The sequence below is a fragment of the Papaver somniferum genome, chromosome 4 (assembly GCF_003573695.1).
Source record: "Papaver somniferum cultivar HN1 chromosome 4, ASM357369v1, whole genome shotgun sequence".
In the NCBI taxonomy this organism is placed as follows: Eukaryota; Viridiplantae; Streptophyta; class Magnoliopsida; order Ranunculales; family Papaveraceae; genus Papaver; species Papaver somniferum.
Window position 1 is genome coordinate 13,824,969 of NC_039361.1, and position 54,883 is coordinate 13,879,851.

Genomic DNA, 54,883 nt, shown 5'->3' on the forward strand with positions numbered 1-54,883 from the left:
TTATCATGTCATAAAAAACATGTTAATAATGTATTTCATATACAGTAGAACCTCCATATAAGAATATTTTATAAAGGAATAAATTTCATATAAAAATAAAAATATATATTCAGTTCCAAGTTGGCTTGATCTATGTAAAAATTATTAATTCTATATAAGATTAACCTTTCTATGAGAATATTTTCATATGGTCCCAAGGTTATTCTTATATATATAGAAGTTTTACTGTAACCTATAGCCAGCTTCTATACAAAAACAACATGAAAAGACGATTCCATTTTATTGCCAATTGGTTTTGAGTTAAAAGTCCAGAAATCTTGCTAATTAGTTTTAAGTTACAGCTAGCTTATGTTTAAAAGAAAAGGAGAAAAAAAGTCTAATTACGTGTGTATATTTAGACCATGCACATTCAGGGGTTCACTCCCGAAAACCACAGTGCCACACACATGAAAACAGTTCACTCTCGAAATCCACAGTGTCACGCACACACAAAACCACAGTGGGACAATAATGATTATTAATTAATATAAAATATGACTTAAAAGAAATTACTGGTCTACTTTAGGTCGAAATTTCATAGGAAAATCCATGAACACTGTGAAGTTTTTAGCAATGGCAAAGTCGTGCATCATTGTAATCTCTAATAATGTGATTGGTACGAGATCATGCATAAAACTGTCTTTAGAAATGGCCTGACATGTACAGTATGGTATTGTGAGTTGACTCCCAAAGGTAAACATCTCGCCTTTAATAACCATTGCCAGTCATATTAACAAATGCTAGGAGATATTAATTCACGTGTACCTTCTATTAGCTAGCTACACAATAAATTAACATCTACCAGTAAATGGATCAATCTTCAAATGTGCACTAAAAGGATGTTCCAATCGTTTTCCATAATCTAACATTCCAACTGTCCGCATATCTCCATCTTCCAAAATTCTTAAAACATCTGAAAATTTGTAAAAAAATAAGAAGGATTATGTCCGGTCATCTACCATAATAATTTCCCCAAAAGATATATTAAATTATAAAATTATAATTTTTATAAATGTTTAATGAGTTTCAAATTATTCCACTCATGCTGTCTTTTATAGTTATGTTGTAGATCTCAGCTTGAACCCTAGAAATGAATATGTGCATCTTCAATAAAAGTTGTAGTTGTTTTATTCTGGCGTAACGTGCGTTACCTGCGAAGCATATAAAAATAAAATCAAAAGTACGAGTTCATTAACATTACTTGCGAAGCATATAAAAATACGAGTTCATTAACATTACTTAGAGCAAGTCTTATGGTGGGATCCAAACTATTCCAAGTGTAGAAAAATCATGGAATGTCAAGTCTAGTGGCTTCCAAGTTGGGGTCTTCCACAGAAAATCCGAGTAAGGTTCCACGATTTCGTGGAAGGGTTCGTGGAATCCATCTGAACGCCAATAAGAATAGCGCTAAAAAAACGCCATTAAGAATTGCGATTTTTTATCCATAGATTTAAAATGAGTTGTTGAAATCTAATGGCTGAGAAAAAAGCTCCATTCTTAATAGCGTTTTTTAGCTCCATTCTTAATTGCGTTTTTTTAGCTCCATTAAGAATAGAGTTTCTACTATTCCACCATTACACTTGCGCTTCAAGAAAATTGGGTAACACATGTTTTGGTTTCACACACAACAGTGTAGAGGTTGATGATTTTATTATGTATATATACTGATTGTTGTTACATAACAAGAGTAAAGATCCTAATACTATAAATATATCAAAGGAATTAAATATAATTACAACATATTCTTAATCACATATAATCTTCTCTGCATGCATTGAATTTCTTTCCATATTCTTCTTTGCATGACATCAATCACGTATTATCTTGCATATACTAATCTTCCTTCTATGTTTAGATTGCATGTACTAATCTTCTTTCCATGTTTAGATCATTGAGTAATGGTAGTGATTGATATTATCTTTCTCTCTGTAAATATGTATACGTGAAAAAATTTATCAAGGGACTGATAAATCTAATACCCCCCCTCAAGTTGGAGCGGGAAATCCTGAATGGACGCTCAACTTGCCAACCAGCCGCCCAAATTGTTGTGCTCCTAGTGGCTTTGTGAAAACGTCAGCGAGTTGATCAGAAGATGGGAGATATTTTGGCAAAATCAACCCGTTCAGTAACTTCTCACGAACAAAGTAACAATCAATTTCTATGTGTTTCGTACGTTCGTGGAAAACAGGATTTTGGGCAATGTGAATTGCAGCTTGATTATCACAGGAGATGGTGATAGGTAAAGGACAAGGAATATGCAAGTCCTTGAAAAGATAACGTAACCATTGAAGTTCAGCCGTAAGATTATCCATGGCACGATATTCAGCTTCAGCGGAAGAGCGAGCAACAGTGGGTTGTTTCTTTGATTTCCATGAAATAGGACTAGAACTTATGGAAACAAAATAGCCTGTAGTAGATCGTCAAGTAATTGGACATCCTGCCCAATCCGAATCAGTTTATCCATGTAATGAGTGTACACTGGAAGAAGAGAGAAAAATACCATGTCCAAATGTACCTTTGAGATAACGAAGGACACGGTGAGCAACATCAAGATGAGTTGTACGTGGATGCTGCATAAATTGACTTAAGTAATTGACCGCGTATGTAATATCAGGACGAGTTACAGTGAGATATAAAAGGCGACCAATTAGACGACGAAAAGAGCTTGGATCAGTTAAAGCTTTTCCATCTGTAGGGAGCAATTTAATATGCGTGTCCATGGGAAAAGATGAAACACGAGCTCCAGTGTGACCTGATTCTTTTAGAATATCTAGGACATATTTTCTTTGACAGAGAAAAATACCTTTAGGAGATCGAGAGACTTCAATTCCTAAGAAATATTGTAAGCGACCTAGATCCTTAATGGAAAAATGAGAGGCAAGACGTGATTTAAGAGAAAAAAAAAATTATCATCTGTGCCAGTGATGATGATATCGTCAACATAGACAAGAAAATAGAGGTAGAACCCCGATGATATGTGAAGAGAGAATTATCACATAGAGATTTTGTAAAGCCTTCAGCTAACAAAACCGAAGAAAGTTTGGAAAACCATTGACTAGAGGCTTGTTTAAGGCCATAAAGAGATTTATTAAAGCGAAAAACTTTAGACTCACCTTTGCGAGCTAAACTAGGAGGTATTTTCATGTAAATTTCTTCATCAAAATCGCCTTGAATAAATGCATTGTTGACATCGTGATGGAGAGACCAACCTTTGATTGCTGCAATTGACAATAAAACACGAACAATGACAAGCTTATCGACAGGTGCAAAAGTATCATAATAATCAATACCTTCTTGTTGAGTGTAACCCTTTGCAACAAGTCGATCCTTGTAACGTTCAATGATGCCATCAAAATTAAACTTGATTTTGAAGACCCACTTGCATCCAATTGCCGCCTTACCAGGTGGTAAATCAACCTCAACCCAAGTATTATTTTCTTGTAAAGAAAGGATTTCTTTGGCCATAGTTGCGCGCCATTTAGGACATTGAATGGCTTGGGAAAAGGATTTTGGTTCAGCTGTGAGGACAACAACATCCAAAAAATCTTTATGAGTTGGATTGAAAGTATCAAATGATAGACAATCAGTAATGGGGTGGACTGATGTAGAGGGACAGCTTGTTGCAGCACAATGATAGTCCTTCAAGTATCCAGGCGGATTCTTGGAACGAATTGGCCTAGGATTCACAACTGGTGTTGGCAGCACAGAAGAGTTTGAAGTCTCAGAAGGATGAGACGAGATTACAGTACGTGAAGAATCAATACGTAATGATGATGGTGCATGAGATACCACAACTGGTGTGACAGAAGTGTCTGTTGAACTTTGTTTAGAAAACTCGTCAGAGTTAGGAAAAACACGTGGAGTTGATGATGTAGTGGAGGGGTCCAGAGTGGAAGAACCACGTGGAGTTGGAGATACGGTAGAGGACTCCTGAGTGTGGGAACCAATTGGAGCCGTAGAGATTGGATGAGGTGGAATCCCAGAATGAGAGAAATCCTGAGTTTCAGGATTGGGAGGTCTGGGAACTGACCGATGTGAACTGTCAGGGGAGAATACAGGCGAAGATGGAGATGAAAAAATTGGATCGAAATCAATGTACTCAGATTGTTGAACAGGTACAGAAAAGGTGGGATTGAGTTTGTTCACAACATCATGAAAAGGAAAAGTATTCTCATCAAATACAACGTCTCTAGACGTGTATATGGATTTTGATTCTATATCATAAATAGAGTATCCCTTTTGACCATAAGGATAACTAATGAAGATGCCAGGATTGGCACGTTGATCGAATTTGTGAGAAATTCGAGTGTTTCTTGCAAAACAAAGACATCCAATTACACGCAAGGATGAATAATATGGCTGTTTATGCAGGGGAATTTCATGTGGAGTCTTATGAGACAACACAGGAGTTGGTAACTTGTTGATAATATAAGTAGAAACAAGTACACACTCACCCCAAAAACGAAGTGGAAGATTAGCCTGAAAACGCAATGCTCTAGCTACATTGAGCAAATGGCGGTGTTTCCTTTCAACAATGCCATTTTGTTGCGGAGTTTACACACAATTAGTTTGATGTAAGATTTCTTGTTGGTGAAACCATGATTGTAGTTCATTGGATTTGAACTCGGATCCATTATCAGACCGGAAAGTCTGGAGTTGAGGGATAATCAACGAATTGATACCAGATGAAATGGTAGAGATCTTTCGACCAAACTGTTTGACAACAAAGTTGAAAAAATAATGAAGATATTTTAAAGTTTCTGACTTGGATTTCATCAAAAATACCCAAGTGTAGCGCGAATAATCATCCACCATTGTCAAAAAATATTTAGCACCAGTCAGAGAGGGAGTTGAGAACGGTCCCCATATGTCAGCATGAATCAATTGGAATGGATGTTTAGACAAAGAAATACTTTTATTAAACTTGAGACGAGTCTATTTAGCCCGAGGGCACACATCGCAACCATGACTACATGAAGAACTAATGAAAGGGAAATTACGAGATAAAAACTTAAAGCAATCCAGACTCGGATGTCCTAGAAGACAATGCCATGTATCAACAGGCTTATTTGAAGCTAATGATAAAGAAAATGGTTGAAAACAAAAGTGATATAGGACTGCCACATGCTTACTCCATCCAATCACTTTGTTGGTTTGACGATCCTGAAACACACAAGATTCGTGTGAGAACTGAACATAGCAATTAGATGTGCTGGTTAGTTTGCTAACGGAGATTAAGTTGAACTTAAAACTCGGAATATGAAATACATTTAGAAATTGAACATGTGGAGATAAATTCACAGTGCCAATGTGTGTCACAGATGTATGTGTACCATCTGATAGCTGAACAGTGAGTGGTTTATTAACCACAAGATGAGAAGAAAAAAGAGACAAGGAAGAAAAAATATGATGGGTTGCCCCACTGTCAATAATCCAAATATCATTAGAACAAGAAAGAGACATACCAGAAAAATGAGCATATGGTGCTACATCAGTGCGATCATTATCAGCTTCAAGTAGAGATAACAGGCGTGCATACTGGGCAGCGCTTATAGCTGGTGCAACAACCGGGGTTTGAGTGATAGCAGCGACCACAGAAGGTTCTGAATCCTTCGACTTGGGCAAGTCTTTTGGGTACCCGTTAAGCTTCCAACAGGTTTGCTTAGTGTTACCGTGTTTGTTACAGTGGCCACAGAAGGGCCGCTGTCGTTTGTTGTTTCCAGTATTTTGAAAAGGCCTTGACTGACGAGGATCGAAGCTGCGAGAGACATTCAGGGCAGCAGAGTCCACAGAAGGAATGGAAGAAGAATTGAGTCCTTGTTGTTCTTCTTCCTTCCTAACATGGTTATATATCTTCGCAGGTGTTGGCATGGGTTCCATAAGAAGTATTTGACTACATAGGGCTGAAAACCTATCATGCAAACCCTGCAAAAACTCCATGGAGCGATCCTGACTGTGATGACTCATATAGTTCTTACCTGCTCCGCATATACAAGGTTCAATGGGTTGAAAAGCATCTAATTGATCCCAGAGTGATTTGAGCCCGGTATAATACATAGCAACACTCAGATTCTCTTGTTTCAACAAAGCAATAGAATGTTTGATAGCATATAACTTGGATGCATTATGATGAGAAAAACGATATTTGATTTATAACCATTGTTCATATGCCGAAGGGAAGTTCTGAGTACTTGAACGGATTTTTGGATCCACGGAATTAGAGATCCATTTACCTACTAAGTCATCACATCTCGTCCAGTGAGCGAGATCTGATTCATTAGTTGGCTTCTTTTACCGTTACATCAATGTATCCTAGTTTTCCTTTTGCACTTACTGCCTTCATTATACCTCGACTCCAGGTGCAGTGGTTTTCACTTGTGAGCAAGGGAGAATAAATAACTGATGTGGGATTATCAGAAGGATGCACATAATAGGGACTGGTAGGAGATAAACCAGTATACTTCTCTGGAATGACAGTCGAAGGGGAAGATTCATCGCCTCCGTTAGTCATGATGTTGTAGGGAAAAAAAAATTAACCTCGCTCTGATACCATCAAGAAAATTGGGTAACACAGGTTTTGGTTTCTCACACAACAGTGTGAAGGTTGATGATTTTATTATGTATATATACTGATTGTTGTTACATAACAAGAGTAAAGATCCTAATACTATAAATATATCAAAGGAATTAAATATAATTACAACATATTCTTAATCACATATAATCTTCTCTGCATGCATTGAAATTCTTTCCATATTCTTCTTTGCATGACATCAATCACGTATTATCTTGCATGTACTAATCTTCCTTCTATGTTTAGATTGCATGTACTAATCTTCTTTCCATGTTTAGATCATTGAGTAATGGTAGTGATTGATATTATCTTTCTTTCTGTAAATATGTATACGTGAACAAATTTATCAAGGGACTGATAAATCTAATAGCGCTTCCATCCACAGTTCCAAGTGTTGAGGTGGCATGGAAGATGGAAGATGGATGGATTCCACCATAAGACTTGCTCTTACAAGGTTTATCATTTTCTCCAAGAGCCAAAAGTTCTCCATGGTGATATGTGAGATTAGTATTACCTCCCAGCAAAATTAATAAATAAATTAAAACAAAATGTGATGTAAGAAATGTAACCAAACTATAAAATACGGTTATCTAACCAAATTCTTGCACCCGAATGAACTAAATTGAGATTACTAATGAAAAATGCATCAGTAGCTACCACATATAGTCTAGGATGAAAACTTGGAAAAATGTTTACACTGTCCTTGGAAAAATTTGGTTCTTCTGTATGCCTTCAGAGTTTCATGGTCAAAGATCTTTAGATAATTTTGAGAATGGAAAGTCGCAACGATAAACACATGGTGCAAAGGTATCTGACGCGCGGTTGGTTCCATATTACTTCCTCCGTCCTAAATTATTAGTCCGATTTGACTAAGTCAAAAAATTAAGAAGACCGGAGAAGTTTACTAAACTACCCCTATTAAATGCTATGTTATTTCTAAAATTAAAATGAGTATACCGAGTATGTAAGAAAAATACATTGGTAATTATAAAATATTTATGGATTGATTTAGTAGATATGTTTCCTATAGAGGAATATATCATTTAATATCTAGATTGGTGATATTTAAAATAATTTAATAATTGTAAAAGTTTGAAGGATATATTTGAGAGTTTGACTAAAATATATGATTATAAACAGAAGCTGGACAGTATTTTAGGACAATGAAAATAGAATAGAGGACAGAAATTTTAGGACAGAGGAAGTATATAGTTTAGTGCTTATGAAAAGAGTGGAGACGTCCGACGAAGTAAAAATGCGTGTCACCACTTGCTAATGTTATGGTAGTTTGAGGATGAAGTTTTCAGCCACATCCGTAGGTGTAGTTTTTATACTATAAAACATGATATATATTAATACATTTGGGGATACTCAGAATTATTAATTTATGAAGGTTATTAATATATAAAGTTATACCTAGAAAGAAGTCACTACAACAAACTTAGTATATCGCAGCATCCAATTGATGGTTATCGCATAAATTCCTACTAGTGCCGCAATAATCTATGTGGCAAGAAGTCTATTGTTGTACCCAATCAAGAGATTATACTTTTTTTCCATAATTTTCTTTTTCAGATTGTTGCTACAGTTGTGTGGCAAAAGTTTCATCTTGCAACAGTAAATTATAGCTTTTAACTGCAGCTAAAAAGTATTGTGACTAAAAATTTACTTTTGCAACATCTATATTGAAGGTGTGGCAATATATAGTGTAGAAATAGCTATATTTTCTTGTAGTGAGTTCTATATATGTATGCTAAACATCATTGGATGTTTAAAATTCTACAGGTCTTGATCACAAGTACAAGTATGTGCTAGGGATATGTGTATATCTAGTAACAATTTTTTGTTATTTTTTACTACAACTTATTGTACTACGTGTAGTAGACAATATATCATCGCGAGTTAAAACATACTCAAAAATTACGTCTTGTTTTTTTTTCTTTTGTATAGATAAGTAATTCAAAAGTTCTAAATGAACCTTAAATAAACCACACAAAAACAATCCTCTCGCAAACATTCACATGATGGGACCCGAAAGTGCCCCCGCTAATCCCCGAAAGGGTGGCCCCCTCCTTGAGTGTACGCACATAATGATTCTTCTCAAACTGATCATTATGATCATTTTCATAGTCTTTCGCCTCCCGACTTTTCCTTTTGCATCTAACTCAACATGACAAGGACTTATAAATGATTTGGCCTTCGTTTTCAATCAGTTTTGCTGGAACATGCCTTAGACCGTTGTCCTCCATGCCCTCCATTAAGCATGTCATAAAGTGCTTAGGGGTTCCTTTTGCAGAAGACACACGTGTCCTACACTTCATGCCTCTGCAAATTCTGATTATGAAATCCATTCAAGAACTCATTTCTCTGAATGTGGCTAAGTATAAACTCTCTATACTCATTGTGCCATATCGCATACACGTGCCAAAATATGCGAGTTTGCTTTTCCTAACTCGCTAAAGCAAAACTATTGAGTTGCACAACTCATCTACGCAACTGTGTATAACTATCTTTTGGACATAACATAGCTAACATTTTAGCTGTCCACATGCCATGCTTTCAAAGCCAACATGTCTCCAATTAATCCCTTGAACTGCATTTTTTGTTTCCTGGAAAGTGCGTGTCTTTCTCTAGGCCATGAGTTCTACCCAACTCATGTTTGCTGATGGAATTAATGATTTCTATCTTGCTGTATTTCTTGCACGGTCGTTGCCTATCTGCCGTCGTGCCATATTACAATTCCCAAAGAGCAATATCATTCTCGCATCAACTAGGACCCTTGTCCCATACTTTTCTTATTAGCTTTCAAATTGTCTCACTATTGCATACTTTATGCTAAGTATGTTATTGCAGCATCTTCCCATGAACTAGATTTACATCGTAAATAAAGAGGCAAGACTTTATAAATGAAAACACCTTCATTCATTACTGCTCTTACATAGTAAGACCATGTACCATTACGTGATTGATCCACCGATAATTTTGAAATGTTCAAACTTCATTAACAAAGCAAATTGCTTACACCAAAGCAAAGTCTATACAAACTTAAAGACTCAAATAAAAGTCTATATAACCAAACTCTACACACAGAGTTTGCAATAACCAACAAGTAAAGATACATAAGAACAAGATCAGAAAACACTATGTTTTCTGCACTAAGTGTTGCCAATGGAGACAACAACACTCCTTCTTGTTCTAGCTTAGTTTCTACCTTTGTCGAAGTGATCAACAATTTCGCTGCGTTGTCTTTTCCTTGAACCTTCACTTCGGCCTTCACGAGTCTTGCTAGAATGACTTCCATAGTCATCCCCAACTGATGCATTAAGTTGCGCCTTGAGTGGACAGCTTCTAGCGAAATGTAAGCATTTGCAAATGAAACATCCCCTATACTTCCGGGTTGAAGGGAATAATTCATCTTCCTTTGGCTCATGCTTGCGCTTACTGCCTGCAGATCTTTCCTTTCCTTTGGACTTTCCTTCATAGCTTTGCACATCTTCAGTTGTGCAACTGGTAAGCTCTCTTACCGCCTGAATAGCCATCTGGATACTATGAATTTTGCGGTTCTTTAGTTCAGCAACAACCAAAGAACTCGCACCACTCAAAAATTGGAACATATGATCTTCTTCACTCATGCCACACACTTTTTGCACCAATTCAAGGAAGTTTTCAGCATAGGCCTGTGGTGTACCCGTCATTTTTAGCCTACGTAAACTTTCTATTTCATACCAAACACAATTGCTCGACCAGAACTGACATCTCAGTCCCTCTTTCATGTCATTCTAATACATATGATTGGCATAACTAGCAGCTTTATCTTCTTGTAGCATAGTTCTCCACCAAACCTTTGCATCACTATCAAGGTAATTTCCTGCCAGAGTTACCCTTTGTCCTTCCCCAGTTCCATTCGCTTCAAAGTATACCTCAACGTCATACAAGAAATTCTCAATTTCTCTAGCATTTCTGGAACCAGCATAAGTTCTTGGCTCAGAGACTCGATTAGAGCTCTCTCAATTCACGTTTGCCCCTGCAAACATGCCATCACTGATTAACTTTCGAAGACTTTCCATCTCCTCTGATATTTGTTTCGCATGGCCTGTTAGTATGATCTTCATGTCACTGAATTGCCCCTTCAACTCAATCACTTCAGGATTGGTTCAATTTAACAAGGTTGCATCAGACACCTTGTCCTCGACTGCACACACCCTTTCGTCAAACCAATCTAATGTTCTTCCTTCAAGTAATTCTAGTATGCCATCATCTTCAGAACCAAGAGGAATATCTAGCCATCACAACCCATGTCAATGGTCATACTTCCAAGATCACCATACTCCTCTAGTTGATCAAACGTACCCGATAGTTCTTCGTCGATCATAGTGCCGTTAGAACTCATTTCTAATGCGAAATTTCTGAATACAATGAAACAATCACTTGCTCACAGGAAAATAACTTAAGAGAAAAATAAGTACGTACCAGTATATTATCCACAAATACACTTGAACTATGTACCAAACAAAGCTCTGATGCCCACTACTGTCACACCTCCAAATGCCCCAGACAAATTTCTGCGAAAGTGTAACCCGAAAACACAATGGTTCTGTGAATAAAACTTCACCCACTTTCACTCCATCCTTATAAGTTTGCACCAATGCAAACAACCAACTCTTCAATTCACCAACGAAAGTCTTTAGCCTTCTTTCACTTCTCTTAACTTCTCAAATGCATCCCATAATGCACTCAGAAAAATGCCATACATTACTAACAACAATCACCCAACCAAGAACACTTAGAACATGACACAATCATCTCATTTTATTGCATCAAAGGGAAGATATAAAAAACTTTCCCACTTAGGGACTTACACAGACTTGTTCCTCTTGAACCAAGCCTTAGCCTTACAAAAACTCTCTTAATTTGAGTCTCAAGCTCTCCTATGTAAGACTGCCAAATTTCCCATGCCTTAGGACTATTTATACATTAGACAAAACCGTGCACAACCGTTGCACACGCATGGGACATCCATCTGTCCCATGGAGCACTTCCATAACCGACTATAAAGTGCCACCTTGGCCAGTTTCTCTTCAAACTCGGGCTAACTCTCAACACCTATTCCAAAGAAATTAAGAACATTCTCCCACGCTTATAAACTCCTTTTATAACTATCCTTTCTTTCCTCGCGTGATTGGCATGCTTTTTAAGCCCGTAACCAACTCCTAACCGTCACTTGAGTTGTATTGCACAACAGTTGCGCTTTACTGAACTTAGCCTTGATCCCATGCTCAGCCGTCTTTGCCTTGAAAAATTCTTTCTCTAAGATAATGCACGGACCATCCTTGTTCTTCAATGATCAAGTCCAATTCCTTAAACTCATTCTAGTTATTAATGGCGTCATATGCTTCACTTTGCCAATAGCAATGCCACTCTTGCATTGCTAGCTTGTTTTCACTGTTCAAGATTTGAACCTGCCTTGAACTAATGCATAGAACAATTCTTAGTATATTCTACCTGCTTGCATCATCTTTGAGTTTGCGCCAGTTCAATTGCACGGATATGCCTTAATGCCAACATCGCATGTTGCATGTTGCATCCTGCCACTTTGGCTTTGCCTTTCCTTTCCTTTCCCTCAATGAAGCTTCATTCTGTCGGAGAATAAGCTTCATTACTTAGCCAAATGTATTTAAAGTGTAGCGCCACCTTTGCGCTTCACTGGCCCTGTAGGGTTATGCTATTCTTATCACTTGATAGTCTATGCAGCATCGCACAATCATTGTCGGATACTGACTTGGCCTTCAATACTGTAACGCGCAATCATTGTGCGACACTTACCTGGCCGTTCATAATTAACCACTGAAGAGTTCCATTACAAGTCACACCACAACATGGAATTTCAACAAGAGTAGCGTAAGATCACAGATACTGACACTACAATCATCAGACATATAGATACCACATTCGCAAAGTTGTGTTGCAGGTAGCTTCTTATATTCTCATTTAGATGGATACCATTATAATTACAAATACGTAACTAAACAACTCAAGCCATTATAAGAATCCAAAATTTTCATGCACGCAACGATAATTGTGACGAATAATCAAGGCAGTATATTAAAGGGTCCCTAGTGTTATTCTTGATTTTACGACTAAGGTGATTTTTAATAAATTTAGGGCTAGAAATTAAAGCACACCAGAACTTGCATACAGATTTACATGCCACTAGTAACTCAGAAAGACTTGTATCTCCTCAAGAAGGCTTGTCATACCTGCAGCTATATCGCTAAGGGAATTAAGGTTTTCACCAAAAAGTTGTTGAAACCATATGCCCCCTTTTTTTTACTGTCTTCATTCCCTCTCCCGTGTATGTGCAGTAGACTTTTACACTAATTGTAAAACATAAATTTTTATTTTTTGATTAGAGGAGAAGATTTATTGAAGAATTAGGATGTACAGAGTTCTACAAGAAGTAGAGATAAAAAAGGAAAAAGAAAGCAACAAGATTAAACAAACAATGCTTCCCAATTAGCCATTACAATAGAAGCAAAATTTATATGTAGTCTTCTTCCAGCTGCATTTGCCCAAGAGAGGATTAAATATTTAACTTCTATCTCTAAGTCTGAGTCTGTTTTGAATGTATGATTTTGCTCAAAAGTTCGTCTATTTCTCTCCGTCCAGATTGTAAATATAACTGCAGGTGGTATTAAGCTCCAAACAAAGTTCCATGTATCTGAAAAATTCCCATGATGCCAACCAATTGCTAACATACTAATACTTCTAGGAATAACCCAGGACCAATAGCTACTAGGAATTGTCGCAGACCATAGATTATGTGCAATTTTGCAGTGAAGAAAAATATGATCATGCGACTCCGTATCATCTCCACAAAGGACACACGAATTATGAATATCTACCCCTTTAGCTTGTAGCTTAGTAGCCAGGAACGTGAACAACCATCACGAATCACAGTGAGAACCGCGAATTTGCGTTCCTCAGTGAAAATCGTGATGGGAACGCGTTCCTGGCAAGAAGGAAACGCGCTTTTAACATGGGAGGAACGCATATCTTAAAATAATTGGCTACTGAATCTGGCTAAATATCCTACTAACCCTATATTATCTTCACATCTTTGTCTAGTATATCTATCCTATATCTAGTTTCTATATTCTAGGATATCTAGCTAGTTTATATCAGAATCCTATAAAATAGATGTGATGGTCTGTATATAGAACAAATACTTTTGGCTAATAAATGTTCTATCTTCCGCTACACGGGAGTCTACACCACTTCCAACCCAGGTGTGAGTCTACACCACTTCCAACCCCAGGTTCACACGATACACAAGCACTAAATCGGATTTAGAAAGTTCTAAATAATGAGACGAGACAAAAGAAGTGAATGAACGAGAGCTGTATTGTAGGATACTAGTAGTAGAAAGTTGATGCTTCATTAAGATTTTCTAAATATTGTAGGTTGTTGTCTTGGTCCTGATTATAAATTTGGAGAACTAGTAGTATAACTAAAGCTAATTTACGTTCCCGACTCGTTGCTCGATTTTCATTTTTTGAAAATTTTATTATTCCCGTTCCCATCCTCGCTCTCGTTCCCGACTCTGTTTCCGCTCCTGGATACTAAGGCTTGTAGCATATCAATTGTGTTCAGCTTCTCATGCAATATACACCAAACCAGAAAATAAACTTAGGTGGAACTGACTTCTTCCATACAAACGTATAAGGAAAATCTGTGATACCACAGTCTTCAACCATTTTAACATATATGGTTTTGACGCTAAAGAAACCAGAGCTATCAAGGGCATCTCCTGGTATCTTGTAAGCCATATAAAACCGACGGTTCATCACCAATCCTAAGCATCAGGTCAGCATATAGATTTACCTCAGATTCTGTTAAGTTGCGTTTAAAGTTAAAACACCAGTTTCTTTCCGTGGAAATCACCTCTGCGAGCTTATAGTTCTTGTTGCCAGAAATCTTAAAAAGAGAGGGGAAAGCAGTATACAACGATGTGTTGCCACACCAAACATCATTCCAGAATGAAATATCCCTTCTTGAATGAATTTTGAGCACTGAGTTAAGGCTTACCAGACTAGCAGTCTCCACAATTTCTTTCCAACAAGAAACTCCATGTGAAGAGGTAAGCTTTTGAGGTACCCAGCAAGAGAACTCATCACCATACTTGTCACGGATAATCTTATACCATAACCTATTTTTTTCTTGACCAAACCTCCAACACCATTTAGCAAGCATTGTCAAATTCATCAATCTCAAATTAAAAACACCCAACCTACCTTTTTCTTTATCATCACACACTAAACTCCAATTTATTAGGTGTGAAACTTTTGAACCAGCACCATGATCCCATAAAAAATTTCTCATTTTCTTCTCTAGAATTTTGATAACAGAAACAGGGGCCTTGAAAAGAAAAAAATAGTAAATAGGCAGAGAACTAAGGATACATTTAAGAAGGGCTAGCTTACCTCCTTTAGAAAGTGAAATCTGCCTCCAAATTGACAGTCCCTCTAAAGAAAATTGGGTAACACAGGTTTGGGTTTCTCACACAACAGTATGAAGGTTGATGATTTTATTATGTATACATACTGATTGTTGTTACATAACAAGAGTAAAGATCCTAATACTATAAATATATCAAAGGAATTAAATATAATTACAACATATTCTTAATCACATATAATCTTCTCTGCATGCATTGAATTTCTTTCCATATTCTTCTTTGCATGACATCAATCACGTATTATCTTGCATGTACTAATCTTCCTTCTATGTTTAGATTGCATGTACTAATCTTATTTCCATGTTTAGATCATTGAGTAATGGTAGTGATTGATATTATCTTTCTTTCTATAAATATGTATACGTGAACAAATTTATCAAGGGACTGATAAATCTAATACCCCCCCCTCAAATTGGAGCGGGAGAGCCTGAATGGACGCCCAACTTGCCAACCAGCCGCCCAAATTGTTGTGCTCCTAGTGGCTTGGTGAAAACGTCAGCGAGTTAATCATAAGATGGGAGATATTTTGTCAAAATCAACCCGTTCAGTAACTTTTCACGAACAAAGTAACAATTAATTTCTATGTGTTTCGTACGTTTGTGGAAAACAGGATTTTGGGCAATGTGAATTGCAGCTTGATTATCACAGGAGATGGTGATAGGTAAAGGACAAGTAATATGCAAGTCCTTGAAAAGATAACGTAACCATTGAAGTTCAGCCGTAAGATTAGCCATGGCACGATATTCAGCTTCAGCGGAAGAGTGAGCAACAGTGGGTTGTTTCTTTGATTTCCATGAAATTTGACTAGAACCTATGGAAACAAAATAGCCTGTAGTAGATCGTATAGTAATTGGACATCCTGCCAAATCCGAATCAGTGTATCCATGTAATGAGAGTACACTGGAAGAAGAGAGAAAAATACCATTTCCAATTGTACCTTTGAGATAACGAAGGACACGGTGAGCAGCATCAAGATGAGTTGTACGTGGATGCTGCATAAATTGACTTAAGTAATTGACCGCGTATGTAATATCATGACGAGTGACAGTGAGATATAAAAGGCGACCAATTAGACGACGAAAAGAGCTTGGATCAGTTAAAGCTTTTCCATTTGTAGGGAGCAATTTAATATGCGTGTCCATGGGAAAAGATGAAACACGAGCTCCAGTGAGACCTGAGTCTTTTAGAATATCTAGGAAATATTTTCTTTGACAGAGAAAAATACCTTTAGGAGATCGAGAGACTTCAATTCCTAAGAAATATTGTAAGCGACCTAGATGCTTAATGGAAAAATGAGAGGCAAGACGTGATTTAAGAGAACAAATGAAGTTATCATCTGTGCCAGTGATGATGATATCATCAACATAGACAAGAACGAAAATAGAGGTAGAACCCCGATGATATATAAAGACAGAATTATCACATAGAGATTTTGTAAAGCCTTCAGCTAACAAAACCGAAGAAAGTTTGGCAAACCATTTCCTAGAGGCTTGTTTAAGGCCATAGAGAGATTTATTAAGGAGAAAAACTTTAGACTCACCTTTGGGAGCTAAACCAGGAGGTATTTTCATGTAAATTTCTTCATCCAAATCGCCTTGAAGAAATGCATTGTTGACATCCAACTGATGGAGAGACCAACCTTTGATTGCTGCAATTGACAATAAAACACGAACAATGACAAGCTTATCTACAGGTGCAAAAGTATCATAATAATCAATACCTTCTTGTTGAGTGTAACCCTTTGCAACAAGTCGAGCCTTGTAACGTTCAATGGTGCCATCAGAATTGAACTTGATTTTGAAGACCCACTTGCATCCAATTGCCGTCTTACCAGGTGGTAAATCAACCTCAACCGAAGTATTATTTGCTTGTAAAGCAAGGATTTCTTTGGCCATAGCTGCGCGCCATTTAGGACATTGAATGGCTTGGGAAAATGATTTTGGTTCAGCTGTGAGGAAAACAACAGCCAAAAAAGCTTTATGAGTTGGATTGAAAGTATCAAATGATAGAAAATCAGTCATGGGGTGGATTGATGTAGAGGGACAGATTGTTGCAGCACAATGATAGTCCTTCAAGTATCCAGGAGGATTCCTGGAACGAATTGGCCTAGGATTCACAACTGGTGTTGGCAGCACAGAAGAGTTTGAAGTCTCAGAAGGATGAGACGAGATTACAGTACCTGAAGAATCAATATGTAATGATGATGGTGCATGAGATACCACAACTGGTGTGACAGAAGTGTCTGTTGAACTTTGTTTAGAAAACTCGTCATAGTTAGGAAAAACACGTGGAGTTGATGATATAGTGGAGGGGTCCAGAGTGGAAGAACCACGTGGAGTTGGAGATACGGTAGAGGACTCCTGAGTGTGGGAACCAACTGGAGCCGTAGAGATCGGATGAGGTGGAATCCCAAAATGAGAGAAATCCTGAGTTTCAGGATTGGGAGGTCTGGGAACTGACAGACGAACTGTCAGGGGAGAATACAGGCGAAGATGGAGATGAAAAAATTGGATCGAAATCAATGTACTCAGATTGTTGAATAGGTACAGAAAAGGTGGGATTGAGTTTGTTCACAACATCATGAAAAGGAAAAGTATTCTCATGAAATACAACGTCTCTGGACGTATATATGGATTTTGATTCTAGATCATAAATAGAGTATCCCTTTTGACCATAAGGATAACCAATGAAGATGCCAGGCTTGGCATGTTGATCGAATTTGTGAGAAATTCGAGTGTTTCTTGCAAAACAAAGACATCCAATTACACGCAAGGATGAATAATATGGCTGTTTATGCAGGAGCATTTCATGTAGAGTCTTATGAGAAAACACAAGAGTTGGTAACTTGTTGATAATATATGTAGCAGCAAGTACACATTCACCCCAAAAAAGAAGTGGAAGATTAGCTTGAAAACGCAATGCTCTAGCTACATTGAGCAAATGGCGGTGTTTCCTTTCTACAATGCCATTTTGTTGCGGAGTATACACACAATTAGTTTGATGTATGATTCCTTGTTGGTGAAACCATGATTGTAGTTCATTGGATTTGAACTCGGATCCATTATCAGACCGAAAAGTCTGGAGTTTAGGATTGATACCAGATGAAATGGTAGAGATCTTTCGACCAAACTGTTTGACAACAAAGTTGAAAAAATAATGAAGATATTTTAAAGTTTCTGACTTGGATTTAATCAAAAATACCTAAGTGCAGCGCGAATAATCATCCAAAATTGTCAAAAAATATTTAGCACCAGTCAGAGAGGGAGTTGAGAACGGTCCCCATATGTCAGCATGAATCAATTGGAATGGATGTTTAGACAAACAAATAATTTTATTAAACTTGAGACGAGTCTGTTTAGCCCGAGGGAACACATCGCAACCATGACTACATGAAGAACCAATGAAAGGGAAATTACGAGATAAAAACTTAAAGCAATCCACACTCGGATGTCCTAGACGACAATGCCATATATCAACAGGCTTATTTGCAGCTAATGATAAAGAAAATGGTTGAAAACAAAAGTGATATAGGCATGCCACATGCTTACTCCATACAATCACTTTGTTGGTTTGACGATCCTGAAACACACAAGATTCGTGTGAGAACTAAACATAGCAATTAGATGTGCTGGTTAGTTTGCTAACGAAGATTAAGTTGAACTTAAAACTTGGAATATGAAATACATTTAGCAATTGAACATGAGGAGATAAATTCACAGTGCCAATGTGTGTCACAGATGTATGTGTACCATCTGGTAGCTGAACAGTGAGTGGTTTATTAACCACAAGATGAGAAGAAAAAAGGGACAAGGAAGAACAAATATGATGGATTGACCCACTGTCGATAATCCACATATCATTAGAACAGGAAAGAGACATACAATCAAAATGATCATATGGTGCTACATCTGTGCGATCATTATCAGCTTCAAGTAGAGATAACAGGCGTGCATACTGGGCAGCGCTTATAGCTGGTGCAACAGCCGGGGTTTGAGTGATAGCAGCGACCACATAAGGTTCTAAATCCCTCGGCTTGGGCAAGTCTTTTGGGTACCCGTTAAGCTTCCAACAGGTCTTCTTAGTGTGACCGTGTTTGTTACAGTGGTCACAAAAGGGCCGCTGTCGTTTGTTGTTTCCAGGATTTTGAAAAGGCCTTGACTGACGAGGATCGAAGCTGCGAGAGACATTCAGGGAAGCAGAGTCCACAGAAGGAATGTAAGAAGAATTGAGTCCTTGCGAGAGACATGGTTATATATCTTCGCAGGTGTTGGCATGGGTTCCATAAGAAGTATTTGACTACGCAGGCTTGAAAACCTATCATGCAAACCCTGCAAAAACTCCATGGAGCGATCCTGACTGTGATGACTCATATAGTTATTACCTGCTCCGCATATACAAGGTTCAATTGGTCGAAAAGCATCTAATTGATCCCAGAGTGATTTGAGCCGGGTATAATACATAGCAACACTCAGATTCTCTTGTTTCAACAAAGCAATAGATTGTTTGATAACATATAACTTTGACACATTATGATGAGAAAAACGAGATTTGATTTCTAATCATTGTTCATATGCCGAGGGGAAGTTCTGAGTACTTGAACGGATTTCTGGATCCACGGAATTAGAGATCCAGCTACTTACTAAGTCATCACATCTCGTCCAGTGAGCGAGATCTGATGCATTAGTTGGATTTTTTACCGTTCCATCAATGTATCCTAGTTTTACTTTTGCACTTAGTGCCTTCCTTATACCTCGCTCCAGGTGCAGTGGTTTTCACTTGTGAGCAAGGGAGAATAAATGACTGATGTGGGATTATCAGAAGGATGCACATAATAGGGAATGGTAGGAGATAAACCAGTATCCTTCTCTGGAATGACAGTCGAAGGGGAAGATTGATCGTCTCCATTAGTCATGATGATGATGTTGTAGGGGAAAAAAATTAACCTAGCTCTAGATTACCATAAAGAAAATTGGGTAACACAGGTTTTGGTTTCTCACACAACAGTATGAAGGTTGATGATTTTATTATGTATATATACTGATTGTTTTTACATAACAAGAGTAAAGATCCTAATACTATAAATATATCAAAGGAATTAAATATAATTACAACATATTCTTAATCACATATAATCTTCTCTGCATGCATTGAATTTCTTTTCATATTCTTCTTTGCATGACATCAATCACGTATTATCCATCATGTACTAATCTTCCTTCTATGTTTAGATTGCATGTACTAATCTTCTTTCCATGTTTAGATCATTGAGTAATGGTAGTGATTGATATTATATTTCTTTCTGTAAATATGTATACGTGAACAAATTTATCAAGGGACTGATAAATCTAATACAGAAAGGAAGTTGCCGTAGCTCCAAGGGGCATGCCAAGATATAAGAAAGGAAGGTTATCAGTAGCACATCCTAATTCCGAAGACCAAACAGATAACTCAGGCACATCACCAATTGCTATGAGCCTAGTTTTTGAAGTATTAACCTTAAGGCCTCCAATATATTCAAAACACTAGAGAGCCGAAAAAAGACTATGTAATTCCTCTTTGCTGTGATCTATGAAGAAGATATTGTCATCAAAATAATGCAGGTGATTTACAATAATACTAGAAGAAGTTACCGAGAAGCCACTGAAGAGGCTCAGTTGTGAAGCTCTGTCCATGTATCTTGAGAAACCCTCCATGGAAATATTAAAGAGAAGAGGAGAAACTGGACAACCTTGTCTTACACCCCTTGAACTAGTGAAGTAACCAAAAGAAGAACCATTGATTAAGACTGAAAAAGTCGAAGTAGAATAGCAAAACCTCAGCCACTTACACAGTTTTCTACCAAATCCCATTTGATGAAGAATAAACTCCAGATATCTCCAGTTTATCCTGTCAAAGGCCTTTTCTAGATCAATTTTACAAATTATCCCAGCCTTGCCAGAAAGTAGTCTAAAATCCACAAGCTCATTGGCGATCAAAGTACCATCTATAATTTGTCTTCCTTCTATATAAGCACATTGAACCGGGGAGATAAGTTTGTCCATTACCAACTTGAGTCTTGAAGCTAACACTTTGGCGATTATTTTGTAAACACTAGTTTAAAGATAAATAAGCCTGCAATCCTTGATTGTCTCAATTGTAAAAAATAACTCGATATTTTTTTTGATGCCCTAGACTAGTGGTCCTTAGATTACATCCAAACTCCTTAAATTGTAGTGGATTTCAGCAATTACAGGGTTCGAACTCCTACCTCCGCAGTGGGAGGGAGCATGCCAACCACCAGACCACTTGGTGATTGGCCAAAAAATATAAGTCGATATGAATCCCCAAGGAATGGGGAAAAGTCGACAAAATGGTTGACACCGGTAACCGAACTCCGTGGTTTAAATATCGGCCGATAGTATATGTGTCAGTAAGAATCTGTCCATGTCACTCTGATACAGACGAGTCACAAAGACGGCCAATACGGGTGGCTGCTGTTCTAATTAGAGGTCAACGGATTTTTATTGGGGGATTCGAACGGAGTATTTCCTTTTCCATAGTCAAGGTTTGGCCGGAAACCCTGATTGTAACCAAGTCTTAGCTATTCGTTGTCGGCTAGCTCAAGAACAAAGCAGGAAAATTCAAGTTTGTTCATGCAACCTAAGTTTGAATCTTCGGAATATTTTTGTATAGGTTCATGCATGCATGAACAAAGTCAAAGTGGTCTTTCCTAAACGACCACTATGGATCGGAGGGAAGAGATCCCCCTATTATTACTCTAAAACCAATTCAAATTTTCCCGTTAAAATAGAACGTTAAACACTCTTCGCCATTTACTTTGTTCGTTGTGTTTTTTCCACCACATACTAATTTTGTAAAACATGTTTTCTCTGTTTTATCCAAAGAAGTCAAACTAATAAGCATGCAAAATGAATGAAAAAGAAGATCAAAACTAAAAGATGATCATAACCTTAATTAATAGTACAAATTAAGGCTATCCAAGAATACAACCCTTTTGAAGAAGAGATGATGATGAACGTAGCGAGATATAATAACAATAATCTATCCTCGATGGTGCCACCTCCTTTTAATCCAAGACCTTGGGAAAACTTGAAAAACTCAACAACAAAAGCAGGTGTTTGTAGTTATGCAACATCGAGTTCATTTGTAATTTCAACTTTCTCCATTTGTTTGGGCGTCTCTTTGATGACCAAATCTCTTAATATGATGTTATTACGATTCCAACAACCTCGTCTCATCCCAGAACTAACTGTACGTATCAATCTTCTTTGTATTTGCTATGAGATTACTTGCATGATATGTGGAACATCCAGAAACTAACTTAATTTTTTTGTGTGATATCTCTTATTAATTTTACCATGTGTTTGTGCATTTGCTTAGCTTAGAAGAAGAACATAATGCTGCTACTTGATCTAATATTAATCGACGATCACCGTCTTATCAATGCAGGTGGGAATAATGCTAGGAAACTTGGCCTTCATGTCTGAATTACTGGAGATGGTAATTCCACAATTGGTTAGTTCATTGGCCGAAATGGGCATGAGTTGTTACTTGCTAGTTTTAGGGTTAGAAATGGACCTAACAGTGTTAACAAAGAAACCTAATCGCGAAGAAATCGTAGCTTACACTGGAATCATTTCAACATTCTTAATAACATGTGCGATAACACCTCTTATAAAATTAGCAAAAGATGCAAACACTATTGGATTTATTTTCTCGATTTCTATAACTTTAACTGGTACTTCTTCACCGGTCTTAACCCGCTTGATTACGGATTTAAGAATTAGCAGATCAGATATTGGACGACTAGTTATCGGTGCGGGACTTCATACAGACATGGTAACAATGCTTCTAATTTCGTTGTCTTTGGTTTTTCATCCTTATAAATCGAAGCAAAGCAGTCAAATGAAACTTAAAGAGGGAGTGCGTGTAGTTGTTGTATTGGTTCTTATTATAGTATTTCTGTCGACTGTCTTACCCATTTTTGTAAATTGGGTGAATGCAAGAAACCCAATTGGGAAACCCATGAGAGGATCGGATCTTGTTCTATTTGTTGCTACCATGATGATATTATGTAATGCTGGACCTACAATGGTTGGTTATAGTCCTACCATGGCTTCGTTCTTGATCGGGTTAGCATTTCCTAGAAAAGGAAGATTATCGAAGATGATGATCACTAAAATCAATCAAATTTTGAACTTAATTATGTTTCCATTATTTTTCATTTGGGTTGGTGCATTGGCTAATTTTGGTGAAGTGAAACCTGATGAGTCATTCGTATGGGTCAAGCTACTATTTTTATTCGCAATCGTTACGATAGGGAAGGTGTTTGGAGCTCTTCTTGCTGCTATGCTTTTGGGGTTTCCTTGGCATGTCGCAGTTGCGATTGGATTCTTTCTAAATGTTAAAGGGCATTTTCACATCTACGTCGCTGCTTATGCTCTGGGGGTAAGTCCCAACTCCTAGCTAAATATTCTATTTTTTGGCCTGATTTAATGACTTATTTCTATACTCTTACACTTCAAGTAGGAAGATCTCGTGACAACTGGAACCTACATTATGATGGTATTGTTGGCCATGGTCACCATCGCATTGATTCCATTAGTTGTAAAATTAATGGTAGAGGGAGCCAGAAAAAGGTCGCCATACCGACAAATGACCCTCCAACACTTAAATCCGTCAACTGAGCTACGTATCCTATTAGGCATCCATGGACCTCAAAACATTCCATCTATGATCAACATAATGGAAGTCTCAAGGGGAAATAAAGCAACAAGGATTGGAGTTTATGTTACAGATATGATTGAAATCAATGACTGTCATTCGACGATACTTGCTACTGAAGTGGAAAATCGTAGTTTAGAGAATACTGCGATGGCGGATGAATCAGTGGTGAACATGAGAGAACAAATAACAAATGCCATATTATCATACATAGAAGAAAGTGGTAAAGGGATCAATGTACAACGATTACTTGCAATATCGACATTTGCTAACATGCACCAAGATTTATGCAATTTGGCTGAGGCAGTGCAGGCCTCGTTGCTTATCTTGCCATTTCATAGGAACCAAAGACCGGATGGAAAGATGGATGGAGTTCACCATGGGTTCAGATATGTGAACCGTAAGGTACATGATACTTTTGCTAGCTAAATATGTTGTACCGTTATTTAGACACGACATTACTAACCCCAACACAGGCTTCACCCCATTCCCACAATCCAGTGTCTCTCCGCAACTTGTTAGTTAGCAGCCAGGCTCCGCAGAACACGTTCTACGTTGTGGCAAAATTCCATGGGTTTTATTTAAACTTACGTTGGGTATCTTAATGTGCATAGCAGGTTCTTCGACAAGCCCCATGTTCAGTAGGAGTGCTTGTGGACAGAGGTCTTGGAAAGAATCAGCAAAGATCAGCGCCAACCGCATGTATAGAAGTTGCAGTTGTTTTCATCGGAGGAAAAGATGATAGAGAAGCATTATACTACGCATCACGCATAGCACAACATCCTTGTATTAATCTAACAGCTGTTAGATTTTTAGAAGAAACAAGTACAGAAAAATCATCAACAAAAAAAAATAGAAAAAAACTACGTTCGGTGATAAAAATGGAAGAGGAAGAAAGGAAACTTGATGACGAATGTTTTACTGAGTTTTATGAAAAATCACTGTCGCAGGGAAAGATAGGCTACCTCGAAAAGCATGTTATTGATGCGAAAGGTACAGTCTCGACATTGAAATCATTTGAAGAACATTATGCTTTGTTTGTTGTAGGAAGAGGAGGTAGAGTTAATTCAATATTAACTGCTGGGATGAGTAGTTGGGAAGAGTGTCCTGATTTGGGTCCGATTGGAGAAATTCTTGCTGATTCTGATTTTTCTCTTTCGGCTTCTGTGTTGGTTATTCAACAACATTGTTTAGATGGACTTGAAAACGAATTTACAGTCATGTCAATCTGAAAGGTTAATTCATTTTTTCCTCTTTATATAGTTGATAATAGTATTAGCGGACGTCGATACTGGTTGCTTAGATTAAGATGCAGCTTGCTTAATGGTGGAGATGATGAACGCAACAGCGTATATTCATAAAGTTGTCTCTAAAGAATAGAAAGAGCAGTTATTTCTTTCAACGAACGAAAACAATCAAAATAGAAATCAAAATAGGAATCATTTCTTCCTTGGCTACATGTTTTTTCGCCACACGCAATAAGTGCCCGAGTTGAGTGAAACAAGGCTCTCCACATATTTTGGTTCACTCATTGCCATTGTAACACCGCCGGCATCAAATGTTGCAAGTCCTCTTCCCCTCTTTAGGTCGGATAAAACAACATCTCTTGGCTCGTTCATTCGAATCTCGCCATTCTGGGATGCCCATTGCGGCCACTAACATAGATTCCTGTAGGAGCGAGATTCTGAGCTAACTGTAAACATTTTAGTCCAAGATTCTCCGACTCCATTGTCAGGATTTTCTTAGGGAATCACTGACAACCGCAGAATAACGAATCTTGAGATATTATGATGAATAATAAGTAAACCAAGCACAAGCAACTATGAAAATACGAGAAAGATAAATCAACTCACAAGACACAAGATTTATAGTGGTTCGACCAATACATACAACTTGTATATATTGTCTACGTCCACTTTGAGCCGCACCAACTCAAATCCACTATGAAGAAAAACGAGTACAACGTCGTGTGAATCCCAGCAAACCCTTGGTTACACTGCAACAATTACCCGAGACGATAACCTTGTCTCTTGTTCCTCACCAATATGCTCCCACAACGAAACCTTAGCTTTAGCCTAAAAGCTATACAAGAAATCTCTCACCGATCTCTTAATCGTTTTCTACACAATACAATTATACAAGGCCTAATTACCTATTTATATAGGTTACAAACTTGGCCACCAAGAATTCTAACCGGTTTAGGAAACCCTCTTCCCTAAATAACCACGACTAACTATAGGAAATAATAATTAGTCTTCAACAACTAACAATCTCCCACTTTGAAGACTCATTGATTGTCTTCAATTCTTCTTCTTCTTCAACTTTGGATTTGACGGTGCTAAAACATCTTCTTTGTCAGTGCGTCTCCCCTCCCAGATCCTAATTCTGAGAGACCAACTAAAGCCTTGCAGAGCTTTATCTTGTCTGATGTAACTCCCTTGGTAAACATGTCCGCCGGATTCTTCGAACCAAGAATCTTCTCGAGCTTCAACTCTCTTTCTTCTAAGAGATCCCAAATGAAATGATAACGAATATCTATATGCTTCGTCCTAGCATGATATGCTGAGTTCTTGCCTAAATGTATAGCGCTTTGACTGTGGCTAAACAGAACACTATATCGTTGTTCCTTTCCCAACTCATCTAACAAACCTCGTAACCAAATCATCTCCTTGCTCGATTCTGTTACTGCTACGTACTCCGCTTCCGTAGTAGACAATGTCACCAACTTCTGTAAACGTGAGTTCCAACTCACTGCATCTGACCCCATAGTATAAAAATAACCGGTCGTACTTCGTCTTTTATCTACATCACCCGCAAAGTATGCATCCACATAACCCCTCAAAATAGAACCACCTCTTCCATAACACAATGGTATGTTTGTATTACCTCTCAAATACCTGAGAATCCACATCACAGCTTCCCAATGTTGTTTTCCTGGGTTGCTTGCATATCTATTCACTATTCCCACTGCATGTGCAATATCCGGTCTCGTGCACACTATAGCATACATTAGACTCCCAATAGACGAAGAATATGGTACGTTAGACATGCACTCCTCTTATTAATCTGTCTTCGCACACCGCATACTTGAAAGACGAATTTGACTTCCAAGTGGAGAACTATCTGGTTTAGCATTCTACATATTGAACCTTTTCAATACTCGCTCAATATATTCAGCCTGAGTAAGCATAAGTACACCCTTAGCTCTATCTCTTATGATCCTCATACCAAGAATCTGCTTTGCTTCACCAAGATATTTCATAGCAAACTCACTTGCTAATTGTTTCTTCAAATTCTCAACTTCTTGTAGAGATGTTCCGGCAACCAACATATCATCCACATACAGTAAAAATATGATGTAGTCAGAACCATACCTTTTGAAGTAACAACAATGATCTGCATTACACCGTGAGTAACCACCTCTATGCATGAAGTTATCAAACTTCTTGTACCATTGTCTCGGGGCTTGTTTTAAACCATACAAACTCTTCTTTAGCTTGCACACCATATCTTCCTTTCCTTTTACTATGAATCCTTATGGCTGCTTCGTGTAAATTTCTTCATCTAGGTCACCATGAAGAAAGGTTGTCTTTACATCCAACTGTTCAAGGTAGAGATCTTCAGAAGCCCTAGACTTAACACTACTCGAATAGTAGTCATCTTCACAACTGGATAAAATAGATCGTTGTAATCAACACCAGGTTTTTGCTGGAAACCTTTCACAACCAACCTCGCCTTGTAACGAATATCTCCATTTACTTCAGACTTCATCCGATAAATCCACTTATTATGCAACGCCTTCTTACCTCTTGGTAATTTTACTAACACCCAAGTTCCATTCTATTCAAGTGAATTCATCTCATCTTCCATAGCAAGTTTCCACTTGCCTGAATCATCAGCCTCTAGTGCTTCTTTAATATCTTCAGGTTCACCTCCATCCGTAAGTAATAGATAATTCAGAGTATAACTTGGGTTTGGTTTTAGAGTTCTTGATGATCTTCGTACTTCTTATGGAACTATAGGTATAACTCCCACTGCAGCAGAAGTCTCTTCACCTTGTACTTCTCTGCCATCAACAACACCGTGCCCTTCTTGTACCATATTTTTCCCAGAAACATCATCAATATCGATATACAAATCCTTATCGACGTTGCTTGATCTGACATCTTCAACTTGTGTTGTTTTCCTGTCCTTGTACATCTTATTCTCATTAAAAGTGACGTCTCTACTTCTAATAACTTTGTGACCCTCGTAGTCCCAAAGTTTATACCCAAAAGCGTCATTTTTGTAACCAAGAAATATACACTTCTTTGCTTGAGCACCTATCTTAGACCTCTCACCGGGACTAAGATGAACATAACCAACACAACCAAAAACTTTAAAATAAGAAAGGTTTACCTTTTTTCCGGTCCAAACCTCCTGTGGTATCTTCATATCTAATGGACTACTAGGTGTCCTATTAATTAGATAAGCAGCCGTCTCCGTTGCATGTGCCCAGAAGGTCTCGGGCAAACCAGATTGCAACCTCATGCACCTAGCACGTGCATTCAACGTCCAATTCATACATTCTGCCACTCCATTCTCCTGTGGCGTCCTTGGAACTGTCCTCTCCAAACGAATTCCATTTGTAGTACAGAACTGTAAGAATTCTGTTTTGTCATACTCACCACCGTTTTCCGACCTTAGACACTTCAACTTCAGACCAGTTTCTGTTTCAACCAAAGCTTTCCACTTCTTAAACACTTCATACACCTCGAACTTATTCTTCATGAAGTAAAGCCACACCTTCCTTGAGTGATAATCAATAAAGGTGACATAATATTGGAACCCGCTGTGAGATGCAACATTAATTGGTCCCCATACATCCGTGTGAACCAAATCAAGTTTTGCACTTCTCAAGTCTCTTCCTCCTCTGCTGAAACTAACTCGTTTTTGCTTTCCAAGGACACAATCTTCACAAAAACTCATATCAACAGACATCACCTTAGGTAGATATCCTCCCGAACATAGAATCTTCATGTTCTTCTCACTCATGTGCCCTAATCTTCTATGCCATAAGTTAGTGTCTTCACCACTACTAGCCACTGCTAAAGTAGTTCCATCTGAAGTCCGGTATAAAGTATTGACTCTAACTCCACGAGCTAACACCATAGCCCCTTTCTTTACTTTCCAATTGTGTTTCGTTAACATAACTTCACAGTCATCATCACAAACTTGGACCACAGACAACAAGTTCTTCTTCTAATTTGGAACGTGTCGTACATCCTTCAATTTCTATGTCGAACCATTGACTTTCAAGATCACATCACCCAAACCGATGATGTCGCATGCTTCACCGTCACCTAAGAATACTTGGCCATAGTATCCTTCTTTCTAAGAGATCATAATACTATTATCACCCGTTGCATGGAAAAAACCTCCCGAGTCTATAATCCAAGACTCATCTTGCTTGTCCTCAGAGAGTAGTAGAAAACCTTCCGTAATCACCTTCTTGTTATCAACAAGGACCTTCACCGGTTCCGCAACTGCAACTATGTTGACCTCTTCTTGATTACCTTTGTTTCCACCATTATTAGCACATTTGTTTTCCGGACAATCGCGCTTGAAGTGTCTTACTTTCTTACACGCCGAACACTCAACAACACCTCTAGGCCGGGATTGAGATCTCCCCTTAGACTTCCCTCTAGACTTCCATCTGGATTTGTTGTTGTTGTTCCTATTTGAACTCCTGCCTCTATCTTCTTCCTGCGAACTTACACTACACCAAATTCCCAGATTAGTAACAGCAATTCGTAACGGCTTTTGTGCCGTTACGAAACTCCCGTTACAAATGGCCGTTACGAAAATTTCGTATTGGCTCCGTTTTCAAAACATTCGTAACAAAGGAAGCCGTTACGAATATTTTTTTAGGCGTGCTACTCACACGCTTGGTCATACCTGGGTCGTAACACTTCACCTTTTGTGCGTGTGTTGTTCACATGCGTGAAATTTTTTCCCACCCCACAGCAAATGAACTGGAGGATATTTCCTCCCACCATCACCCACCCATATTTCTCTCGATTATTCCACTCATTCCTCGTCTTCTTTTTCTCCGCCTCTCTTCCCTTGTTTTCTTCTCTAGAGCTGAAGCTTTAGAAGCTTAGATCTATAAGAAATCTATCTCACGATTATTCTCTAGAAATCTCTTGTGTAAGAAATCTCTTGTATTAGGAGTGACATTTCAGTTTGTTCATCATTTTTAGATCTGTATTAGGGTTTCAGTATGTTCATCTGAAAGAGAAAAGACAAACCCTAACCCAGTAAATCAAATCTATTTGCTCACCTTTCACCTCCCTATTCGAGAAACCCAGTATGTTTTTCTTTTCATCCCAAACACTTTTTCCCTCTCGCAGAAAAACCCTAATTTTTCTTTCTTTTTCTGTGTTTTGTTCGATGACTCCTCATTAAATTGAGTTCCGCTAATTTTGGGTTTTCAATTGTTCAGGTTTGCAATCGGATTCTCAATTTCTATTGAGTTTTGCTGATTTGTTCTATGCTTTTCTATGTTTTACTGTTGCAGGTGGTGGCGGTGGCATCTGAGGCATGGTATTCTACGATGGAGTTGGGTTTTGAGTAGGTGGTTGGTCTTTTCAGCTGGTGGAGGTTCTGTACTAGCAATTGTTGCATCATGAGCTGCAGGGGGTTGAGTAGATTCTGAAGAGAATGAAGATTAATCCAACAAATTAAAAGAAGTGAATGATTAAGATGATGAAGAAGATGAGAGTGGTGGAGAGGTTTGTTCATTGAAACTTTTAAGAGTATTATTTCATTATTTGCTTGAAGTTATTTGAATTTTCTTTCTGTTTTTGGTTGTTTGATTTTGCAGTAAGAAGATGAAGATGATGAGTAGAAGGAAAATCAGCTTTAGTACCCTTTTAATTTTGGTTTTCTTAGTAATTGTGAGGAATTTTCAATTGTTTGAATTGTGATGATTCACTGTTACTAGAGATGTAACTGGTTAACAGTTGAGTAGAGGGACTAGAATCACTCTCTTTGACTGTTTCAGTGCATTGCCTGATATTAAGTTTTCGTGTCTTTGTATTTTAAACTATTTCTACATTTAAAATATATGTTATTTTTGATGTGCTTCTTTTAGGTGGGTGTCATGAAGAAAGCTGTCGAAGCTGGAAAAACTAGAAGTGCAAACGGTACCCGCCAGGAGCTTATGAGAGTCCCTATGAAGATAGACATATGCTCCTTATGAAGTAATCTTCCTACTTTTACAGGAGGGATGTATATGATTTGCACCATGCAATCTTGGGTATATGGTCTTAGCTCTTAGGTAACTTCTTTTTGTCTATGTTTTAAATGGATGCATCTGAAATGCTAAATCGATGATATCCAGGTCTTCTATTTGCTGTACTTATAACTGGAGTTTTAACGGATGCAATCAAAGATGATGTCGGTCGACCACGACCTGACTTCTTTTGGCGCTGCTTTCCTGATGGGGAGGGGGTGAGTTCTCATAGCTTTTCCTTAAATTTTATTTGTCTTTAAAGGAGTTCATGATATAATCTTTGAAGAACAACTATGCCATACCCTTAAACTAACAATTAAGGGGATTTGACATTGACAGGTGTTTGATACTGTCACGAAAAACTTTCTGTGCACTGGAGACAAGAAAGTCATTAAGGAAGGACACAAAAGCTTTCCAAGTGGGCATACTTCGTGTAAGCAGCAAACCACTTTCCCCTTGTCATGCATTATGTGTATAAATGCTGTACTCATTAATCAGTTGTTGTCTTAGTTAATCGTTCTGCAGTTTAAATTTTAGAAGTTGATAGGACGTATAATTCATTTACTTCAAGTTTATACAGTTATTATTTCGGAAGTATGTGTCAATTTCCGTAGGCACAATCTCAAGCTTCCTTCTCGTTCTATTTCTTCTTTTCGACCCAATCATTGTTACCTGTTCAGTCTACAACCATGATTGAACATGAGTAGTTAGCGTATTATAACTATCCATCCCTCTAAAGTGCATTTCAGACTCCATAAAAGTGTGAATATTAGTAAAATAATCTATACTGTAACAGGTAAACTAGTGTATAATTAAAATATAATTAAAACTTTAAAAGATAATCTTACTATTAATCTTCAAACAAATTTACTGTATATAAAGGTTTCATTATGAAATGGTTGTAGGTACCCACAGGTAGTAGATAGTATACCGATGAAGTTAATCCTTGACAAAAAGTAGCAAGGGGTTTGTTATACACTAGGTTCAGCTGTTTAGTTTTTGGGACAGTTGGCATCTAATGATATGTATTTGTGTTTTTCTCTTAATGTATCTGGATCCCTTCATGTTGTTTGTTGTATGTCGCTAACCCGTACTACTGTTGATTAAGCACTTGAATGTTCAGTATCTTCTTTGATACAAAGTATTTTTCAGTTTCTTTATAAGCTTTTGTGTTTGCTTATCGTTCCATCATTTAATTTCAAACTACCTCTGCAAATTGCAGGGTCCTTCGCAGGTCTTGGTTATCTGGCTTGGTACTTAGCTGGAAAGGTTAGAGTATTTGATCGCATGGGCCATGTCGCAAAACTTTGTCTGTTGTTTCTTCCCTTGCTGGTTGCATCTCTTGTGGGAGTTTCTCGAGTAGATGACTATTGGCATTATTGGCAAGATGTGTTTGCTGGAGGCCTTTCAGGTTTGTCCTTAACGCAGTCATTTGTTAACTCAACTGTTTTTTTTTTTTGTTTGATCCTTGTTGATTTCTGATCCAAATACACTTCTCTAGTGCAGATCAACTTCTGTGATCAAAGAGGCTCACACTTCAGTTCAAGGAAAGCGGGCTAGGCATGGCAAGGTTTGTTCCTAGCTAAATCTATTTACTCTTTGTAAACAGTTAATTCCTTTGATATCCTTAACCAATTGTTAGTTCTGACGGGCCGTCTCCAAGAGTCAAAGATGAGAACTCTGTTGCAACTGCAGGGGCAGTGGGTTGTTTTTACCAACTCTTGATGCATTGAATTGATTATTATGTTTTTTGATAGGCTAAGGATATAATTGAAGAGGTTGCCGAAATGTCTTTTTTTCTTTCCTGCAAAGGAGATTGTGCTTAATATCTTCGAGATGGGCACCGGATGAGCAGCTGGACCAATCAGCTTCCACGCAGGCAAACAAATACTAGCCGCAGTACCTGGAGAGGTCCTCTTAGATTCTTTCAGTACTTTCAGTAAGTGAAAAAATAACTTACACATATTCAGAAAATGCAATATTGTTAAACGTTCAACAAATCATTCAAGTATTTTTCTTGAATACAGGCAAGGGTATCGATGCAGCTGAAGTTGCCGAAAAACAAGCTCTTTCTACTTCATCCAAAACTTCAACCAAATTAGTTAGCGATAGGTGAGGATACTCAAAAGAATCTAAACAGATAATTGAGTGATTTTACTTGTGATGTTTGCAATCTTACTTGTTTGTGCATTTTCTTTGCATAGTGCAAACTAGTTTGCTATACATCATGCATGTCTTTGCTTACCCGCAGTTTATCTGTTTCTTTTGACACTTGCAGACACTTACAGAAGAAATGCTCTTGTCTGATCTTAAAGAAAGCAGCTGAGGCGAACAAAGAAAACATATCCGCTCTCATGGTATGCTTAGCTACAGAATATATTCATGATGTTTGTAATACACAGAATTTGTATTCCCTTAGGACATAGGAATGAACTGAACTTATGAAGTTTCTATGTATTCCCTTAACAAAAAAAATTGCTACTTAGGAAAATTTCAGTTATTTTTTATACTCCCTCCGTCCAACTTTACTTGCCAAAATTGTGTTTTCTTTAACAAATTTGTACCAAAAAATTGATATATTTCCTATTAAAATTTTCTAATTATCAAGAAAGAAACAAAAACTAGGATATGAAACTAGTATATTGAACAAACAATTTGAAAAATCGATGGTGTATGTGGAAGTAATTTGAATTTCTTTCAAGTTTTTGCAAAATCCAAATTAAGCAAGTAAACTTGGACGGAGGGAATATGAAATGATTGAATTTTATATGAATTGATTGAAAAACTGTTGTTGAATGGATTGAAAGGTATATATACAGGATATTTGGAATTCCGGCTTATTTTTGGTAGAAAATGAACTGCCAGTCATATTGACCAGGTCAAAATTGGTCAGTATTGACTAGTTTTGACCAGGTCAAGGTTGACTGGAAGTAATTTTTTTCCTGTTACAAAAACGTTCGTAACGGCTTGAAGCAATTACAATATGCCACGTAGTAACGGCTACCCAGCGTTACTACCAGGGGTGTTGCAAACAAAATTCGTAACGGCTGAAACCTTTTACGGGGGTGTTACAACCCAAATTCGTGACGGCCAGAAAAGCCCTTACGAAAATTTGTAATACCCTCTTTGCAACAAGTAAAAGCCGTTACAACCGTTTTAGTAACGGCTTTCTCCTGTTACGGATCCCAGAATTTTGTGTTGTGTTAAGGCCGAGCTTGAAGTACTAGAACCATAACCTTGTTCTATTCTTCTTTCCTCTTCAACAATTAACCTTTGTTGCACATCATCAAGCTTCAACTTCTCGCTCCCTGCGGAATTGCTAATGGTTGTCCTTGCAGTCTCCCAACTCTTTGGTAATGACGACAACAACAGTAAATCTTGAACTTCATCATCAAAAATAATACTAACTTTTGAAAGCTGAGAAATAATTGATTTAAACTTCCCAAGATGTGTTGAAATCGCTTCGCCTTCTTGCATATTCATATTAAATAATTTTTCACACAACATAATCTTCCCCGAGGCTGATGACTTTACATCTACGGATCACGACCACACACTTGCGATCAAGAGTTGTCCATTCATCGTCTTTGTGTGCTCCCTTTTTCGCAACTCCACCCAATGGATCAGCAATGTCTTTCTCATACAGGTAGTCTTCCATCTGAGACTTCCAAAACGCAAAGTTCTTCCCATTAAAAAAATTAACCCTAGCTACCGTACTTTCGTTATTATCACCTATAACTCCCACTCCAATCGTACTACGATAAACCCTAAAGCTCTAACCCGAGCTCTGATACCAGTTGTCAGGATTTTCTTAGGGAATCACTAACAACGGCGGAATAACGGATCTTGAGATATTATGATGAATAATAAGTAAACCAAGCACAAGCAACTATGAAAATACGATAAAGATAAATCAACTCACAAAACACAAGATTTATAGTGGTTCGACCAATACATACAACTTGTATATATTGTCTACGTCCACTTTGAGCCGCACCAACTTGTATATATACAACTATGAAAAACGATTACAACGTCGTGTGAATCCCAGCAAACCCTTGGTTACACCGCAACAATTACCCGAGACGATAACCTTGTCTCTTGTTCCTCACCAATATGCTCTCACAACGAAACCCTAGCTTTAGCCCAAAAAGCTATACAAGAAATCTCTCACCGATCTCTTAATCGTTTTCCACACAATACAATTCTACAAGGCCTAATTACCTATTTATATAGGTTACAAACTTGTCCACCAAGAATTCTAACCAGTTTAGGAAACCCTCTTCCCTAAATAACCACGGCTAACTTTAAGAAATAATAATTAGTCTTCAATAACTAACATCCATAATCTTACATCACCCATATCTCAAAATCATCATTTGGGAGGGCAACATATAAACAAAGGCAATCTCTCGACACTCCCAGACCATCTGCTCGTGAAACCGAGCCGGGCATAGTTTCTATTGGTAGCGGCATATACGAAATAGTCTCACTGCTAATATCAAAAGACACAATAACTTCAGTGGAGGTTTCTCTGGTAGAACATAACCAGTGAAGAGCTCCATTAAAAGTTACACCATTAATATTACTATTATTCCCTTTATTAGGGTAAGGAGTTGATCGAGTATTATTCCATGCATCAGATCCCAGTGTGTAAACTTGAATTTCGTTGCCCCCAATTCTTACAAACTTGTAGTCGTCCCTAGCACAATCATAACCAAACCCATAACTAAACGGGTGCCAATCAAAGGACGATAGGACACGGAATCCAAGCGGTTGTCTTCCAGGTATCTCCTTATACTCTCCCGTAGATGGATTCCAAACGTAAAACATATATCTACCCACACTGCTAATACGCAAACAAATTAAACCGTTACAAGAGCCCAAAATTTGAATGCGTTCATATCTGTTGTCACCCATCCCAAAAGCTCCATTACATGATGGCGCATAGCGAACGGTGTACCCTAAAGCTACAGGGTACTGAATACACTCAAAATAGAATCCAGTAAATATGCTCTTAGGATCATGGCTGTTCTTCTGAATATTAAGATTCAGGTGATGTTTAATAAATTTAGGGCTAGATATGATATCGCGCCAGAATTTGCATACAAACTTACATGTTAAGATGGATTCCACTGGTAACCTCAGAAAAATCTCTTCATGTATTTCTTCTGGTAGGCTTGACATTGACGCAACTATTGCTTCTTGTAGAGACGCAGGCTTTTCTCCTCTGGGTGATGACTGATGTTATACCCTTAACGGAGCAAAAGGATATGAACTTGCAATGCCTCTTTGTATATAAGAAAGGTATAAACTCGGAAACCCGGAGAACAGCCATTCCTAAAACATCCAAGCCTACAACTAGGAAAAGGAAATCTTCTTCCGATAAAAAACTTTGCTAGGGTGTATTCGGATCAAATCCGCGGATTCGATCTAGCACACCCACCCGAAAAACGGGTGTCGCCCCGTACATTAATGTACAGGATGTGGACACGGATCAGTCAATGTCACTGTGATAAAGACCGAGTCACAAAGACGATATATACCGGTGCCTGATATTTTAATTAGAGATCAACGGATTTTAATACACGGATTTGAATGGCATTAGAGTCAGGCTAATGGATAAACTCAAGCTGATATATTTTGTGCACCCCAGTTAGGGACTGTTCTTGAAGGTGTATTTTGCAGCTCTGGAATTAAATTTTTGAAAATTGTGATGAGAAAGGTTTGTTTTGTTTGTGTAGGCACTAACTGGGAATTAGTGAGAATAGGAAACGTGCACGATCTCGACTTTTAGGCCTTGTTTGGTAAAATTTATGATTATCTATCTATGATTATAGATAATCATAAATTGATAAATGATTTTGATTTAATCATTTTAAAAATAAATTTTTCCAAACATTTTTTTTCCAGATAATTGATTATCTTAGAATGATGATCTCGAAAAGGAGAGGAAAGAACAATGATCTAAGATATATTTTTAGTTCTATGTTGTTTTTTTGTCTCTCTCTTGATAATTTATAGAAAAAAATAAGAAAAAAAAATTTAATTTGAGTTCCTTAGAAAAATAATTGATTGTAAGATATATTTTTAGTTCTATGTTGTTTTTTTGTCTCTCTCTTGATAATTTATAGAAAAAAATAAGAAGAAAAAATTTAATTTGAGTTCCTTAGAAAAATAATTGATTGTAATAAATTTTCAAAACAATTTTTTCCAGTTTATGAAATAATGAATTTTTTCAATTACGATTAAATGGAAATAATGGATTTTTCAATTATGATTAAAATAAGCAATTATTAAAATAAGCAATTATTATAATGATTACCAAACTCATATAGAATCTTGCATAATGGATTATAAGCTGATAATCAATTAAAATAATGGTTACCAAACATCCCTTAGAAAGTGATATTAAAACATCTACAAATTTTGGTTCAAGATTGGTACTTACTCCGAATGCGAGAGTTAGGATCCTGTTTGACTAGGCTAACTCAAGTTGGTTCATGAACTTGGTTCAAGTGCATGTGTTCCCCAATCCGTATTTTGAGGCTTCATCAGGCAACGTATTTTCTGTACGTGAGTATCGGCATGATGCTGTGAGTATTGCATAATTGCACAATCCTAAATTTTAAAATGTAATTCCCAGGTAAATTTTCGTCGGCTTAGCTGAGTGTTTGGGATGAAGAAGTTGAACAATATATGCGTAATCCATAAATGCAAAATTTCGAGACAAAACAATAATGCTTCATCAATAACGGCATCTATAAACAATGGAAATCCTTTATTTCTTTGGTTCACATCAAATAAAGCTTTCAGATATGAACTTAATGGAGCACAACAAAGAATCTAAGCTGAACAAAATGTTGGATTAACTTCAACATAGAAGTCACTAACAAGCTGGTTAGGACAAGATTAGGAAATTGATGTAATCCTAAGGGAATTAGAAGTCATCTAGTTCTAAGAAAAGGAAAGACATGTAATAAGGTAATAGGACAAGGAAAAGGAATTCATAGTTTTATATATATATGATCACCAAAGTTGTGGTTGATCATATGAGCAAGATTAGAGCTTGTGTTTAGTTTTGAGAGATTTTCTAAACATCAATAAAGAGAGTTGTCTTTATATAAGATAAATTTCATCTTGCAGTTGCCATTAATTGGTATCAGAGCCTATGGTTGGGGCTACTTTCCGAACGGAGAAGTGGTTTTGGATGTCACCCGGTACGGCGCAGGTGGAGCAGGCAAGGCCCAAGGTAGAGCTGGCGCTCAAGGTGGAGTTAATGCCGCTCCCCATTAACTCAGGCGGAGCAGGGTTCTGTGGTGGGAAAGGTTGTGCTCAAGGTAGAGTTACTGCTATCCTTCCCATTAACTCAAGGTGGAGTAGGGTTCCAGGGCGTGTAGTGAAAATAATCATGTTCGATAGGTATCATTTCATACGAGAATGTATCGAGAAGGAGATCATCAACGTTGAACACATACCAGAAACTGAGAAGAAAGCAGATATATTGACAAACGCATTAGCTCGGATCAAGTTTGAAGAAATGAGGAAATTAATAGGTGTACAAGATTTTTCACAAGCACAGTTGAAGCTTAAGGGGGAGAATGTTGGATTAACTTCAACATAGAAGTCACTAACAAGCTGGTTAGGACAAGATTAGGAAATTGATGTAATCCTAAGGGAATTAGAAGTCATCTAGTTCTAAGAAAAGGAAAGACATGTAATAAGGTAATAGGACTAGGAAAAGGAATTCATAGTTCTATATATATATGATCACCAAAGTTGTGGTTGATCATATGAGCAAGATTAGAGCTTGTGTTTAGTTTTGAGAGATTTTCTAAACATCAATAAAGAGAGTTTTCTTTATATAAGCTAAGTTTCATCTTGCAGTTGCCATTACAAAAACACCAAAGGCGTAGCAAAGAAGAAGGAGATAGTGCAAACCCATAGGCAAGCAAGTACAAAAACTAAGAAAAGATAACCAACGGGAATATCAGCTTTTATTTCCTAGTAAATAAAAATTCCTTCTCCGTTTTAAAGTTACGACGACTCACTCTAGCTTCCTCGAATATCTTAATTTCTTTCTATACCATCCTCAGAAATTCCTAAGCAAGCATCAAAACTGAACATCTTATCCATATTTTGCTCTATGGTAAGGGATATGTTTCTTGACTCCTCTAGAGCTTTCACCTTCACTGGGATTTCATCCCCTCGTAGGAAACATCTTCCACAATAACCTTCTCATTATAATCATCTACATCCACTCCAAACAAAACTTAGTTGCATTAATATTTTTGTAATGTTTTATTATCAGTGTTGCTATTTGACTCAACCATTATAACATCAGCATCAACATCAACAGATAAAGACTCGAAAGGGTTCTTGCTAATAAAAGAAACCTGAATTTGCTTGGTTATGCTTGACTTTTTCTTTCTTGCATACTTCCGTCCCTTATCTTCTTTAGCTACTCGTGTATATTTTTCCTTATACAATACATAAGTACCCGAGTTGAGTGAAACAAGGCTCTCCACAGAATAATTTGGTTTACTCATTGACATTCGAAGACTGCCCGCATCAAACGTTGCAAGTCTTCTCCCAATCTTTAGGTCACGTAAAACAACATCTCTTGGTTTGTTCATCAGAATCTCGCCGTTTTGGAACGTCCATACGGGCCAAGGACAAAAGAAATGATAAAAGCTACTCTCTCTGTCCCACTATTAAGTGACCTAGTTTAAGTTTGCACAATTTTTTAGGCAAGCAAGGGGAAAAGTATCTTTAATCATTTTTTATAATTATACCCTTATGGATATGGATAATAAATAGTGAAATTTTGAAATGATTTATCTTTCAAACTACACCACGGATGTTCACAAACTTCGTATCACTGAAAAGCATTTTAAAACACCTACTTGACGAATATAAACATGACTATCAAATTATGCATATTTCTTATATTTGTTATATTCAATTAAAAGGATAATTTTAGAAATATCTCCTTGTTTAATGGGGCAAAATCTAAAAATAACTAGGTCACTTATTACTGGGACTGAGGGAGTATTAGATTCTGAGCCAATGGTAAACGTTTTAGTCCAAGATTCTCTAACTCCATAAGCTTGCATCAGCCATACGTCTAAGTCGTTATACGAGACTCTAGCAAGTAAACAAAGGCAATCTCTCAACACGCCCACAGATCTTGTGAGTGATTTTGGCATAGTTTTTGGTAGTGGCACATCCACAATATTCTCACTGCTAATATCAAAAGACGCAATAACTTCAGTGGAGGTTTCTTCGATGTCTTTGATACATAACCAGTAAAGACCTCCATTAAAAGGCACACCACAATCATATATGGAATTCGTACCAGGAAAATAGTACGGAATTGATCGAGTATTATTCCATGAATCAGATCCTAATGTATAAACTTGAATTATGTTTTTCCCAATTTTTACAAACTTATAGTCGTCCCTAACACAATCGTAACCGAACCCATAACGAATCCACCATTCGGAGATATTGTAATTTTCACGAAATCCCATAGTTCTACTCTAGGTATTTTCTTATGTTCCACGGTAGATGGATTCCAAATATAAAAGATATGTCCATTATAACTACTAATACGTAAACAAATCAAGCCATTACAAGAACCCGAAAGGATGTTCATTTGTAAACTGGGTTGGAGATTTTTGAAAAATCAGAATAACTTGCTTTTTTTTTTCTTGAAGAAAAGTACTTCCCTAACCAAAATTTGTTAGAAATCGATAAGGCGGCTAATTCTTCTTCTCGGATATGGAAAGGAATTGTTAATGGCCTGCAATTTATTAAGGCTAACTCAATAGTTAAAATCAATAATGGGGCTCTCATTCCTATTTGGAACGCAGTATGGATTCCAGGGATGATTAACCCACCGGTTCCAATGCATTCTAGTAGCAGTAATTATGTTTATGTCTCTGAACTCCTGGATTATTCTCTTAACTGTTGGAATGTTTCTCTATTAAATCAATTATTCTCGCCTAATGAAGTTACTAGGATTAGGTCTATTAGGATCAATCTGTCTCAGTCTGACTCTATTATGTGGCCTCATACCAGTAATTGTGAGTTCACTATTAAATCAGCTTATAGAATCTATATGAATGATACCTTTTCTACTGAAGATTCTGCTTTCTGGAGGAAGGTTTGGGTTATTGAATGTTTACCGACAATTAAGTTAATTATGTGGAAAATCTTGCATATATGATGCCTGTTAATTTTCTAATGCAGTATTATAATCAGAATGTGGATGTGACTTGTCCTCTCTGCCACACACATGAAAAAACTATTATGCATCTTTTTATAAACTGTCCTGTGGTCTCTCATATTTGGTTTGGGCCTTCGTTTCAGCATCTAGTACAAACATATTTTGAGTACATTGATGATATTTTCCTCTACTGGCATGACTCTAATCTAGGAATTTGGCCCTTTAATGTTTCCTGGCCTAGTGTTGATGCTATTGTTATGTGGAGTGTCTGGAAATTGAGGTGTGATGTGGTCTTCAAGTGTGTTTCTGTTGATTTGAACAGGATCATTTTGAATATCAAAAGAATGATATGTTCTTATATTGCGCCGCAAACTTGTTCTTTGAATTGTGTTAGTGAAGATAAAATTCCAGGGTCTGATGTTGATCATTTTATGTTTGTCGATGGTTCTTTCAAAAATTTTAAAATGGGCATTGGTGTTATTTGGTGTGATGTTGCAGGAAGAGTAAGAAGGGCCAGATCTGACTTTGGGTTGATTCAAGATGCAGTAGGAGCTGAAGCCGCTGCACTAATTTTGGCAATCTCTTGGGCAGAAGAGATGAATCTTCCTAAAGTGGTGTTTGTTAGTGATTGTCTCTATCTGGTATAATTTGTGAATGGCCGCAGTTCCAACGCGGATTGGAGAAGTTTAGATCTTTTAGAACTTTGTCGGAATTTACTTTCTAGATCGGTGTCTTTTAAAGTTATGTATATAAAGCGGTTGAATAATCCCCTAGCTGACCGGCTTGCACGTCGAGCTAGGGAAAACATTCCTAAGGGTCTTTGGTTCTCCCTTCCTAATTTCCTGAACTCTCTTTTTAGGAAGGTAAACTTAAATGTAATATGCAACTCTCTTATTTGTTAATACAATGGTGTGTTTCTTAGTAAAAAAAAATAAAAAAAATAAAATAAAATAAAATAATCTGAGCTATGAATTTTAAATGGAGAAGAACAAATTAACAATTAGAACCAAAACTATATTAAATAACAGCAGAGAAAATCTACCCCGTCGCTTTTCTTGGCTAGCTACTTGTTTCTTTTCTTCCTGGTAGGAACTATGAGATTCCATGTTGTCATATTTGACGACATTATGACATTTAAGTGAGTACGAATGCATCAGTTCCAGAGATGATAGAGTCATTGAATCGGAACTTAGAGTTACATATATAGAAGACAGAAATTTTATTAGTTGGAAACATAATTGTTTTCTTACTTGTGAATTACTTGGTCTAATACATACAATCTCACAAAAACTCTGAAATCAAAGGAGAAGAGAGGTATTTTGAGGCTACGACTTATGAAGATGTGATCCGGCAATGTATGGTCTGTTTGTGGGGTATCGGCATGATTTGTGAGAATTGCGTAAATGCACAATCCTGAATTTTAAAATGTGATTTTGTAAATTCTACTGTATTTGATTCTCGAGCCCTCCAAGGTAAGTTCTCGTCAGCTTAGCTGAGTGCTCTAAGCTGGCTATGTTTGGGATGAAGAAGTTGAACTATATATGCAGCAACCTCAGTTTTCGAAACAAAACAATTGTCCTTCAAACAGCGGCATCTATAAACTATGATTTTCCTTTATTTCTTTGGTTTACATCAAATAAAGCTCTATGAATTTAAATGAAGAAGAACAAAGAACCTAAGCTGAATTAGTAATTGACAAACTGAATTGAAAAGAGCAAATAGACCACCTAAAATTCTCTGAACAAAGCACTAGAACGAAAACAATTAAAAGGAGAGCAGAAATTATGTACCCCATCAATTTTCATATGCAAAATAAATCACATAAGGCGTAGCAAAGAACAAGCTCTAGTGCAAACACGGAGCCACGCACATACCCTCTCTAAGCTACTATCATTGTACTCTCTATTCAATCGTAATCTGGATAGTTCCATCTCCGTTCTAGAGTTAAAACAACTCACTACCTTCCTCAAAGATGTTGTGAACTTCTTTCTTAATTCTTACCATCCAAAAATCTTCACTAGGATTATGCAAAGGATTTTTTTTTCCTCGCCTTCACTGGAGTTTCATCCTCCTCGGAGGAATCATCTTCCACAGTAACCTTCTGATTATAATCATCTACATCCACCCCCAATAACACTTACTTGCCTTGCACTGTTGCACATCTTCTTGTCATGTTTTATCATTATCGCTATTTGACAACCATTTCAACATCAGCATCAACAGATAAAGACTCAAATGGGTTCGTGCTAATAAAAGAAACCTGAACTTGCTTGATTATGCCACAATTCTTCTTCTTTCTTGCACACTTCCGTCCCTTATCTTCTTTAGCTACTCGTGTATATTTTTCTCCATGCAATATATAAGTACCCGTGTTCAGAGAAACTAGGCTCTCCTCAGAATAATTCGGTTCAGTTATTGTCATTGGAACACCGCCCGCATCAACTGTTGCAATTCCTCTTCCTATGTTTAGGTCGCATAAAACAGCATCTCTTGGTTTGTTCATTAGAATATCGCAGTTTTTGAATGCCCATAAGGGCCTCAGACAAAGATTAGTATGAAACCTTCTAATATCGAAGCAAGATTCTGAGCTAACGGTAAACATTTTAGTCCAAGATTCTCTAACTCCATAACCTTGCATCACCCATATCTCTAAATCATGATTTTCGAGGTATTCCATTAAACAAAGGCAGTCTCTCAACACTCCTAGACCATATTTTTCTGAAAATAGTGTAGCATCCGTTAGAATTGGCAAATCCACAATACTCTCACTTCTAATATCAAGAGACACAATAACCGGCGTGTGGATTATTAATGTACTGCTTACTTCGGTGAAGGTTTCTTCTAATATCTAACCCTTTGCTCATCTCTCCGTTCACAGGTACCCCAGCATACACTAGAGCCTTGTTTGTGACTGCATCTTTGCTGAATACCATAATTGGTAATCCCTTCTTTTCCATAACTTTCGGAACTGCTTCACGGGCTGCGGCTGGGTCTATACCCACACCAATAAGAGATATGCAGAAAGCTTTTCCATCTGAAATAGCAGTCTCTGCCATGTCAGTAGCAACCTTGACAGCATTCTGCATATTTTCTTAGATTGTAAACAGATTTAGGCCTGATTTTTCAACCATAGGCCTGTTTTTTTGAAATTTGCAAATCTAGGCCTCCATCCATGTTTCCATCCAAATTCATTAGTTTTGTCAATATATCGGTCAATTCGGTCAATTTCTCCTCATATGAGATGAGATAATGACACTCAAATTATCCATATACCCTTCATGCACGTGTCGTCATTTTGGTGTGTGATCTGTTAATCCTGTGAAGAACTAACGGCTTAGATTAATATAGCCGCTGTTTGATCCAAAAGTCTGGGTGCCTTAGTCATTCTTATCGGTTTTATCACCAAAACCAATCGAAGAAAATCATTTTCTTCTTCGTTTCTTCTTTTTCGTTTCTCCTCTTGTTCGTTGGTGACTATTGATTAAGAGAATGGGTTGATGAAACAATATAGATGTTACGGAGATGGTGTTGTTACAAATCATGATGAAGAATAATTAGGGATTGTTAGGGTTTATGATTGAGGTGATAAAACAGAGAGAAAAGCAGGGTTAGGGTTTCAGAGAGTTGATGATGAATTCATCTTAAAACGGATCAACTAAGGATGGATTTGAAGAGGATAATCTAGACAAGAAGATTATCAAGTTAATTCGAGGGTTCGATTACGAAGAAGATCTCAATTTGAGAAATTAGTAAACTAGGGTTTGATTTTCTGATTTGGGGACATAGAAGATCTAAATAGAAGATTGGATTGAGGTTAGATTCAAGTTTTCAGATGTGCTTGAAGTGTTTTGATGGAATTCAGGTAAAGAAGAAGGAATAGAAGATGGCTTTTGCATGGTGTTGGTAATGGAAGAAGCTGTTGGGTTGAGGAGATTGTTATAGGAGATGGTTTTGAATTCTTGAGCTTAGAAGATATAATTGGTCTGTAAGGACGATCAGTTTCCTTAACTATTCCAAGTAAGGGTTTTTACTTCTACCTCCCAAGTACTCTAATTTTTGATTTTTTCCTTCTTCAATCACTTAATTTATGTATCTCTCTTACTGGTTGATTAAATTTGGATTTATTATGATGTGGGTTTCGGATTTATGTATCAGATTCAGAGAAATTGATCAATTTTAAGGGGAAAAGTGCTACTGCATTTTAACAAAATTGGTTTTGTTGTGGTAAGGAAATTAAGTTGATTTTTACTTAAATTTGGGCATTAATGGTTAATCTCTTAAATGTTTTGGATGTTGGTTTTACTGATAATGAACAAATCCTCCAAAGTTCTCCTAACTAGAATTAGTGATAAACTGGATATGACCAAGGCTCTTTTTGCTCAAGTTCATGCTTTTGTTCTTCCCTTTCAAATTATCTGGATGGCCGTGCCTGATTTAGGAAATGCTTGCTACAGGGTCAATGTCATCATGCATACACTTGGAGCACTTGCACTGGCAACCGATTCTCCAAGTGAGAAACTAATGAAGAGAACTCCAGTTGTAAGAACATGCAATTTTATCAGTATTGTGATATGGAGGAACATCATGGGGCAATCTCTTTATCAAGTTTCTGTAGTTACGAACTCCGGGTCGCAGGAAAAGCAGTATTCAGTCTTCATAGGCCTGAACCTGATCTGGTTCGGAGTACTCTGATTCTCGACTCTTTCATATTCTGTCAGGTATTTGTATGGTTCCTCGACAGTTTTGTTTCGAATTTTGCCTCGTATTTCAAAAAAAAAAGAATTTTTTTTTTGAGGGAAGTTATTTGCAAATCTAGAGTTACTAGTGTGGGTTCTATGTATTCTGAGTCTCTTAGGTGTATATATTAACAAACAGGCCAGTAGTTACTATCTTGTGGCAGGGATGTTGCTTGGTTGTAGACGGTCCACGGCAAGAAGTAATGACGATGTGATCCGACAGTGGCACATATATTGATGCTGTTGGGTTCATCTTTAGCTAAAATGCCTGGTGATCCTCGTTCAAATGTGCCAGGGACCATGATTCCTAAATATTATCCCAATGTCCAAGTTTCCTTTTCTTTCATATGTTGATAAGTTATCAATAAATTACGACCTTTTTTTTGTCCAGGTTTTCCTTCTAGATTGAATCAGATGTATAATTCTAATTAAAAGGACCACTATAAAGTTAGTCTAGTTTAAGTTTTAGAATATTCATTAGTCATAAAATTGGTTTCAGTAATTCACATCGTTCTATTATCTTTTCCAGGTTTTCAATGAAATAAGTTCATAGGAGATGAAAAAGATTGGCGTTCTTAAAAGATTGGCCTTCTTAAAAGGCATATTGGAGAACTATGTGTTTGTTGCTGTCCTCGGTTGCACTGTCGTGTTCCAGATCATTATCATTAAATTCCTTGGTACTGCAAACACCTCTCCTCTCACTTTAACTCAATGATTCTTCAGTGTCTTCATTGGATTGCTATGAATGCCAATTGCTGTAGTTGTCAAGATGACCAGTGACTTGTCTTTTAATTCTACCCTAAACATGGGTCTATGAGATCCTTCTAGTGATGTCTTTTTTAGATGTCTTAGAATTTTAATCCAATTTTAAACTTCTCTGCAAGTATGAGGCGTCCATCTCTTAGTACTTTATCAAACCATGAATCCTTTTTGGCTATCAAAATATTTTTTATTTCAATTGGAAAGCATTACCTGAATAATGCACGAAATAAACCAGTAATGCATATATCATCGTAATTGGCTTCAAGTACGCAGACTATAATTTCACTACTATACTTACATTAAAGTTTAAGGTGACAACCAGTATATTCCATCAAAGAATGGATTGGTGGGACCACTTTTTTAATGACACGTGATCATCTTGATGACGTGTATAAAATACACGTGTATGCTACCCAGTCAGTTTGAAAACATGGATTACCCAGTCAGAACCGATTTATTATCAATAGTCAGCGAGTTAAACGGCAACTCGGCTAGTGAAACAGTATGAAGGACTTAGAAGTCTTTTTATCCTACACTAACGGTTCCAAAAAAGTAGGTAACCACTGTTAGCCGTTTTTTCAATAAAACGGTCAAAACCGGCCTACATTTGTAATTTTCAAAAAAAACGGATTTATGATTATAACCCTGAAAAAAAATAGGCCTATATTTGTTTTCAACCCAAACATTTTCTTTACCTATCTTCTTTTGCGCCTTTCTGATTTGATCCTGAAGTTTGGAAACCCTGTTTTCAAATTTTTCTCTCTTAGGTGCTGGAATAGTAGGTGCATTTAACAGATTTCTAAGACCAGCTACTTTCTTCTCCAGAGTGATACCCTCTGACTTAGATACCTCACTAATTTGCAGATCTATATCTTTCGCCAAATTTATTGCCTCAACAGCACAACCAGTTGTAACAGCAGTAATTCTTCGAATTCCCCTAGCAACTCCCTCCTCAGATAAAATAGCAAAGGTTTTAGCGTCTCTCGTATTTGAGATATGAGTTCCTCCACAAAACTCTGTCGAAATTGTTGACCATTCTTTATTATCAGGATCAGCAAGGGGGTCCTCAACCTTTCTACCAATTGCCACAACTCGGACCGGGTCAGGGTATTCTTCTCCAAAAACAGATTGTAAACCATTGATACGCTTGGCATCAGCAAGAGTTGCCTGTGGCGTAAACACCCATTTCATCCTCAATTTGTTTGTTCACAATTGACTCAGTTTCCCTCAAATCATTAGGAGGAATGGCCGGCCATGGGAGATCAAAACGCAACTTCTCAGGAAGAATGATAGATCCCTTCTGTTTAACATGAGGACCAAGTACTTCCTTCAGAGCATAATTAAGCATGTGGGTACAAGTGTGGTTTGGAGCAATAAGAGCACGCCTGTCGTAGTTAACTCTGCAGGTCACTTTATTACCCACAGAAATTTCGCCAGTCTCTCCATCAAAAGAACCAATATGAATAACAAACCCATCAAAAACTTGAACATTACAAACTTTAAATGACCCCGAGGAGCACATAATGGACCCAGTGTCAGATATTTGACCACCTTGTTCAGCGTAGAAACTTGTTGTTTCCAGAATAAAACCAGCTTCATCACCAACACTAGTATTGTTCATATACTCGCCATTGTAAATAGCTTTTACTACAGTGTCGTGGTCCTTATTCCATATAAATTTGTAGTTATCATCTGTTGGAGATACTCCCCTCTTGTGCAATTCTGAAGTGGCATCAGCATCCATGACAATAGCACCACCAACTTTTTTAGTCTGGGCACTCCTTGATTTATTTTTTGCTTCCTCCATTGCATTCTTGAAACCCTTTGCATCAACTTGCAGACCTCTTTCTTCTGCCATCAGCTGGGTAAGATCCAAAGGGAACCCATACGTATCCCATAAGAGAAACGCGTCCTGTCCGCTTAATACTTCCCCCCTCCGAAGCTCTTGTGCTGCCTTCTTAAATTTCTTAATACCATTAAGTAATGTCCTTTCAAACAAAATTTCCTCGTCTGTGATAGTGCGTATAATGTTGTCTTTATGTTGCTTCAGCTCTGGAAATATCATATGGTCTTAAGAATAATATATTAGAGAGAGTCTAGTCCGGTTGATTGAGTCCACTGTCTGTTTGGTCTTTTTTGGTAAAGTATATTATAGTTTGGTCCTAGAAATTATGGTTTGGTCCTAGGGTGACGTAATTGATGATGTAATTGTCACTAGGTAGTGGCAGAAATACCCTTTTGGGACCACATATATAGAAAAAATCACTAGGAAATATCTCATTCTCATATTTACTTTCTCTCTCTTCTCCATTTCCAGATCTAGATTTTTTCCTCTCCATTTTTTTTCTTTTTCTGCTGCTGCATGAGACGATGAAGGTTTGAGTTTTTTTTCTATGGTTTTGATTAGCAGAGATGATGAAGACGATTTGCAGAGATGATGAAGACGATGAATCATATAAAGATTATGAAAACGACGAAGATGAAGATGTTTTTTTGATTTTTTTGCTACTGTTTTTGATGTTTTTTCCTGGTGTTGAAGATGGAGATGATGATCTTTTGTTTTGAAGATGAACACGCGATTGTTGTTGTTGAAGATGTGAAGACGATGAAAGTAGATGATGAACGACAGAATTTTTAGGGTTGGTTTGGTGCTGCTGTTGCTTAAGACGACGAAGATGATGAAGATGATGCTTGTGTTAAATATGAAGATGAATACGATGAATATGATGAAGAAGATGAAGATTTGTGTGTTTTTTCGTCGTTTTTTTAGGTTTTTATATGGAGTTCATTTCTGGAATGAACTCTGTTTTTTTTAGGTTTTTAATGAACTCTGTTTTTTTTTTTGGATTTTTATATGGAGTTCATTTCTGGAATGAACTCAGTTTTTTTAGGTTTTTTATATGGAGTTCATTTTTGGAATGAACTCTGGTTTTTTTAGGTTTTTTTATGGAGTTCATTCCAGAAATGAACTTTGTTTTTTTTGGATTTTTATATGGAGTCCATTTCTGGAATGAACTCAGTTTTTTTAGGTTTTTATATGGAGTTCATTTCTGGAATGAACTCTGTTTTTTTGGATTTTTATATGGAGTTCATTCCAGAAATGAACTCTGTTTTTTTTGGATTTTTATATGGAGTTCATTCCAGAAATGAACTCTGTTTTTTTTTGGGATTTTTATATGGAGTTCATTCCAGAAATGAACTTTTTTTTTTTGGATTTTTATATGGAGTTCATTTCTGTATGAACTCTGTTTTTTTAGGTTTTTATATGGAGTTCATTTGTGGAATGAACTCTGTTTTTTTTAGGTTTTTATGTGGAGTTCATTTCTGGAATGAACTCTGGTTTATATGTTTTCTGAAAAAATAAGTAGAAATTAACAGGAGTTAATTTTGACGAATGAACTGCTACAAGAAAATAAGTAAAAATTAACACGGAAGGGTAATTTTGTCAGTTTTATATTTTTAAATTATTATGGACCAAATAGTAAAGGCGTTTTCCCAAAGGACTAAACAGACATAGGACCACCTAAAAAAGGACCAAACGATATTTTTCCAATTAGGAAATACCATTAGGTCCTAGAAATAATATATTAGAGAGAGTCTAGTCCAATTGACCCAGTCAATTGTCTGTGTGGTCCTATTTGATAATATAAATTATAGTTTGGTCCTAAAAATTATTGTTTGGTCCCACACTAATGTCATGGATGATGTAAATGTCACCTCGTAGTGGCAGAAATACCCTTTTGGATAAGGACCATATATATAGTCAAAAGTTAAGAGAGATGGAATCATTTTCAGATTTACTTTCTCTCTCATCTTCTTTTCTTTTCTTTTCCAGATCTACTTTTTTCTCTCTTTTTTTCTTTTGTGAAACAAGAAACAGAGATGAAGATGTAAACGAGAGATTGAAGATGTAAACGATTTTCTAGGGTTTTCTTCATCGTTTTTTGCTGATGGTGCTACTGTTGAAGATGTAAACGATTTTTCTAGGATTTTCTTCATCGTTGCTACTGGTGTTAATGTTGAAGATGTGAACGATTTTTCAAGATTTTGATCTGCTACTGTAAACGATGAAGATTTGTTGTTTAGAAGATGACGACGAACTGTTTGATGAAGACGACGATGCCGAAGATGAACCCGATCTGTTTGATGAAGACGATGGCGATATGTTTGATGAAGTCGACGACGATGAAGATGAACCGGGTCTGTTTTGATGAAGACGATGGAAGATGATGTTGCTGCTGGTGTTTTGAAGACGACGATGTTGTTGCTGGTGTTGAAGACCTTGAAGAAGATGAAGATAATGATGATGATGATGTTTTTATATGGACTTCATTCCATAAATGAAGTCTGTTTTTATATGGACTTCATTGCTGGAATGAAGTCTGTTATTTTTAGGTTTTTACATGGACTTCATTTCTGGAATGAAGTCTGTTATTTTTAGGTTTTTATATGGACTTCATTTCTGGAATGAAGTCTGTTTTTTTAGGTTTTTTATGGGCTTCATTTCTGGAATGAAGTCTGTTTTTTTTAGGTTTTTATATGGACTTCATTTCTGGAATGAAGTCTGTTTTTTTAGGTTTTTTATGGACTTCATTTATGAAATGAACTCTGTTTTGTTTAGGTTTTTATGGACTTCATTTCTGGAATGAAGTCTGTTTTTTTTAGGTTTTTATATGGACTTCATTTCTGTTTTTTTAGGTTTTTATATGGACTTCATTTCTGTTTTTTTAGTTTTTTATATGGACTTCATTTCTGGAATGAATTGCTATAAGAAAATAAGTAAAAATTAACACGGAAAGGTACTTTTTCCAGTTTAATATTTTTAAATAATTATGGACCAAACAGTAAAGACATTTGACCAAAGGACCAAACAGACATGGACCCACCTAAAAAAGGACCAAACGATATTTTTCCCCTTTTAATTTTGAATTCTTACGAACTTCGTCTCTTTATAAAGGCAGTTTATATGTAAACTTGGAAACCAAGAGAGAAGTAGGAAAAGAAAATTTAACAGCTCACACACCGGATGCCAGCTCGGTAATACCGTACTTGAACCGAATGGCCTGGAAAAAGAAAAAATGCTTTTATAAACGGAGGGCCCATGGGTTATAGCATGTTTGGATTTCCATCCTGAATTTTTTTGCGACATTTAGAAAAATCAAAAAACAAGAAGTTAATGTAGGTATAAAATCTTAAATGATTTTTAAAAGTAGAAAAGTCAATTTCTGTGTAGTAAACTATTTTTCCTTTTGACTTCTGCTTCTGATATCCAACACACTATTACAAGTTTTCCTCAGTTAGGAGCATCGAAACCGAAAATGCAGACCAAAACTGAGGGTGTTACTCGCCTTTTCCCAGTGAGCAAGAGAATGAATAACTACATTATAAGTTTAGGAGGAAACGTTAAATCACAACCAATAAAATAAGATTTGGGAACAAAGTTAGAGGAAGGTTAAAGGAACACTAATTGTGGAGTATTGTTGAAAAGAGACATGCTCGTGTTTCTGCTACTCATGAAATTCAGTTGAGAATAAAATTGATGTCCATAAGAAAAAGGTAAATCTACGGTTATTGCTTATACTAGTGAAATTAAATAAAATATGTGATCAATTAGTTGTTTCTGGATGTCGAATTTCCGATGATGAGATTGTAGTTGTCACTTTGTAGTTGGTATTGATTCTGACTGTGATCAAAAGAAATAATCACGTGAGGAGAGAGAAAGAGTAGAGTAGTGCGGAAATTAATTGGTGGTTGCGTTTTTGTTTTTGTGTTGAGGTTGATAGTTTATGTGAGGTTGATATTTTATGTGATTTTCCTTTTTCAATTTGAGGTTGATAATTGATGGGAAAAGGAAAAATGATTTTGAAATCGAGTACTCTTGGAAACCTCCAAGGTGCTTGTTTTGTAACACCTTTGGGCATTCTCAGACTAAGTGTTTTAAGGCTAAATCTGCAAAGCAAGTTGATGAAGCTGATGTTGTAGCTTCCAGCTCTCAAAATCAAAGGAAAATTGGGTACCTAAAGCTGTTTAGCAACCTCTTACGTCTATGAGAAACAAGGATCCTAGTGATCAAGAGGATTTTCTTACTGAGGATACTAGTGATGAAGAAATGAGTATTGAGGATATTTCTGCTCCTCCCATTAAGCATACCATTCATGTTCAGGTTAACAAAATGTTTGATGCCTTGGCTTCTGAAAGAATCCTTAATGATATTACTCAGCAGGTGGTTAGTGTTGGACCTACAAACAATTCTGAAGATATTGTTATTACTCTTGTGGATGAATGTCCTTCTTCTCTCAGGTCTTATTTTTTCGATAAGTCCAATTCGGATGCTATTACTTTTGTTACTCCTTCTGGACTTCTAGTAAGAGCTGTTGATCGTAAGAAAATCAGTAGAGTTAAAAAGTTTCAACCTCTCATTCCTATAACTGTTTAAAGCAACATCATGGAATGTGAGGGGCCTTAATGACTCTCATAAACAAGCTGAGGTTAGTAGATTAGTTAGGGATAATAATACATCGCTCATGTTCAGAGTTGTAATAAGGATTTATTAAGAAGAAAATAAATAGTGCTTGGAACTTTATTGATAATAATTATTCTCACAATGATCTTGGTAGGATTTGGGTTGATTGGGACCCAAAAGAAGTTAACATTTCTACCCGTCATACTTCTTCTCAAATAATTTTTCTAGAGGTTTCTACTTCTAGCAAGCTTAATTTTGTTATTTCTTTTTTTTTTATGGTTTTAATGAGGACACTCAAAGACTTTCTCTCTGGAATGACATTAAGGATTTTTATGGTATTAATACTAAACCTAGCTTGCATGCTTCTGAGAGATTTTAATTCTATTTTATATTTCAATGATAAGGTTAGAGGTGCTTTTGTTACTTCCAGTCAATATACTGCTTTTCAGGATTTTGTTCATGGGTCAAGTTTGATGGATCTTCATCATTTTGGCTGCTTTTATACTTGGTGGAATCTGTTACAGCATTGCTCGGTCGAACTCGCATGCGTTGCTATATCAAGCATGTTTGTCAAGTTTAGTTGTCAAAACTATATGTCTTGATTTCTAGACTACTTATAACTAAGTCTCGGTTTAGGATAATTTAGTATAGTTGAGCTCCAGACTCCATGACGATCATCTTACGAAGACGAAGAACTACTCAAGGAACCAGTGGAACTTCATCCGACTAAAAGGTATGTAGGGACTTGAACTTATCTATCACTCAAAAGTCTACTCTATCTCCTACTCTTGAGACAAAGTCGTATAAGTATGATAGTTCATACATACACATTTGCTATTTCGAGCCGAGTTTACTCGCCTATGTTTTTCTCGAAATATGTGTTGGTAAGCTTTCTCTTTAACCACTTTCCATCTTAACTCGTGACGAAAGTCATGATGACGTTTCAATCTTGAAAATATCTTTGATGACGATAGTTGTGAATAACGACTGTTATAACATTACAGAAGAATGTTTCAATGATTGAAATGTAGAGTTGAGATTACGTAACCAACTATGGATATAAGCATATATAGTGTGTTCGCACATTAGTGTATAAATCCATGTGCCAGAAACCAAGTGTGTGCATATGTGTGTGCGTACCCGTACGCGTACCAGCGGAAGTTTTCGAACCGAAAATTTCTGCCGAGTTTGTAAGTTTGCAAACTGTTAAACCAGTCACCTTAGGTACGCATACTTGTATGCGTACCCACGGAAGTTTTCGAACCGAAAATTTCTGCTGAGTTTCTAAACTCAAATCTGGTAACTATGGTACACGTACTCGTACGCGTACCCAAGCTGGTTATATTTCTCAAATCGGAAGATCATGAACTTAACCAATAAATCAATAAGGAATCCAATCTTTGCAAAGCGTGGGTATATTGTTCATGAATTGATTCAAGTGAATCAAACCGATTTTGTTTCAATTGTGTCTATTCATAAAGACCTAAGCAATTGAACAACTCTTCAACTAGTTCTCTTGAGTCATTTGAACTAGTTATATGAAGAAGATGAATATGGTTAGAG

General features: G+C 37.0%; 2 protein-coding genes, 3 long non-coding RNA genes and 2 pseudogenes across 7 annotated transcripts; 4 read left to right on the forward strand and 3 right to left on the reverse strand.

The window, feature by feature from the left end:
- The window catches only part of LOC113272039, a 17,871-nt pseudogene extending 10,596 nt beyond the window's left edge, over positions 1 to 7,275 (reverse strand).
- A 14,773-nt stretch (positions 7,276 to 22,048) lies between these two features.
- Positions 22,049 to 25,108, forward strand: LOC113274774 (cation/H(+) antiporter 28-like). The gene is made up of 4 exons (XM_026524163.1): positions 22,049 to 22,379; positions 22,578 to 23,576; positions 23,658 to 24,257; positions 24,470 to 25,108. The coding sequence occupies exons 1-4, from the start codon at positions 22,134 to 22,136 to the stop codon at positions 25,082 to 25,084; spliced, it is 2,460 nt and encodes an 819-aa protein (XP_026379948.1). The 5' UTR covers positions 22,049 to 22,133; the 3' UTR covers positions 25,085 to 25,108.
- Positions 25,109 to 29,950: 4,842 nt separating this feature from the next.
- On the forward strand, positions 29,951 to 31,336 carry LOC113273548. Of its 2 annotated transcripts, XR_003322472.1 has the most exons (5): positions 29,951 to 30,201; positions 30,412 to 30,625; positions 30,718 to 30,790; positions 30,988 to 31,152; positions 31,237 to 31,336. It is a non-coding gene; the product is annotated as an uncharacterized LOC113273548 (long non-coding RNA). The 2 variants fall into 2 exon arrangements; XR_003322471.1 differs by having other exon boundaries at positions 30,718 to 31,152.
- Positions 31,337 to 32,632: 1,296 nt separating this feature from the next.
- LOC113273549 lies at positions 32,633 to 33,706 on the forward strand. 2 transcript variants are annotated; one of them, XR_003322474.1, is made up of 4 exons: positions 32,633 to 32,698; positions 32,944 to 33,067; positions 33,156 to 33,240; positions 33,407 to 33,706. It is a non-coding gene; the product is annotated as an uncharacterized LOC113273549 (long non-coding RNA). The 2 variants fall into 2 exon arrangements; XR_003322473.1 differs by lacking the exon at positions 32,633 to 32,698 and having other exon boundaries at positions 32,891 to 33,067.
- Positions 33,707 to 35,478: 1,772 nt separating this feature from the next.
- LOC113272040 (F-box/kelch-repeat protein At3g23880-like) lies at positions 35,479 to 36,315 on the reverse strand. The gene has a single exon (XM_026521952.1). The coding sequence runs from the start codon at positions 36,313 to 36,315 to the stop codon at positions 35,479 to 35,481; it is 837 nt and encodes a 278-aa protein (XP_026377737.1).
- A 7,232-nt stretch (positions 36,316 to 43,547) lies between these two features.
- LOC113272041 lies at positions 43,548 to 48,922 on the reverse strand (annotated as a pseudogene).
- On the forward strand, positions 44,767 to 46,978 carry LOC113274775. The gene is made up of 4 exons (XR_003323218.1): positions 44,767 to 45,376; positions 45,515 to 45,583; positions 45,814 to 46,077; positions 46,625 to 46,978. It is a non-coding gene; the product is annotated as an uncharacterized LOC113274775 (long non-coding RNA).
- Positions 48,923 to 54,883: the final 5,961 nt, after the last annotated feature.

What these genes read in the sequence shown, in the direction of transcription:
- LOC113272040 (XM_026521952.1), bottom strand. Translation starts at nt 36,315, where the DNA reads ATGTCAAGCCTACCAGAAGAAATACATGAAGAGATTTTTCTGAGGTTA.
- LOC113274774 (XM_026524163.1), top strand. Translation starts at nt 22,134, where the DNA reads ATGATGATGAACGTAGCGAGATATAATAACAATAATCTATCCTCGATG. An exon ending in GTCTCATCCCAGAACTAACT is followed by an intron (nt 22,380 to 22,577) that starts GTACGTATCAAT and finishes TTATCAATGCAG; the next exon opens with GTGGGAATAATGCTAGGAAA. An exon ending in TCAGATATGTGAACCGTAAG is followed by an intron (nt 24,258 to 24,469) that starts GTACATGATACT and finishes TGTGCATAGCAG; the next exon opens with GTTCTTCGACAAGCCCCATG.